The 72,089-nt window shown below is 39.6% G+C and overlaps 1 protein-coding gene across 3 annotated transcripts; it reads left to right on the top strand.

Moving 5' to 3' along the window:
• Positions 1-24,892: 24,892 nt before the first annotated feature.
• On the top strand, positions 24,893-63,133 carry emc2 (ER membrane protein complex subunit 2). Of its 3 annotated transcripts, none has more exons than XR_015066943.1 (16): positions 24,893-25,014; positions 25,644-25,757; positions 26,767-26,831; positions 27,252-27,337; positions 28,701-28,758; positions 31,357-31,442; positions 31,691-31,750; positions 36,171-36,252; positions 36,470-36,580; positions 38,147-38,251; positions 42,323-42,623; positions 44,685-44,775; positions 58,623-58,775; positions 58,867-58,940; positions 59,022-59,107; positions 62,409-63,133. XR_015066943.1 is itself a non-coding variant. In XM_085918793.1 (11 exons), exons 1-11 carry the CDS (start codon positions 24,975-24,977, stop codon positions 42,407-42,409), a joined length of 894 nt encoding a protein of 297 aa, XP_085774919.1. In that variant the 5' UTR covers positions 24,893-24,974; the 3' UTR covers positions 42,410-42,836. The 3 variants fall into 3 exon arrangements, 1 of the variants encoding a protein (XP_085774919.1); XR_015066942.1 differs by having other exon boundaries at positions 58,623-58,787; XM_085918793.1 differs by lacking the exons at positions 44,685-44,775; positions 58,623-58,775; positions 58,867-58,940; positions 59,022-59,107; positions 62,409-63,133 and having other exon boundaries at positions 42,323-42,836.
• The last annotated feature ends 8,956 nt before the right edge of the window (positions 63,134-72,089 follow it).

Here is a 72,089-nt window from a genome sequence, read left to right as displayed (position 1 = left end):
GGTATTTTTGTATTGAATTGCATTACATCAAAAGTAATGGTGCTTCTCTCTCTCTCTCTTTCTTTATGTATATACACACACGCGCACACACACACACACACACACACACATACATACCGTATTTTCCGGACTATAAGTTGCAGTTTTTTTCATAGTTTGGCCGGGGGTGCAACTCATACTCAGGAGCGACTTATGTGTGAAATTATTAACACATTATTATATAATTTCGTGTGTTATTTTCACACTAAACGACAAGAGACCACTCTAGGCCTGTGGAATAATTGGAACTGCAACTGACGATGAGTCTGACTCGAATGACATAGAAGAGGAAGTGCCGCATCTTCTCCCTCCGGAGTTAGTGGAGTTGTTTCAAAGTGACTTCCTGTATTTTGTCCATTTAATTTGATTAGACATAATTGTATTCCTGGAATAAATGTCACAGTGGATAACTGACTGCCAACACAAAAATAAAAGTCCTCAAAGAATCTGTCACTTTCCCCCAATAGAGAGTTCATGCCACTGCATACTTTTGGCCTCTGCCAGTACTTTCAGCAGCGATAGTATGACATGGTCACACTGAGGAGCCTTTCACCAGTTTCTTCTGCTGTGCTGTCACTCCAAGCAGGAGCTGATGTTATACAGACAAGGTGCGGGTTAGTAGGTCAAACAAGGAACTAGTCTTTTGACAGGGTTCGGAGGCAAGGTCAGACTAATGTGATTTATCGATACAGCACAAAAGTAATTCATTGTGCGTCCTATCGACTGTGATAATCCACAAGATAGGCCACAGTCATCATTGCCTAATGACTGAGGTGTCGGGGGGGAGGTGAATAGGGTGCTTGTCAGAAAAGAGTGTACGTCTATTGTCCTGGGCTTAATACACTGATTCGAGCACCAAGAAGATGCACCTGCAAGATGCCCTCATATTTGTCAGCTGCTCCGCAACTGCTTCCTTCTCTTGAACACACGTGTGCACACAAAAACATTTGGATTAATGGAAGGGCCTGGGAAAAAAAAAAAAAAGACAAGCGTCGTGTTTCTGGAGCTTGGGTTCAGGTCAAGACTCGGCTCGCTGTAATCCCTCTCAGGTGATGCTGTTCACATTCAGCTGGTTCCACCTGATCTGCTTAAATATGCCTTCCTCATCCCTTAAAACTCCCCCCACCCTTTTCTCACCAGCAAGGACGATGGGAGTGAGGGAGGGCTGCTGCTTTTCCTCACCCATCAAAACCTTAGATCATTTTTCAGCCTTTCTGCAAAGCCATCAATGTGTCAATTAGCTAGTGCCACACAAGAATAAAGTCAACAAACCTTGACAGTTTTATGGAAAGAGAAAGGTCGGGATGCAGGGCTCACATCACCTGGATTAGACGAGCATCATGTGAGAGAGCAGTGTCAACAGACATGCCATCTGAAGGGCTGACTTCCCTTTTTCCAGAGGCTACAGTGGCAATGTGGGTTATAAAGGAGCCAATTGGAGCAGTCCCTCTCTCATCAACATATTATATTGCACAAAAGTGCTGGGTTCCAACATTAACACTGCCAACCACAAACTGGGATTTTGTGTAAGCTTTCAGAACACACAGGCCTGGCTTTCAGGGCCGGGATGGAGAGGAACCGTCTGACATTTTATATTTCACTTGTGTACAGTATGTCTACAAACTCTTCTTATCAGTGCTCATATTGTCATAACCTGAAAATGAAACATAGTGGGGTAAAATACTCAAGTATATCAAGTTGGAACTGTTTCCAACTCGAATGCTTGTCTAATGTCTGCAGTTTTTATTCTTTGGTGAAATAAGGGCAGAATCAACTTCACGTCATTGCTATTTTCTGTGGATTTTGCTATCAAAACACATCCATGGGTCGACTGTCATCAGTGGTACAACATGATATGCGTTTCTGACTTTGCTCCTTATACCCTGTTAGGCCACAGTTGTTTCACTGAAACACTTTCATCCTTTTGAAACATCTGGAGATGCAGTTCAGTAACACATCCCTGTGAATTGACCATAAAATTATTGCAAATTAGCTGCAGACGTTCGGGTGTTCAAATTCTGGCCTGCAGATTTGAAGGGGTTAACAGTATCACATGGTAACTTTTCACCTCTCTGACTGCTAGTCCATATTCATTACCTGTTTGAACATCTGGGTATCTATGTTGCTTCAGGCAGTGCTGCTCATGTGCGGTTTTATGTAGTCAGCAGGTGGCATCATTAGCCAGCAAATAGAAATAACAAGAACTACTGTTGTCTTGTCAACAACCACTGTTCAAAGGGCCAGAATAAAGGTAGAATGTCATCTACATGACAAAACAACCACAACCACTTCAAAAATAAACAAGATGTAATGTTTCAAGCAGTCCGTGTCAAAACCTTATATATAAATATTTAAATGCATCACCCATAATATGTCAACTGAGATACATTGTGGTTATCTGATGGACATGATCGTAAAAGGCTTTTTTTGCTTTTTTTTTTGTTGCATTGGATCAGAATGGATGTTTATGGTCTACCTCAAGAGATTTCTGGTGATTGTATGTACCATAACCAAACATTTGGTTGCGTCATACAGTCTGCTAGTGCCAAAACAATTTTAATCAAAAAGATCAAATTTACCATCTTGACTGTTTAATTTAAAACATACAGCTAGTCTCCTTGAAATTCTCACAAAATTGCTCAGTAGAATACACTCCTTACACCTTACTTGGTTATGCTGATACATGCATGCATGCATCACATCAGTGGCGAAATATTTTCAATATGTGTTCCAAAAGGCACGAGTTATGTTATTGTTACACATAAAACAGTTGTGCTCGGCATGAACAGTGTGGCCAAATTGAGTTTCAAGCGTGTCTGGGACTCAACACTGCTGAACGATTTGGATAGCTCCTGGTACATGCCAGACAGACTGTGTATAAACCTGTCAGGAGAACACGGAGGACTGCAAAAATATTCTGGAATTTTTGGACTGCACAATGATCGCTTACACACCTTTTAGTTTTGCTGTGGTAAATAAAGACAGCAGACAAATACCAAATGATTGGGTTGACGTTTTCAAATGGTGCTCCTGCCCCAATGTTCTACTAAATCACTCTCGAGAGATTACTTTAATGTCACGATAGATTTTGAAACTGGAGTCAGTTCATGTACATAAAATCCATTTTAAAGTTAAAAACTATTGACCTCATCTGCAGCGCACCTCTTTTACCGGGAATCGCGTGATACCAGGGCTCGGGGAAGGGGGGTGGATTACAGTCTTATCAGAAATCCGTTTTATCTGAAGTCAAGCCTCTCTAGCATTTTATTTGATATACTAAAATATATTTATGAATTATTTTCTCAGCCTCCCTCTGTATTGGTCAAGGTCCCCAGAATTCTGGAGCCGTCCCTGCCCTCCACACACCTTCTCTTCTCTGCGTGCCCCGTAAGCGGGAGGAAAGTGATGATGATTCCAAGGGCCCATGGTTGACAGGGGCCCTAGATACATAGTATTTTCAGGCAGAGAGTTCCCAAAGTTTTATTCATAGGGCTCAAATTCTGCCGAGACGCCTGCACATACAAGTGGCGAGTGAAGCAATGTGTTGCCATCTAACAGATTTAGGCTCTTTGAACAGGACAAAAATACAAACATAATTCCTAGACACTACCTAAAAGAGTCATTCAAGACAGAAGAACAGAGGAACACAAACAGAAGGGTGAAGAAACGTGTGTGTGTCAGTACCCCGCAGTGCTTCACTGATTATTTGCAGATGGACAGTGGAGAGCTTTCAGAGTGTGGAGGTTCCCCTTGGCATGCAGTGCATATGATTAAATCTGTGATTGCCATACAATTTACAAGAGCCAACCCCCTCCCCTGACTTTGAATGAGTTGTCTCGAACATTAACACACAGCGGGGGCCAGTTGTACAAAAAGTCAATGTTTAAGAAAAAAAAAAAAAAAACAGCCAACACCCATTGGGCGCCCAATGGATCCGATGAGTTATGTCACAAATCTAAAGAGGACTTGGCTGGGGCCAACTCTCCTAATCCCACTGTCTGCTCGTTCATTGAGAGTATAGAGCAGTGTTTACAAAGAGGCTGAGCCCCTTCTCAACTGCGCCTCCGCTGAGCAATTGTTATGCGGGTTTCCTACCAACTGTTCAAAGTGGTTATGAGATCAATTAAAACCAGCTTAAGGGGCTTGAGTGGAGATGTGCAATTCATATGTCGGGGTAAAGGGATTCCGCATCCATTCATTAAATCAATCTCACCATAAGAACCCCCCCCCCCCCTCTCCGGCAACCCCCCCTCCTATGAATTGTAACTTTATGGAGTGATGCGCATCTGCATCTTTTTGGACAGATTAATTTATAGGGACATGCACCTTTAGTTTTCCGTTTACTGGTGCGGTTTACTTTAAATTGTATAGTTTCACTTCACATTTAAATGTACTTGCCCGGCGCATTTGCGCATATTTTACGCATGCCGGCCGGCAGCAAAAACATTGCACAGCCTTTTTTTTTTATGCTGGAATACTACATTTTTATTTTACTTGCCGTTTGTTCTGAGATCCTGAAATGTTCCTAGATTATCATCTGCGCCAAAACGCACCTGAGCGTTGTCAGAACCAGAAACTAAATACATAGCAGTTGCACAAACTTGGTAGGTAATTTTAAAAGGCATATGTAAAATTTATTAGGCCAGTATGTAGTCTGTAACTTTTACCTCTTTTGTTTCTCCTCCAGCGTTGTGACGGCGCCTGACAGTTGCTGTACTCCATACAGTTCAATACTATCAGGGCAAATGAGATGAGTCGAAACTGCATCTGGACGGCGATTAAGTTGTCCGGACCCCGATTTAAAAAAGGGGATGTGCCAAGTGGTGTGACGATGAAGTTTTTGAAAGTGTTCTCTTGGAGTTTCTTGTAGGACAGCTAATTTGTCAAACATCAGACGAGATACGACACAGTATCAGGTCATCAATTGGGATCATTTTATGGAGCGAGGTGATCCTCCGCTGAGTATGAGTGTCCTCGTCGGTGCACTGTAGAGATAACCACAAAAGAGATGAGTGAGATGGAAGCGTAAAGCAATCAACACCAAGCCCGAACAATAACGTGTGCAGTGATAGAATTGGTATTATAAATCTTCAAAATAATGAGTTGTTTGTGTGATAATTTGTAAAAACCGATAGACTACCAGAAAAAAACGCCCCTTCCAGGACCTTCGCGCAATCGTGCGTAAATGTGAAGAAAACGCTCAGCGAAATTAACGTGAACTCCAAATTACCTTGCATCAGAGAAAATGCAACTCCGCTCCGGTTCCGTTTTTGTTTTAGGGTCCCCTGGACTGCAAGTGCAGTTTAGGAACACGCAGCATCACTCCTTGTGTGACAAAACTTGTGTTTCCAAAGAGAGAGCAAAGGTCCGAGAGGGACGCGTACTTTCAGCGTGCAAGTAAGAGGCAAAATGTTCCCCTTTCTGAAAAATGATTAGATTCCAATCACCTGGGTTTCTTCAAAGTTGGTCACGTAGTAGAGTGGACTCAAAACCACGCGTGGTTGTACTTGGACGGAGCGGGAGCCGCAAATGCGTGGCGTGTGCGTTTCCGCGCGCTGCTGAGGTTGAGCGGTGACTCCAGATTGGTCCTGATGCTTTCTGCCTCCTTCCTCATATAGAGCCGTGCTGATGTCACGCGTGGAGACTTCTAGTTTTTTTTTTTTTTTGTTTCTTCTTATTTATGATGCTGCAGATGACATGCCGTTTTTTCGCTCCCCTCCAGTCACTCCCACCCCCTTGTCTTGCACGCTCATTTGTGGGTGCGAGGTTGCTTCTGGGTGCTAGTGGGCGTAAACGAGCTTTTTGAGCCTGATGATGTAAAACAGCTTAAGGTAAAAAAAAAAAAAAAAAAAAGTCGTTTTGGGGCTGTCTGGATTTGGCATAGTGACTGCGGGAGTAATTTACATTTTTCCTGTAAAATCACCCATATCCCAAAGAAGATCCCACTTCCTCAATGCTAACTTCTAGCCAATGCTTTCCACTGAACCCCCAAGTTTATCCGGATCAAGAATGAAATAATGACATACGTTTCATACTAAAATTTGGTCCACTGACGATAGTCCAGTTGAATAATTAGAAGTTGGAGGCTGGAAAAAAAAAAAAACGACGGATGTGCCTAATGTGCGTAATAAGATGAGTCTGCCAGTCTCGCCACGTCGTTTTATTGCACGCCAAGGACTAAATCCACCACCCGTCTCCGAAATTAATGTAAATCATTAGAGAGGATCAAGTAGTTGTGGCGCGTGTATAAATCATTCAGTAATTTAAGGGTTTTCTTGAGTTCAAGCATTTAAAGTTGACCCGCGTGACCTCATAAATGGATACAATCTCGGCCGTCCCGCTTCTCCTTCATTCAGACCTACCTTGCTGAGGGAAAGACACGATGCTGGCTGGCACCCATCCGCTTTCCAATGACATTCAAACTGGCAATTTGACAACTTTGCAGCTCTTTCAAGGAAAACATGTGACTCACGCGTGTGTTGCACTCATGTAATGGAATGTAATAACAGAACCTTTCCGTTTACATGGCTTAAAAAACCCTCACTTGATGATGCGTAAAATAGGTAATCAACCACGTCATCAATCTCATTTTAGCAAATCCAGCAATTACAGTAGTCTGGAAAGCTGAAGGGGACCCAGGTAGAGAATGCTTTACCAAATCCAGCCACTAGGTGTGGCACTTAATCTTTCATGTATTTCAAGGAATGAAAAGCGTTTTCAGTATAACCTTGCGTCACGTCAACGCTCCATCCATTACATGGACTTTTATGACAAATAAACATAATTCATAGACATAATGACAGGTGAATTGAAATGAAATGAAATTTGACTATCTTTGCACTTAAAACAACAAGAAAACCGGTGAATTGACAACCCCCCCCCCCCCCGCCCCCGTCCCCAACGCCTAGGCAATAGTACATGAGTAAGTTCCTATTTCATTGCCGGGTCTCATGAAAATAACTTGAAACTCTCTAACGGTATATTAAACATAAGGCCCATCGACATTTTCTTGCCAAAAGCTATATTGACCTTTGTTCTATCTTTATTTATTTATTTATTCAGAGCAGTGACGGGCATTGTGGTCAGGAGGCCTGCTAGCTGCAGGCAGTACTATTAATTTGGGTTCCTCACTAAAATAACATCTGAGAGTGCTTTGTTAAGGTGAATGTGATAATTTATGCCTTGGGCACTTTTTATTTTCATGATGTGTCACTGAGACGGGGGACGGCAAACCAATCACTTTATTCTCCTCTTCCCTTTGCTCTGCAACCTCCCTCCCTCTCATTGCAGTCTACAGATAAATGGAGATGACGTCAGCATTGGGAAGCTCTGGCTCCAAGCCCTCAGTGCTATAACGGCAATGAGGTAAGCTGCTGTATACTTTCATCAGAAAAATCAGACTGAATTTTTTGGGTTTTTTTTTTTGCTTAAGTTGTCATTAAATGCACAGGCCAACAATGGTAACGATTGATGTACATAGGGAGTTTTGTCTAATATTGAAAACTCTGTTTAACCCACAATGTTTTGATATATGGTACCCAGCTCAGCAACTCAGGCACATACAGTGGATACTAAAAAACCTAAAACAAATCTTCAAATGTCAGGTGGGAAATAAAAAAAAAACGACCAAGATAAATAATTTAAAAACTTTTGTCACCATTAATGACACATGTAATCTGTACAATTCAATTTAAGGGAAAACTAATAAAATGTGACTGTGTTCAGAATAAACCAATCACAGTCAAACCGACTATTTAGACAATTTGTTTTACTGTTTACTTCAGATGGTTTAAGGGAAAATAAATTGAAAAATTTTATCCCAAAACATAAATAATTATTCTTGTTCTTTTTCAGGTTAAACAAACAATTTAAATTTCCCGGTTCGATGTTGAGTAACCCGGTGCAATTTACATCGAATTCTCATTTAGTGCTTTAACGTAATCAATGTGGAGGTACATTAAAAGTAAGAATGTGAAAAAAATTGCCTGTTTTAGGGAACTTGCGATAAAGATAGAAGGAATGAGTAGCAAAAGACTGAGTTATGAGAAGGTCAGACGTAGGAAAACGGGGGTGGTGGGGGCGACATTAAAAAGATTGTGACCGTCTGGCTAATGGTTCTTTATGGCTCCCTCATGTCCTCAGATGGGCAGAATGACTGGCAGAGATTGTGACCGCTGGTAACTGTACATACTTCTGTGTGCCCCTTCAGCTGATGTCCAACTCAAGGGGACTGCCACCGACGTTAAGTGTACCACTTAAACATCATAAAACCAATAGACTAAACAGCCATTCATCATTGCAGCTCACACACACACACAAAGTGTATCAGACGTAGGACTTTGAACTGTCTCACTCAATGACTTAAAATGTGCATTAAAACCTCACCAGGTATTACTGTTGGAAAAAAGTCTCACTCCAGAATGAAATGTCCAGGAATACGACAATCATCGGCAAACTGGCTTTTGTTGATTTAATCAAATCTGCGATTTGAAACAAGTGCAGAAGCAAAAGACGGGCGGTGGTGGTTAGAGGAATGGAGCACAATGATTAGGAAACATTTATCTTTGAGCAACTAAAGGTTTCCTGACCTGCTCAACTCGGTGTCTGGAAGAAAACAAATCATTAAATTAGACCATTTGGAGATCAAACCCATGTTTTTGTTGTTGATCGTGGGAAATGTGAATAAGTAACAAATGTGCAAGCAGTTAAGTGTTGACATTTTCCTTGTGCGTGTGTAATGTGTTCTGTTGGTAAGCTCTGGGTGGCTGTGGGCTGACAGGGACCTTGAGCAGCTGGCCCAGATGGTTGGCAGTAAATGTTTTCTATACAGTGTGTAAGTGATTTGTTGCCTTAAGGACGTAGAGATATAATTGTGCTGTGCGTTGCCTATATTATCTACTTAGAAAATCTCTGTAATGAGGCTACACTTATTTGCTTGTTTTCTTTTTGTACACATGCAGGCCAAGGTTATGAGTGCTGTGATTGTGACTCAAACAATGCGGATGAAGTTAATTGAGCACACCAAAAGTCTGACACTTAAAAAGCTGAAAAGTTAAAAGTTGAACATTTAAGATATCTGTTGAGAACACGACCTTGATGCTCTCTGCTCAAGCAATAATCCATCATTCTAATTTCACATATGCGGCTGTTTAAGTTGTAAAGCTGTGTGAAGTTTCAAGTCACATCTCAAGCTCAGAGTGTGTCCATGATTACGATATTGTGGATAGTTGTAGCACTTGGAAGAGTCTACCTACCACTAGAAAGCACAAGGTCAATATCAAAAACACACCTAAGTGGGATGAGTGGTCCTCGAGCCACATATTTGCAACAAGTCCTAAGTGCAGGGGACTCTGGACATTGAGTAATGCTCACCAAAAGCCAATGTGAGGGTCCACCTTATTTACGTTTCCGAGCTGAGTCACCACGGTCCTCGGGTCTCATTTTATGGTTGCCTGTATTCTACCTTGTCATTAGGCCTTTGAAGAGCAACAGGATGAAAGCGTGAGCATTGTTAAACTTGGTCTTACTAGCTTATTTTGTGTAAAGAGAGCATTTGTTGACATTCTACATCGTTGTTCTTCTGTGTCCCTATTCCTCTGAGTGGCAAACAATTGCAAGTATTTCCGAAGGCAATGAAGGTTGGCATTCTCGTCAGATTTTGGCAGAATTTGTCAGCCTTCGTACAAATTTGCCAGACGTTTGCCAACTGTAGTGATTTTTCTTGTCCCATAGAAATTTCGACTATGTTGAAAATTCCCTTGTGAAAATAAAAGGACCGATGAACATCTGCTGACCGTTTGGCGGGCATTTGCGACCTTGAACCAACTCTACAGAGAACGCAAAAATCACACCCGCAATTGCTCGCCCCTTAGTGGGATGGAGGCTTAAGAGTCTTTGAACTGTTGATCTACTGTAGATATTTGAATGATCAGGGGTGTCCACGCATTCTGCAAAGAGGCTAGCCGGTGAGGTAAAAATGCATTGAGACGATTATTTAGCTTTTAGTTACTTTCATTTTTGACACTGTCCGTTCCTAGTCACATTGTCGGAGTTTTCGTGTTTCGTCTAGTAGTGTCTACAGAAATTGAATTCATTGAAAACAGCCAGTGTCTTGGCAAATAAGGTAGACAGTTGTTTCGTATTTCAGTGTAAAATTATGCCAATTTCCACTTGTCCTGGAAGCAACGGCCCTCTGTCAACGTTCCTTCTCTTTACTACAGTCTCCATTTTAGAAACAGGCTGGAAGGGGTCACACAAGGGTTATGCAGCGAGGCCTGCGTTGAGAAATTCACTCTGACGCCTAAAGGGACTCTGAGAGCGGTGTGTTCGGTGAGGCAGAGCATGCTCTTAGCGTTATTTTCTAATGTAACTGAGCACGGCTACGGGTATTGTGCCATCTTCTGGTGATATATGAAATAGCTGTACACGTGTATTTTCTACTGTGTACGGTACAGGGCTGGCGGCCATAATCATTAATTTCATGCCAGAGGCTGCGGGCCAGTGGAAATTTGAACGGGCTGCAATCGGCACCCGGGACGAACTTTGTACATGCCTGTGTTAGGGTATGGATAGAAGGCTTTAGCGACAGACCAGGAGCAAATCATCTAGTGTGGTTCATATTATATGTGCACTGTATGTTGCAGTTGACATCATTTCCTCAATGTTGTTGACAGCCAATATTTAGCTATAAGATTCTACATATTAGTCTTCCACCTCACTTTGATCACAAATACATTCTTCTGTAAACGTAAGACAGTGGTGACTTGACAAGTCCAAGTTACATCAACTGCAAGCATAGCTAGAAAATTGTATGTCATTGTGAAGACTGAGCTATGGTTTACTGATTAGAGAACTTGAACAACAACAGCAGGAAGAAAAGGACCAAACATTGGAAGTTAGTCACACATAGGGAAGTCTGAAGTCAAGCCCGAATCTCACTGGGAGGGGCAGCTTTGCGAGTGTGTGAGTGCATGTAGTGAATATTGACTTTTCATCAGATTACATTCAAAGTCACAGACATTTGCAAAGATCTTTCCAGCAGTTTCAACGGTTGCAAAGGTTTTCTTGTTGCAACAGAATTTTTAACATGTTCAAAGTTTTCTGGCATCAAGAAAAGCTTTTTGTGACTCTTCAAAACTGTTGCCGCATATCTGGTGAACTTCACGACCGTTTGCAACGTTGAACAAACCCTGACAAAAAAAATCAACATTCGGGCATGTGTAAATTGCCACCCGCACCACTCAATAAGATATGGTCTTAAGTTTCAAGGCATAACCCTCAAGTCTCACGCAGGTCAATCCCAGGTCATGTTTGTCTTGAGGAAGTTGTGTTTAATTGCTTTCGTCTTCTACTTGTATAGTGTGTAAATGAGTGCAATGTAGCGACAATAAATTGACTCTAGTAATCTAGTCTGATCCGATGTCACTCTCTTGTGTCCCCATTTTTGGGTAGAAGAGGAATGTCCAGCTCTGTCATGATTAAGTTTCTTCAGAGCTTTCTGATGAGCTGATGAACTGAATCAGGTGTTACAGCAGGGAGCCACATTTCTTACATCATGATCAAGGTATGATGTGTTTTTTCACGTGTCAAAAAAAAGTTTGTGTTGGGCAGTTTTGGAGAGTGATTATGGCCTCAGAAGACTACTTTGATACTTCGATTAACATCCCCTGCCGGGTTCGGCAGTATACCAGACTGTGCATGCCAGATCATAGTAAAACCAAGTTTTATAATGCCTACTATGTGCTGTTACGTTTTGTAGTGATTGACCACAGCCAACTAGGTTTCCCATCTACTCTGTGACTGCCATGTTTTTTGTTTGTTTTTTAGAGTTAAAAACCTCTGACCAGGCTTGTCATATTTGCGAATCCCATTCTGCCACATTGTCCCTTGACCTTTTCGTCAACAGTGGCTTAAATTATTATTGCCATAGCTGCTGGGAACATAGTGTAATTGTAGCATTAGCAGATCAAAGGCCAAACAGAGGAAGAGGTTACAGCCAAACTGATCAATATGATTAACATTTGCTGCCCCAAAGCTGGCCAAGTCAGGGCATCAAAACATGTGGAAACTGATATATGACAACAAAATAGCTACAATGGATCATTATCGGGGACTTAACAAGAATGGAATATGTGGCAGCTGTCAAATGACTCAGATTTAAGTTGTGATGGGTAACACATGTTTGACCAGTACAAAATGATGCTATTAACACCAAAGAGACTGGAGATGTTTTGTTCCATGTTAAGGTCAGTCTTTTCTACATTCTCAGACGCTACCATTGTAATCTCAACATCTTTGATGCTCATCACAGAGGTGTCGAAGCCCAATAAGCAGATGCCACATTTTAACAGAAATATTGTATTGTAATTTGTTCTCATCTGCATATGAGCTGCCCTGAGAACTGAAGCCTCTGTACTTTCACCTCTCCCACATCTGCCACTCATCGGACAACATAAACACTGGCAGCACACACAACGGGTATGTTTTCATTCAAAAAATATATGTATGTTTAATACTTTTTGTAGTTCATCACTGGGCTATATTATGTCTGAAAGTTTGTTATCCTAGACTTCTTTTCCATCTACAATGAGCGATCACTGAAATGACCCATCATAATCGATAACAATGAAGCACAAGTCAGATATTAACTATTATATTGTATTTAATTTAGCTATCAACTAATTTGAATTATTCCATTTGAATACTATTTGTTCCTGACTCTGATTCAAGCCACATGATTAAATGATTGCTGAGCAGTGGTACTGGGTGTTTTGTTTGGCAATTTAGTAAAGTGGGGGCACATGTCAGTCAAGTCCAGGTCAAATACGATGATCAAAACAAACACGATCTGGTTTCCTCACTGGGGAGTCCAAGCTCACCCCTAACCCCTCTAAATGTGAGCTCTGAAGCCCTAGACTTGAACACAGAATGCCCAAAAGTGCCCTAGGCCTCGCCCTGTACAAAAACATATTCCTGTAATCTAATTTATAAGAAGTCTGGCAATGTTTTACTCCCAGGAAGAACTTTGTGTTTTAGTGCTGAGTTGCTTTGTGTCCATGTTTCAAACCGAACTGTAGCAATGACCCCTGTAGACGCATAGAAAAAACTAAAGCAAGGGGGGAAAACTATACTGAAAAGGGGGGAATGGTTGAGAAAGTACACTATTGACATATATGTGCCCTTAAGCCGTGTAGACAACCTCCATTACTGGTTTTATTTTACAAAACCATGATCCTCTTCCTTAGGGAAAAGGAGATAATTTTCATTTCGACCCCTTATATACTCCCAAGCTTATGACTTCAGGCAAGGGGACTCCAGTGAGTCTCAATGCCAACCTCACACATAGAAAAAAGGGTCAGGCATTGGAATCTAATTCTGTCAAGAAGAAGTACTTGGAGCATCCATATCTGAAAATAATCCCCCCTCAGCATGCCTGGCCTGAAATTAATGCATTGATAAACACTAACATATGATATTGTACGGAGTACTTCAAGCCATTTGGAGCAACTCCACTTTTAGCTTGGGTTACAATTGATTTTTCAGGGAAACTGAAATGATCATGCGGTCTTTTCTTTAACGACTCAGATGTGAGGTGGAAAGATTTTCGGAGTTACTTCCAAATACTCAAGACAATCTCTTAAACTGCTTGTGACGGGTTATTATGGGACAAATAATAGATAGGACTGAAGAATTTACTTAAAGAGTAAAATTTTCAAAGAACAAGCTCTTGCGGAAGACATAATTGCTGTAAATAAATGTTAGATTTCAAACATGGATGAAAATGCCAAATTTGCCCATTTTGAAATCTTTTGCATCTTTGTAAATAAATCTACATGCGAATATTTTACTGGGCCATGAACCAGCAGTAGCCCTAGAGATATCAGGGTTTAAGATGCTTGCTTAGGACTCTCTGTGCTTGCTCCAATCCTCTTCTCCAGTAAACCACCTCTCACATCAGAGACATTCACCTTCAAAAGTTTGAAGATAACCAGTTCCGTGTTTGCCTAAGTATGCAAATTACCCGGTGTTCTGCTTGAAAAAAATCCTTTCTACGTGGCATTATCTGGCACCGCACATTTCAGCAATGATAATGAGGATCGGAGTGAAACCGATAAACAGTTGACGACCCTGATTACTGTCATCTGGATCTTAGACCACCAGATACAAACTTTGAAAACCCCTTTCATGCAGAAACAAGCATTTCTATTATAAGTAGATATAACCTTTAAAATGCATGCAGCTCTCTAACATCTGACAATAATTCCAGATTTGAAAGAAAAATGTACATATATAGCAAATGTGGCTGCAACCCTTTTGAAGGGTCCAGTGAACTCTAGACAGCCGGCTTGAAAACAATACCCATATCTTGCTATTACAGTAATCAGTAAATAGATGGGTGCCATTTTTCTCAAGGGTTCATCAAGACAAAAGCAGCCCCCTGGAGTATCATTTTACGTCTTCTAAGGTCTGTAAAACTTCTCTTTACCTCTGTTACCACAAGGTTTTTACAAGCCTTTGTAAGGAACTTAAAAAGACACTAAGTGTCCCGGCTTGAAACAGGACAATTTGAGGAAAATGATTGCAGACCATTACAGGTAATGTATTGAAGGTCCTGGTAAATATTTTTGGAACCATCTACCTTGCGAGGCCTCCTTGTTGGATGAATAAGGTCAATGAAAGTGCATTTATACTACCAATTAAGATGTCCTTTTTTTTTTAAGTTACCTGGTAGAAAAGATTGGCGGGGTATACAACTCGTAGGATTTAGAGTATGTGCCATAATTTTAAGGGCATTGATACCTTCTTGTAAGTTCTCTCCTTGCATAACCAAAATATAGTCACTGCTATTTATATATATATATATATATATATATATATATATATATACACACAGTATATTCCACTATGACTCTCTCTGTTCTTCAAGTATTAAGATTGAACAGTTTTTGAAGGATGATGGTTTGTGCAAAGTTATCATTTGAGTGATAATTTTCTTCATTTTCATTCATTAATTTAAACAACTACACATAGTTCATTTGTAATGCAATTGCAATTAGCCTGAAATTTGAACGACTGTTGACAAGTTGAAAGCCAGTGAGGATAATTATTTTAGATGGCTACTGTTTCTTATCTTTGCAACATACAAAACAAACAAAACTCATTACTCAGGTAATGAAACACAGGTTGGGAAGCCTCTGAAGTTCAACAGGGCAATCGCTATAGAGAACATTGGATTACACTCAAAGATCCCATGGGTAACTTACCATGATAACACTAAATTCCAGGCGCAGTGACATGAGTCAAGCTGGAAGTAAGAGTTGGTGTCTGTTGAGTGACCAAAGACCCATAGATGTTAACCACACACCCCCATAGCCCATGAGACAGCAACTTAAGTTGACTGTGAAACAGCCTATGTGTAAGGAACCACATATACAAAAGAACAGCTTTCCATTATAAACACATAATTAGCAAAATTACTCATTCTTTATTTCAAACATACAGTCCACTACCAACAACGACACATTCAACTGCTTTCTTTTAGCCATATTTCAAGTCTCCGCTTCCAGCAGTGAGGGGACCTGCAGGTCTTTACAACAACTTTCTACAGATACACAATGTGGCTTTCAGTGATGGCCACGCTAGAAAAGTTTCAATACCTAGGCTTTAACAGCAGTTACCTTAAGTTTCCATTAGTTTGTGAAATGGGCACATTTTCGCTGACTGATCAGCAACAATAAATTGACTGTGCTCGGGATCCGTTGGGATACTCAATCTTTATTCTTAACATCCAATCCCTGCATTAGGTAACGATATAAATAAGTAGCTCCTTTCGTCCTTGGCCATACTGTAACAAGACCTGTGGCATGGATTTTCATTCCTTCGTTTAATTGACTGGGTTTCCCACGTTGACTGAAGCAGCACCTCTCCCATGCAGGAGGGTGACACAGACAAGGGGCCTGTAAGGATGGGACCACCAAAGTAAAGTGTACAGATTCTCACGAATGAAATCTTTTTTGCCCATTTCATGTTACTTTATAAAAGGCCTTTACATTGTAAAGCGTAAGGAACAAATATGTATCTGGTTACAGAGGCTGATTTGGCTCCAGCTTCAAACAATCACAATTTTTTCAGGGACAAATTAAAACAAATCTGAGACGAACAACATGATGATTACAGCAACTCTGATTTATTCAGATTGTGTTTCAAAGTCATGAATATTATCTGATAGAACAGTCGGCTCTCCTTGTTTCATGAATTTGAAGAGTGTGGAGTCTGCATTCCATTGCCAAGTTTAACTGCCTCTTAGTCCAAGTTTTGACCCAAAACACAAGCAGGGAAATAATAATGGTTTACAAACAATTAACAGATGTTACAACAATATTCAAATATGTTCACTACAAAATCCCATCCATCCAACATTTGTGTTTTGTAAACCTTCACTGGGTCGTAAAATTTGATTCAGATGCCTCTCAAAATGTAATGGACGGAGAACAAAGGGGGGGGGGATTAATTAGCCAAAGAAATGCATACATTACGAAATACTCCTACGTCATTGTTTGCAACAGTCGCCAAGAGTTTTAACATTAAAAAGAAAATCTCATTTTACGGTACACTAAAGAATTAAAATATGCAAAAGTTTAATAAATGTCATTTAGCGGTTTGGTACATGTTATTCATTTAATTATTTTCAGACAACATGGCATGTCATCAGAATCGGACTTTTTTTAATATTCCAAATGCAACATACTCTTTTAGTAAAGTGTGTCTCATAAATCCATCCCTTTATTTATTTATGAATGTTTTTATTTATGAATTCATTTATTTCTACCTACATTGCAAGAATGAAAATATGTGGACGGGTTAGGGTCATTTAAGCAAATCACTGGGTTCCTATTCTAATGCATTGAGTGGATGGTTTTGCACTTTATCGAGTCTGAGTCATCATTCATCATCAGTTATGGTCTAACATGGAAGAACTTTAGTTTTGGAGTTTTAAGGTATTTCGCTTATTAGTATGGCATTATAAAACCTATAAAACCGGAACGATGAAAGTGTGTCACACTCTGTTCATTGTTCTTTGGGGGAAAGGGGCGTGGAGCTCGCACGAAGCGTGGCCGGAGGGCGAGGTGAAGACATAGGTTCAGGGTGTTGCATACTAAATAGAGCAATGCATAAATGCTCGTATTTGTGTGGTTCACCACTTCTATTGGTGGTATTTTGTTTAAGCTTTTTTGTTTGTTTTGTGGGTGTTTGTCATGGAATTGCCACTAAATGGTCTTGGGACCAAGATTGGCATGCATGAGGATTTTATTTTGAGCCATTACATTTCATAAAGCTGCAGTCTACACACCGCTGTAGGTTTTTGTGGCATATAAAGAAGACAATGTAAATCCTCAGAAAAATATTTTACAGAATTAATACCTGGAGGTGACAATTCAAAATCTTTTGAGAGGACAAATAAAAATAAACAATTTGAATAATGTGACTGTAAGCACACCCTATTTGCCAAGAGGATGCGTTGAGAATGAACCAATCAGATTCTTTGACTCATTGATCTTTTTTTACTTCATTATTTTTCACACGATAACACTGCGCAGACTGGGATTGTAGACTGACTCAAAAATATATACAGGATATTGGAGTAAAAGCAGACCATTGGAGAGAAGGTCAGAAGTCAAACATCAAGATAAATATAGAAAATTGAGCATTCTTGCGGCTCTGTCTATGGGCCCCCAAATGCGTGTTTATTCTTAACAATTCACCACAGAATGTAAATGTCCACAGAATTTGTGCAAAACACACAAATCCTGAAAATGAGTTGAGGGTTTTGGGAAGTAATTCCGACATTTCTGTGTGTGGCTATAAAACAACCGCGGGGTCAAACAAGAGCCATGGGAAATGCAGTAAAGAAGTCAAGCAAGTCAGCAACCCAGGCCAACTTATATTGTGAATTTTTTTGGCCAATAATCAAACAGTCTCTGTCCAATTATGGAAAAGGCATGACAGTTGAAGAGTTGTAGAGGCAAGTGAATCCATCAATTGATGTCATGAAGGATGATGCATATACCTTTTCACATTTGTGCTGAGCTAATGTACTTTGTTGCATATATAAGGGTGCCAGACGTGCACCCTGAACTGGAGGCCAGCCAATTGCAGGGCACATACACTGGGCACCTACAAAAAAATGTCCCCCGCCTACTGCCCCAAATCAGCTGTGGCTGCCTTTTATGTTAAATAGGTAACAAACATCTCAGTAAAGGTGAATGGTGTCTTGCAATTCACTCATGTACTTGGGCATTGCAATTGTAATCCTATGAAATATTGTCACTTTTTAAATATAAATTGTATTTGTGATTTGATAGTTTATTTCCTGCAACTGTAGGAAAACAGTTACCTTTTACATTTTTATATAGATATATTATATGAATAATATATCAATACTATGTAAATGAACTCATAAAACTGTTACAGGTACTCCAATACTTACCAAGTATAAAAATGACAGTGTAGATCTGTTTGACTTGCAATTTCAATAATTTCACGACAGTTCACCACAATACAGTATGTCTTTTAAATTGCTCCAAAAATAAATAGGAAAGACAAGATCATTTGTTTGATTAAGATTCAATTACAAGTCTCATTTTGTTTGTTTGTTTGTTTGTTTGTTTGTTTGTTTGTTTGTTTGTTTGTTTGTTTGTTTGTTTGTTTGTTTTTACATTATTATTGCAGGGTCTCTGAATTCAAGGCAACCCAGACGTTCAATAACTAAAAATAAATTAAACAAGATCTTATTCAATACCAGTTTGAATTCCATGCTGACTCTTTCAAAGACCGTGACATTAAGCCGAATATAATGTCTGTCATTAGTGGGTATGACAGTCATTAATGGCCCACAGATTTCTTGATTTCCATATTATGTATTTTATGTGCCCTCTTTGCATCCATTGCAGCCTGGTGATCCTGAAAGGGGGATCCTTCCATCTGTGGTCCCTTCTCAAGGTTTCTCATTTTTCCCCTGGTAGGGGTTTTTGAGTTTTTCCTTGCCCTTTTGGGAGCCCAAGATCAGGGGATGCTTTGAGAATAATTGTCTATTGATTGTCTATGTGAAGCCCTTTGAGACTGCTTGTGATTTAGGGCTATACAAATAAACTTGACTTGATTTCCACAGCTGAAAAGACTGACATATTGAGCTTGACAGGCACAGTTTGAATTTGGCCAACACCACACCAACTCATAGTAGTGGGAGCTTCATTGGAATTGTTTGTGTGTCTGTTTTTTTTTCCCCGGGAGTGGTGGTGTTTTCCCTTTACAGAACATTAATGACACTTTTCAAACTCCATCTTAAATAGATTGAATACAGATACTTGTTGGTTTCAAAATGGTTGCATGCCTGACAGCCCTATTCATGAGTGATTCATCCACCATGAAATCCCCATGAGCATAACATGGAGAACTGTAACATGGGAAAGGGTGCAGCCCAAACCCTGTGAACAGACTGAGACATCTTGACCTCCTTTCATAAATACCGCTAATGTGGCTATTTTGAACCCATTCACCCTTTGTAAAGAAAGTCAACAAAATTTCTAATTATTCGTTGACTCCAAAAATTATCCTGGCTGATTATATTGCAGTGTAGGATGTGTTAAGAGTGATACTTTTGACCCCTCCTGAATCTACTTGAGGTAGAGACTGATTGTTGCGAGATGGATGAGTGGATGGGAGAGGATGGACGAGTGGATGGATGGATGGATGGACGGATGGACGGATGAACGGATGGATGAACGCATAGATGGCTGCCTGGCTGGCTGGACAGATGCATGGATGTGTTGGTGGTTGGGTTGATGAGCAGCAATTAGCCTGTGTTGTTGTAGTTATGAGACATTTATCCCGTGCCTGGTACATTTTGTGCGTGGTGTGAAGTAATTGCCATCTCGAGTACACCACACATTGCTCAGTATTGCTTAATACATAATAATTTTATTTTTGAAAAATATGGCATGACATTACTAGTACTGGTATGTACAGAATGCAGCTTTACCAATAATACATAACGACTCCTCAAGAGTAGATCTTGAACTTTCTCACAGTAATCATCATATTGTGGTGTGTTTTAACATAATCAATTAGTGAGGTTTCCAAACAAAATAATGGATTTCGACCACTTATTTGTTCCCACCCTGATTGCCACCCCTTTACAATGCTGTTTGAATTCTTCACATTTTTCCTCACAGACTGTGGGTCGTCATTGTGATGTGATAACTCAGTGTCTGTGCCTCAACTATGTTATTGAGGGATGGAATCATCATAATGAGGATGGATGTGTTAGGAGCTTAAGCATGGTGGTTAGCACTATTGTCTCACAGCAAGTAAGTTCTAAAAGACTTGGCCAAATCTGGCCTATCTATGGTGTTTGCATATTCTCCCTGTGAGCAGGTTCTCCCCAGTGGTTACTAAATATGCAGTACATAACGTGTTGGACTGAATGAATTTTACATTAGTGTGTACACAACATGTATAGCTTTCTGGTTATGTGCATCAGCCTTTTTGACAGGGGCTAAGACCAGATCAGCCACTTTCATTGCCCAAGGACAAGGGCAGTGCAAGGTGATACCATTTGAGCTTTCCATTCCCCCAGCCACCTTCAATTAGTGAAGGGTTTCCACGAGGGCACTACCTGGATGACTTCCTATTCCATGCTACCAGCATCTATACTACCAACACTTTGTGAAGGACTTTGCCAGTGACTGACTGAAAAAGGCCAGTTCTTCAAATGAACAGAAGAATGTGAGCATGCTTTCTGCTTGCTCCAGTTGGCACAGATACAGGCTCCAGTGCTGGCCTACCGCAACATCTAGCGGCTTTTTATCGTGGATACAGGCGTTAGTAATGTAGACCCTTGGAGCTGTTCTGTCCAAGAGGGATAACATGGGGTCAGGTTTTTGCATACTACAACTGCACACTCAGCCAACAAGGACAGAATTGCTGTGTTACCTTTACCTCTGCAACTGCATCCTTCACCTGGCTTCTTTATTTGCTTTGTCATAAGTGTGTATGAGATGTCTCTGATATGGAATGGCAAAGGAACAGAGAATCAAGGGATTAAAGGAACATTGCAGATGATGATGATGATGAACTTTAGTCATGTTTAACAATGTGAAATGAAATTATAATGGATGTTGATCATGTAGTTGCTGAAATAAACAAACCAAATTAAGATTAATTTTAAAGTAGAGTGGATGGGAAATAATCCACTGGTACAAGCGGAGCCTGCAAGTTTTCTCAGACAAAGACAGCAAAAGAAATCTAGAATGTAAAGAATATTTGAGTCACTTTGGGAGGTGCTCCTCTTCTCCTTATATTTGCAACCGATAGGTTCTATCCTGTGAAAGAATGGCTTTTTCTTTCACTGTTATGATGATGACAGATTTATATCCCTTTAAAAAGAATAATGGTTTGTCAGCTCAACCCCTTCTATCATGTCCTCAAAGAGGACTTGTTTGACCTTTAACTTTTAACAAAAAAATAAATAATGAATAAATAACTGTACAAGTTTGTCCCCTTAAAAACAATTTAGTGCTCGAGATGATTCCATCTCGTGTTATCAATTTTATTAGCCATTATGAAATTTAGTCTCAATTTTAGTCCAGTTTCAATTACCTTTGGTAGTATTTAGCGCGTTGATTGATACGCAGTTCAGAAGATGATTGAATGAATGAATATTAATCTCATCTTGTTTTTATTTTGTCAAGCTTTAGTCGTTTATAAGTCAAGTGTTTTAGTCTTTATTTTAGTCAGAGAAACCATAATAACAAAACTTTTAAGAATGAAAATTTAGGTATTCCAAATATTTTTATTGACTATGGAGGAGGTAAGTGAAGCTCATACAAAAACAAATTTCATGTGGTAGTACTCCACCAAAGCAATCTTTTACTAATGACCAATGTGGTGCTACCCTGACATGGATCTGAATATTTTTCTTGGCACCAAAGCAAGAGAGTACAGAGCAAGACAGTAAGGAAGGCCAACAGCGATGTTCCATCAGTTTTTGCTCAGGGCCTCTCGCTTGGAATTTTGGAGAGGTCAAAGGTGCACGAGACGGAGTCTGTAAGCGTGCTGAAGTCATCTGTACAAAGTTATTCGCAGTGAAGTGAAAGCAACTTGGTTAGACAGGGGACCAATCAGATTCCAACGTAAACATCGTGGCGCTGGCTCCAGAGGGCTTAGTCCAAACATGGTTGCTAATTGCATTCGTCTTCATTTTCCGCCACTCACTGTAAAACACCAATGAAAATGAAATCTAGATGGAACAGGAACTGTTTCAAAACCACAGAAAGCACCTCAGCCTTACCTCAATTTTTACTCTATAACTGTTCATTTTAGAGATGGCCAACTCTGATTGCTTCTGTCAGAAATCAAAATAAAATGACTGTGAAGTGATTCCACTGGAATATTTTTTATACACACGTACTGCAAAGGAAAATATACTATACTCTACACTTGTCCTGTGTGTCATAGGTGTGGAAACCTACATAAGTACTATTCAAGCGGGAAGATTTGTGTTTTCAGAGGGCTGCAACAACAGAACTATGAAAAAGTATTTGCACTCCTCAAATTTTCACTTTTTTTGGCCAGTCTCTTCCTTACTGTTGAGTCATCAACACTGACCTTAACTGAGGTGAGAGAGCACTGCCGTTCATTAGCTGTTTTCCTTGGCGAGTCGTTGCTGTGCTCTTGTGGTAATTGTAATTACCCGTAGGTGTGAGTGTGAATGGTTGTTTGTTTATATGTGCCCTGCAATTGCCTGGTAACCGGTTCAGGGTGTCCTCCACCAACTGCCCGAAGATATGGAATAAGCCCCAGTGCATCCGCGATCCTCGTGAAGATAAGTGGTTCACACAATGGATCGCTGGATGGATGTAACCTTCTATTTTGTGACATTTCTTTAGCTCCAATAAACACAGGCCCCTGATGTCATGAGTCTTTTATTCTTACTTCACCACACCAAGTTTAATCTTAAAAGTAATAGAAAACCTGTTCACAGAGCACTTTAACATAATCTTGCAACCCAGAATGTGAGATTTGCTGTGTAGTGTTTGTTAATCGGGGCCTTCATTTTCATACTCTCCTTGGCATCTTCCAGTTTTAAGTTCAGTGTATGATAATTTTAACATGAACACTTAGCATTTGGTGTTACCAGATGAATTCAAAGCCATATAAATTCACTTGCACTACTCCATGTACTGTTAAATTACAATGGCACAAATTCCTGAAACTATGACTCATTCAAATAAAGATCATATTCAGTCTTAGTGTTTTGCACTTGCACTTGGCCATTACTGTTTATGCTCAGATACTTAACACCATCAGTAATGCCAAGAGAAAGATCTCCATCTCGCTCTCCCTTCATAAAGCATTGTGCCTATGCATAAGATATGACACAAGAGCCCTGAAATGTATCTGTAAGCAAGTTTGTGCTGGAATCCACATCAATATGTAATGTGGTCAGCAATAGATGAGAACCTCAGAAGGTTTCAGAGGACAATCACAATCCAATGACTTGAATAACAATTTTATGCATCTCGATCGTGGTGATAGAGTGGTAAAACTGACAAAACTGCCTCACAGTTCTGAGGTCATGGGTGAAAAGCCGGCCGAGCCTCTGAGGCTTTGGTAGCGATTGGAGTCTTGAATAAAAAAAGAAAGACGAACAACACTTGATTTGAGAGCATTAGTATTTGTTGTATAGTTCCAAATACACTCTTTTTGCGACCAAGAACACCTCATTCATAGACGATACATATTTATGTTAGACAAGGTCAACCAGATTCAAAGTTCAACCCGAAAAGCCAGTTATATTTAGACTTGGACTTTGTCATTCAGGTATGAATAAGTGTTTAAATAATAAAATTGTGTTGCTTTTGGCTTCGCACAGTGTCCATATGTCCATCCGGCCGTACAGGGTTAGGATCAGTGGCTTCTCACCCTATTTCTAAGAGAGACAGCCCTAAGAGAGTACATTGATTGGTATATTGAGAGCTTCACCTTTCCACCCAGCTCCTTCTTCACCACAACAGACCAATACAGAGTCTACATCACTGCAGACAGGATGAGCTGCCAATACCTCACTCCATTCTTTCCACACTCATGAACAAGATGATGGCTGGAGTCAGTTGTCACATACTCTACCCACAATCCATCAGACTTGGATGTTTATTTATTCATTTGAATTATATTTATATAGGAACAATTTAACTTGATGCAGATCACAGACAGAGTACTCTCACTGTATCCCCTCAAGTGTCGGGACTCGGCAGTAGCATTTAACTGTGAAGTTTTGCCTGCGAATGGCTGGTGATTTGTTCAGGGTGTACATCGACTACTGTGACCTGATATAGGTTTCAGAATGTTTGTGATCATAGTAAAGATTAACAGTTCAGGAAATTAATGAATGAATGTTTATTTTTAGAGATTCGTACCACAAGTGGGTGACTTGGACAAGCATCCTGGTGGGTGTTTGCAACTCCCTATGGCAGGGGTGCCAAACTAATTTTTGATGAATGTAAAAAATGTACGCAATAAATCTATTTTTTAAAAGTGAAGACAATTTTCAATTTTATTACTGACATGAATTTGATTTGTCTCAGTGGACCACATAAAAGGATGTGGCGGGCCGAATCTGCCCCCCGGGCCTTGAGTTTGACACATAAGCTAGATCTTGACACTGAGTGTGGACAAAGATAACTTGCACTGACAAAGCTAGGTTAAATTACCTATTAAAATATTTATATACAATAATTTGAACCATTCCCCCCCTCAAAACAAATAGAATGTTGGCTTTTCTAGATCAAATATTTTATTCTTCATGAATGGTATAATGATGACACGCCCACTAGCAGTCACATGACTTACACACGGGGGAAGTTGTAAAGGAAAAGATGGCGTCGGTTTCAGAAATGTACGATGTAGGATGGGAAGGTAAGTCAAGGCGTAATACTCACTGAATAATCATTTGATCGTACAGTATATAGGTATCAGGGTGCTCTTTGTGTGAGGTCGTATTTTTCTTATGCTCTAAAGTGACAGCATGTCAATGTGGGAAGTAGATCGCCGCTAGTAATAACAATGCTAGGCTGTTAGCTTTAGCTTTGTAATCGCTAAGACTCATTCAAGCTGAACGACTGACAGTTTCCCTTGGATGTTATTGATGATTGATCATAACAGGATAGTTGCATATTGTAAAAGACAAAAGGACTTTTGTTCTGTTCGCGTATGGTTTGTTGCACATCTAATCTTTAAGCGATGGTTGTTTATGTTGATGCATAGCTGCAAGCTTTTGACTGATACCCATTATTGCAAATATACAATGCAAATCAGATATTTTAGGAATATACTGACAATGATGTGGCTGTAATTGCGGTGTTTAACGTTCTGCAAAGTTCCCCTGCTAAAATACAGAGCATCACTCTGTTATGGTTTGATCGCATGTCTGTGTTTCACTACTGCATATCTTACCAAATTTCTGCACAATGCACAAACGAAGTTTGTTTACCAATATACGCCGCTATTTGGAGTGGTACGATTTATTTTATGTACACTATCTACAGAGATGCGAGACAAGTTGCGCAAATGGAGAGAGGACAACTGCAGAAACAGTGAACAAATAGTGGATGTTGGTGAAGAGCTCATCGGTGAACATTCATCAAAACTGGGGGATGACAGTAAGTGCACTATTTAAAACTAATTGTTCATTGAAAGTGGACTACAGGTCAAGGGTGAAAATACTCAATTTGAGTAAGTGTATGAGAATTAGTGTGTACATATTGCATAAAAATGCATGTCCGCTGGGGTAGTAGAATGGAACAAAGCATGTGTAGACATCGGCAAGAACTACCATACAGTATTACTCAAAATTGTGGCGTCTGATTTAATAGGTTAAAGTGCCCTCTATGTTTAATAAGTTGACATCATCCTCTTGTTTCTCTGCAAGTGGACACACCATGTTTTCCTCAGGATAAATAACAAGTGGTAAATATGTTTCAAATTTCATTTGCTGTCACCACATTTCTAAATGGTACAGTTCTGCTTCAGTCACACTGATCTGGCAATTTCCCCTCTAAAAATGTGACAGTCAACAGCAAAAGTCTACCTTTATTATACTTTTGAGTAAAAATATTTGAATTTAATGAATATAAAATCATGCAGGTTTTTTTTTGTTTAACTTTCCACGTTGAATTTTATTTTATATTAATTTGCCGTTTTCAGTACTAAAACTGGCTCTTTGAAAGCAACGTAAAGTCGATTTTTGTAACCCCAATCCCTGTCGGCAAATGGTTGCCAGTCTGTGAAAAACATCTACTTGTCCAATAAACCTGTTTATGATGCGTTGATTTTTTTTAAGGTGACCCTCGTGTTACGTTGCATAATAGACTATGAACAACTGTTATTGTGGCTGCCTTGACTATGCTGGCATTCTACTAACTGGTACATTCTCTTTGAGACAGTCCACAGGAGGTCCGCTGACCAAACGGTTATTTTCGTGTCGGAGTTTGACAATTCGACAATGTGCCTTTAAATGACAGCGGTCCGTGGTGGGGAGAAAAAAAAAACATACATAAGAATGCCGTCCTAGAGAACTGTGCCAAGATAGGTTGATTATAATGTTGCACCAAGAAAGTAACTGCAAAGTGTTTTGACACGGCCTCTTTTGTTTGTCTGTCTTCTGCCCAGTATGGATTATTTATGAACAGGTGATGATTGCAGCATTGGACTGCAGTCGGGATGACTTGGCTCTGGTAAGATTTTATAATACTTACTTAACCAACCAAGAGCTTCAAAATCAGTCATTCTTGCTCTCATAGCCATTACCACTTGGGGCATCATCTTTGCCAAACGTGTAAACACAATTTTTCTTTTGGCCAAATTGTGTTACTTTGTTGTTCTGAAAAAAAAATAATTAGCTGCGGGTCAGAATGACAGTGACCCTAATTTACAGTCAACTTTATTTTTTATTGAGTATTTTCATTGAAATGTAGAACAAAATATATCAGATAAAAAAAAAAATCAAATGACTCTGACTGTTATGAATTTGTGTTGGAAGCAAAATAGGTCAAAATTGCACTTTTTTTCATTTGCGCGCGCGAATGGACCATAAAATAGTTTAGTAGATGCAGCCAACTATAATTGGTGTCTCTTGTCTGCCCACATCCTTGCAGACCTGTCTACAGGAACTGAGGAAGCAGTTTCCAGATAGCCACAGAGTGAAGCGATTATCGGGCATGAGGCTGGAAGCTTTGGAAAGGTAAGCATGGTGCAACAAAATCTGGAGCAGAAAAGGGGGCAAAGGCATCACTTTTGTGAATTGTATTCAAGAAGGCTTGAAATCAAAAACTCTATACTGATTTTCAAACAATAGTTTGAGACTGTATATATTCAGAAAAGTTTGAGGGTTCGGTGTGTTTATGTTGGAACACTCAGCATTCATTTACTGAATTGGGTAACATGGAGAATAGCTTTGACTTTGGATAGCCCTCGAGTCGGACTTCGGGATTCCCGGGAAGGAAGTGGTCAGATTCCACTGTTATTCTCGGGGTCCCTCAATCTCTGTTTTTGTCTTTCCCGTCTGGTTTTGGTGCCGGTACAAATGAGTGTGTCTTGGCTCAGTAAGTGTTTACGTCACCTCGCGTGTTTCCCCTTACTTTAGTTGTTTTTGTTGTATTTACCAAACTTAAATAAAAAATAATAATCTGTCTTTCGTTCAATTAGGTAACCTGCACATATCAATTAATTGGTAGAGGAAAAAAACGGTGTACTTCTCACAATAATTCCAAAGCACACCCCACCTCCCCACCAAATCACCTGCTTGCACCCTTGTGCCATCCAAAGTGTGGCTGAGTAATAAAGTGATTGTGACAGAGGCAGTCATTCTTGACGTGGGGCTGTTCAGTGCTAATGGAAACCAGAGTTGCTTCAGTCTGCTGTAGAGTATGAGCTGGGGCACTGCCTGATCACTGACTAGACACTGCTTTTTGACAGCTATAATATCAGTCTTTTAGATTTGAAAACATCATTAATGGTCATTATGTGCCTGATGGAATACGACAGGTTTTTATGCACACATTTTATATTCGCTTTTTTACTGTGTTTCTCTACAGTATAATTTGATATCTAAAACTCTTCAACTTTGCTCTCAAGCAATCATGCTTGCGTCCGCAACTAGTTTTGGGTGACCAAGTTCACATGTACTTTGGTGTTGTTGGTCAAAACACAGACAGCCAAATCAACAAATTGGCTGCAGATCTAAGAACATTTTAATGTCGGAATATGATCTTGTTTAAAGGTGAATCAAACTGGGCACAATCAAACGAATAGAATATTCAAAACAGAGTGCTTTGTTTGCATCAATTTCATGACTCATTGTGAAATGTTACAGGCTTACAAAGTTGGCTGTGTAACAGCAACCTACTCTTAGCTGAGTGTTTATTTCATTCTTAAAATCACCACTGATTACTGTGTAGCATTTTTGTAATCATACACACATGCATGTTGTATGCAGAAACTTGATTCTCCCTAACGGTTTTATTGCCGCACCTCCTAATTTTACAAGAATATAGCGTGAAAACTAAGATTTTATTTTCTTTCTCTCTCTCTCTCTCTCTCTGAAGGTATGATGAGGCCAATAAGCACTATGATGCCATTCTTCAAGATGACCCCACAAATACGGTATGACACTGATTGCCAACCGTGGTGCCGTGATAACTTAAACATCAGTGTGCTTCAGGAAATTATACGATTTCACTTAATTTGTCAGAAAATTATTGTTTATATGGATGTCTTCATCTATGTATGCCAGTGACGGATAGTACATAACAGAGAATAATTAAATGTGCCATCATTAGATGACAGAAATTTAAATATTTTTATTTTATTTTATTGTCCAAAGTACCCTAACCTAACCGCCCAGTGTAAAATTATTGCGGGTGTTACAGCCCAAAAAACGGCTGCAATATCTAAAGTCACGTTTTTAAATTGGTTTTTATTCTTTGGTCTGTTACGCCCCCCAACCCCACACACACCGCCACTAAATTGTTTCCTTCTAAATTAGAATTAAAGCTATTTTTTTCTTTACGTATTTTTTTTGACTAACACAATATCGATACAAGGGCCTAATGATTTGACACGAAGCGAACAATACGGTAAAGGCTTTTTTGACGCCATATTTTGTTAGTTGCTTAGCCAAGTCTTTGTAACATTTAGAGATTTTGAGGATGACCTATTGAGGTGCACGTGAACAAAGGTGAATGTGAAACACAAAGCATTTGGGTTTAAATGAATATTAGACAAGTTAACATTTTCATTTGTACAAAAGTATTGGAACTTTTGGTGGATTACTTTCAGATATGAGCTTTGCCTCTGAAAGCTATATTTTTATACTACTCATAAGTGTAACCAACATGAAAACCATAGAGCTGTATATTGTATGGGACAACACAATTGTGAAGCTGGGCGATGGAAAAACTTGGTCACTTGTTGTACAAACATTTGCCATAGCCAGCACAAAAGAAAAAAGGAACAGACATCAAACAGAACAAGGAAAGTAAAACAAACAAATTATGACAGAAACCTCAGCAGCAGGTGTTAAGGTCAAGGACAAAAGTACAGATGCAACACTACAAGAAGCAAACCACACATCAACAGAATAGGAAATAGGAAGGTCATGCTGGACATTGCCAAAAGTACTCCGACAAGCCTCAACAACAGTTATATTCACGTGATGTTTTGGTTGTACTGGAAAGGCAAGTGACGAGGTATTTGTGGGGTTTCCATAAACATTTTCAAAAGGGAATGATAAACTGTTTTGACACAAGTGAGCACTCAGTATTGGTCTTGGGATGGAACAAATCAGACCATCTGCCCCCTTTTTGGGTGTGTTAACCATAGACCATTTCCCACCATCCTTTCTTTTTGTAATTAGGTGTAGTGATAAAGGGTGGTGCAGAGATGAGCTTCATCATCTTGTCAACTACTGTATCTTTGGGAAAGGACTATCGAGAGCAATTTCTCCTGCAGGTTCAGGAGTCAGCTGGGGATAGGCCCGAGAAATGACGGAAAATTGGTAACCACAAGGAAGACTTGCAAAGCATGCCAACATGCAAAGTAGAGATCGGAAAGTGAGCTGTTGTAATTACAGGCTGTGGAGTTGATGTGGTACCCATTAACCCAAACTGTGGAATCAACAAAAAAAAAAGTCAGTTTTTTTTCTTTTTACAAGACTGCCCGATGACTGCTGGGATAGTCTCCAGCACGCGTCCTACGTGGGGACAAGCGGTATAGATGATGGATGGATGGATGGATGGATGGATGGATGGATGGATGGATGGATGGATGGATGGATGGATGGATGGATGGATCCAAAAAAATTTAAACTCGTATCCATTTCATTGCTTTTTATCTTTCATCCACCACATTAATATCCTGGCAAAAGTATGCACAGAACATCCAGTGCATCCCAACATCATTGAAATTGAGTTTTATATAATGCCTGGAGACCATAGCTGGTCAGTAGTGCGGTGCCAGTGCAAATCCATGTTCACGCTTAATAAATGGATTCCCTCTGACATGACTCGTACATTGGTTCCAAACTCTTTGGCAGTAAGTCAAGCAGAGGAAGCCCCACTCAATCAAGTGCCATTCCATAAGTAACGTAAGCTGCGGCAAGGCATTGCACTTCAAATGGAATAGCATCCTCTTAAGTTTTTCACCCATTATCATCAGTAAGAAAGTAAAATGGGTAAAACGCTGGAAAAGTCAGAGCAGTGGAAGTAATAATTTATAATTCAAATTGATGAGAATTTAATCCACCTTTAGGTCACTTCAACATCAAAACGAAGCGGAAAGCATTTTTCAACCGATGTAAATTAGACAAGTGGACTAGATGCATGCTGTGCCAGCAGGAAGACAGGCATTTGGGTTCAGGGCAGTGTGCCATTTTCCCCAAATGGTTTCGTCATGACTCACTACTTTATCTTGTGTGCTCTGTGCCTGTGAGCTCATTTATCGGACACTGCCAATATTTCCTCTAATGTCTTGCTTGGCTTCTTCATTTTGAGACTCCATTATTGGAGTAAATACACTTTACAATGTTAATCTATTGTTTCTGGCTTTTCCCATTATTCTTCATGACTGTAACACACCAAATTGATTCCTTTGAGATAAATACTGTAAGTTGCTGTGCAAACAAACTCTGAACTCGTACAGTCTATCACAGTCATAATCTGTCAAACACGCTGGGCCAAATCCTGTTTACGTTCTATTTTTCAGTCTGCAAGAAAACGCAAGATTTCTATTTTGAAAGCCCAGGGAAAGTGCTCTGAAGCCATCCGGGAGCTCAATGAATATTTAGAGCAGTAAGTACCCTTGACCCATTTTAGTATGTACTGTATCTCTAGTGTGTGTGTGTGAGTGTGTGTGTGCATGTGTTTGTATGTGTTTGTATGTTTGTGTGTGTCCCTTTCACTCGTGCTCTCTCACACTCGCTCTCTCGCTTTTCCTGAAACTCTGAGTAGTATCTTGGTTCATGTGAGCAGCTCATGTTAGCTGGATTAACTTTCATGTTTTATGCATTATTTATTCTGCGGTCATTTTGTGTTCACAGGTTTGTTGGGGATCAGGAAGCATGGCATGAGTTGTCAGAACTCTACATAAATGAGCATGAGTAAGTACATTTGCATGATACCGCAAAGGGTTAATTGGTATGCTTATTTGGTGTGTGTCTGTGTGTATTTGTGGCTGTGTGCGTGTGTGTAATTGTTGTTGTATGGCTACCGCTACGGGGACGTAATATGTAGGCCCGATGAACCAATCAGGTCATTCCGTATTCCGTATTGTACGTACACCATGGCAGTAAACCATTCAGAGAACTGTACGTAATATGTAGATAATAATACCTATAATAAATAATACTATCAGTGTGTGCAACAAACCACCACACCCAATGAAAACCAACCAAAAACAGTAGAGGTGACTGCCAAGGTGTCAATTTCGACACAAAAGGCATAGTAGATGGGATGTCAATCATTTTCTGTACATTCATGGATGCACTCTGTAACCTTGCGCACCTTGGGCACCACCGGCTTTGCTGAAACTATTGGTAAATGAAGAATATCGGTTTGTGCAAAGTAAACAGCTTTAAGACCCTCTAAAATGGCATCAACAAAGAGACATGCTTACATCGCACAATTAAGCTTTCTGGAAAGCCGGGATCGTTGCCAAACAACAACGTGACAATGACTTTGACTCCGACAATGAAGTGACGCTGCTTGGCATGTTTAAAGGCGAACTTGCTCAACTCTTTAATTCAGATACAGAAGACGAGGATTGATTTGCATATGAATATCAATAATGTGAGTACAGTACATGGTTAAACAGTAGAGTCAAGTATTGTTTCTAAAAAATCACATCTGACAACAGCGAAAATCATTCAGAATTGTTTAGCATTGGCCATTGCCAATACATCCATTTGGATTGTCCTGAAAAAGAAAACAATATTGTGCTGAACAAGTAATATCAGAACAGTTTGGCCAAGGATATTAATAGCAGTTGATGACAGAAACATTGTGGAAGCGATGAAACACCCAAAGACAACAGTCAAAAGTCATCACTGCGAACCTCCACATGGCAGGGGAGTGAAGGTATCATAATCCAATATTTGAAGAAGACCAAGTGACAAAGTATATTGGCCATTCCGCAAGATGCAAACCACTCATCACCAAAAGGAATTGGAAAAGCAGGTAGGATTTTGCAGAGAAGTATCGAGATGAGCCAAAAACTTGTGGAAGTTTCATGGACTGATTCAGACCAAGATGAAGTGATGATAGATCACAACTTGGAGAGCCTTTTCACCAAGTGGACTGACATGAATCATGGCTCCAACCTGAGAGATGTCAGCTGAAACAAAGTAGAGCATCATAAAACTTCTTAAAGGTACACAAATCATCGGGCAGTGTTGCAAAAGATGTTGGCCGTTCACAGTTGTGTCTAAAATCTGGACCAAGTGCAAGAAACATGCATGGGAAGGTTGTTGAAGGCAAGCATAGTGGTAAACCAAGGAAGACATCAAAGCATCGAGAAAGAAAACTTAAGGCAACGTCTCCAAAACAAAGAAGGAACAAACGGAAGGAAACTGGAGTCAACGTCTGTGACTAAGCTTTAAGAAACCGCCTGAAGGAAATGGGCTTTACATTCAAAAAAGCTAAACCAAAGCCAACATCTTATTACATACGAAAACGACTACTTGTCGAAAACATGCACATTTTCACACACCATTATGACATCTTGCTGCATATTAGATGGCACTAGGGCTATCTGTCATTCATTACGTCTTCAATAAACGTTGACATTTTGTTCACCTCATCACTTGAAAGGAACCTTGGGTATGATGTAATAATTTTCAAGTTGATAATCCAGCTAGCCTTAGAGCACAAACTGTGAAAACATTCCTTGAAGAATGACACATACGGTCAATGTCCAGGCCTGCAAATGATCTCAATCCAATTGAAAGTCTTTGGTGGAAGCAGAAAATAATCTGGCAAAGAGAACGTTGAAGCCAGATTAATGAGGAGTACTGTTTATCACTCATAAATCCTTGCCTCTGACACTGAGGTGGTGCACAAAGTCCTTGTGGTGTGTTGAAGTGATCTTTGTTGTCATTGTTTAATTTCCCCTCAGAATTCAGTGAGTCCATATTTTTCCCCTCTGCTTGGTCAAAACAAGTAACTTTTTTTTTTTTTTTTTTCTTTTTTTATTTGACTGTTAAGGCTAAAACGTTGCCATTTGAATTAACTTTATTATTCCTGTGTGTGCTTGCACGTGTTGGCTCAATGGAGTCTTGGTTGCTCTGGTATGAAGGCAATGACGGAAGGAATGTTCAGCATGGTAAGATGCCTACTTATTGAAGAATTCAGGCTTTTGTATGGGAGGCTTTATGGCTGTAGTAGCCAGAGGAAATCCAGGGGTGAGCAGATTATCTCCCAGTTTATTCAAACACTTCTAATTTCACTCCCACCTCTTATCTTCAGGCGTGTCAATTTTTTTTTTTTTCATTCATTGTTTTCTTTATTGAGCGTTTGAAAACTTCCCATTTCCCATCCTCCTCTTCCGGACAGCATGGCATTATCATCACTTTTCTTTCCCTGGATAAAAAGGGCTGGATAAAAAAAACATACCGGTAAAAATCACTGACACGCGGTGGTAACAAAGCAACAATGCGGTAGCACAGTTTAAAGAAATACCAGTAAAAGTCACTGTGAGCCGTCGTCATCTTCCTCCTATGCACTGAAACCAGTGAAGTCTTCCTCCTCAGTGTCCGATTGAAATACTTGATACTTCGCCACACACTTTTTCAGTCTCTCTTTCGTTGTCGCTTTTATGCATTTCTTTGTGCATTTTCCATAATGAGAGTCTGCTCATGCTAATTTTATTCATGCACAAACCACCAAGTTACGTTAAATTAGTAAGCAAACGTATAGCTCCAAAGCAGACGTGACCAGGAAATAAAAGGGTGACGCAATAAGATGTCATAAACAATAGCCCAGTTCAGCCGAGTGACCAGAAGAAACCTCTACAGTGCATATTAAGAGCCAAATTGACTGCCTTTAACTTAAAAGAGGCATCATATGCATTTCTTTTGTCCCCCAAAATGAGGGTTTGTGTATAAAAGCTTACTTTCTTCAGTAATGTCGGTCTTGATCTCGTTCTGTCTCTTCTTTGTGTCAATTATACGGCACTATTTGCCTGGCGGATGGACATACGATCAACACACCTCATCTCCCCAATGACTGTGTCACATATCCCTCCACCCAGCAAAGCGGTGCCGCACAACAGCGGCCTACAGCCTTTTCACGAGTATATAAGCGATCAAGTCATCACAAAAATCACAAAAAATCCATAGATACGCTGCACCGGATGACAAGCCGCAGGGTTCAAAACTTGAGCAAAAAGTAGCGGCTTATAGTCCGGAAATTACGGTATATTGTGGACACTGACTTGCTCAAGAACTGTGGTATTGAGGGAGGTTCAGCACAGCCTTGGAGGAGTAGCATGGTGATGGTGGGGTGAGATGGCTTAGAGAGAAATGGAGAGGTAAGAGGCTGGCCCTGTTACAAGATTCTTGTTGGGGCTAATGGAACAGACTCTGTTGCAAGCCAGGGCCACTGCACGAGCACATCTGAAAGTCTTTATGGAGAGGAAGTGGTAATTGTAAGCAGCCCCCAACTTTCTGAGCCCTCTGATCTCCCTTTTTGTGAAACCCCCTCCCCCTGTTTATTTCTTTCATTCTCTGTTCCCACCTTCCTTTCCCCTCCTATGCTGTTAATCTTTCAGCCAGTTACTATGGCGGTCTTTAAATAGCTGCTGTGGCAGTTCAATCTGGACGGTATAACCTATAACTATTTTTACTCCATAATGTGCACATAATAGTATGTCCAATATTTTAATGGTTTATTTTCTCATTTGTATTTATTATGCTCATTGATGATCATATCACTTATCATATCGAGCCTTCTGAATGGTGGATAAGTGGCAAATTCATCCGGTTCCTCTAGTATTCAAGGGAATAGTCACGAGGATAATCGACTCAAACTTTTGTCAGTGACACCCTTCATCATTTGAAAATAGCTTAGTTTCACTCTAATCAGAAATGTCGGGACAAAATAAAGAGAAAATGAGTTTTTTTGTACAAGACGTATTTTCTGCACCACTGTGACTTTGACACTAGTCATTTTTTTCGGTTAAGTGACCTCTCAAACATCAACAGCCATACCTTCCTATAAATCATGAACAAAAATAATGAAAATGTGTTTTTAATGGCAAAAACGTTTATTTACATATTAGATGAGGTGCACAAACAACATTTTTACATTTGACCTCTTATGTACAAATTTTGGACTATTTACAAAGATGTGTGTGTGTGTGTATGTGTGTGTGTGTGTGTGTGTGTGTGTGTGTGTGTGTGTGTGTGTGTGTGTGTGTGTGTGTGTGTGTGTGTGCGCTCACATGCGTGTACGTCTTTTGCTATGTACATGGTATGAATTTCTGCACAGCTAAATCACTTTTACTGTCTTCTTTGTTTTTCACAGTTATGGAAAAGCTGCATTTTGTCTTGAGGAGCTGATGATGACCAATCCTCACAATCACTTGTATTGTGAGCAGTATGCTGAGGTAGGTAACCATCTGGACATCTGTCATGAAGCATAAAGATGAAATTTGGAATAAACGTGAAGCTTCTATGAATATAGCCTCCACTCAAACACCAAGTAGACACACACACTCTTTGTGTCATTTCAGAGAATAGTGGCTCATGAGTGTTTACTCTATGACATATCGCTCTTACCGATACTACAACGATGTACAGCTTATTCGCTGTCGTCCCTCACAGGTGAAGTACACCCAGGGAGGCTTGGAAAACCTGGAGCTGTCTCGAAAGTATTTTGCCCAGGCTCTGAGGCTGAACAACAGAAACATGAGAGCATTGTTTGGTCTGTATATGGTGAGTACTGCTTTGCATGTGGAGACATTGGGATAGAAAACAGGACAGAACGAACAAAAATAGACATTTTTTTTTGTAGCCCTGTGGTTTGTCAGTGTTGAGGCTGGCCACTAGGTGTGCCAAGTGCCACGCAAGTGAATGTGTCCACTGGTGTATGTGTGAATGTCTTTTTCAAGGGGAAGAAGGGGCTCTCAGACAGGTCACCTCATTGCTGACTCAGATGGTGAACGCAAGCATTGGAAAGTCTTCCCCACTGGAACTCTTTAAGTAATAATACTCCCTTGTCAGGAACTTTTTTTATGATGATGACTTAAATAAATAAAGTAGTCATGGCTTGAAAGAGAGAGCAGGAATCTCTGGAAAAGTGTTGAAACAAGGTGCCACTTTGATTGCAGTTTTGGCCCAACAGCCCACTTGTAATTTCATTTGTTTAAACCGGATGTTGTTTGCCATAGCCAATGTATTATCTGAAAGTGAGACCTGACATAAGAACACAAACGAAGGGGTGCTTGGAATTAAAGGTGAATAGGGGAAGCTGGTCTAACACAGAAAGCCCCTCTGTTTTTCTTGTGCGGCACTGGCATTCTTCATATAATCCAAACAATTTAAAACAGCATACTTTTGAAACTCTCAGAAGGATCAGCAACAAGAATGAGGAACAGAGTTGGGCTAAATGGAGACATTTGCTTCCTCTAACATTTATATTTGCCTGGAGACTGAGCAGACCTCATGATTTCCTGACAAGTCATCCGGTAACACTTAGTTCTTAACTGAGTACTTTTAGTGAGATTTTGTGCTTTATCATCTGTAGATTGATGAGTGGGGTTTTTTTCTACAGCAAGTCTTGCTGTTCCCAGATCTTTACAGGTGCAAGAAGGTCACCGAAAGTGCAGGGAACTTTCACCAGCTTGCACCAACTTTGGCAAATCCACCGACAAACTGGTAGCAGTGACCACAGTTGGGTTGCGGCTAAGTTATTTACAACACGTGTGGGGATTCCCCACCAAAATAGTACACTTTCTCATGCAGGGGATAGCCTGTTTGATTTGACATCATCTAAATCAAGGCTTCTGTTGTCTTAAAACACGCACACAGCGGAATAAGGAAATACAGAAGGCAAAACCATTTTATGAAACGAGGACCACGTAGATTGGTATTTAGTTCCGATTTTAACATCCTGGTTGCCAGGGCTTTAAACTGCAGACATGGTAAGCCCTTTTGGTGTACTGTGTGGAGATGATGGCAGGAACCTGAGAAATACATGACATTTGTGGTTTGAAGGGGGGTCATCAAGTCACGAGTACCACATTTTTAATTGCTCTGAAGAGCTGGTGCTGGAGAAGTTTGACTCCCATAGATCGAGATTGTACAAAGGTAGCATGTAAACACTCACATCATTTCCTTGCCAAGAACAACTTTACCCATCTCAGGCAAAGCTATTCTGATTAGTGAGGTTGAAACAAAAATTGAGAAACCGTTGTACAAAGAATGGTGCTTCTATTTATTAACCAAGTTTTGATAAAGACCGCATCTCTTGAACTCTCTTGTGCTTTTTCCCCTATATAGTCTGCAAGTCACATTGCTGCCAGTCCAAAGGTTAGTGCCAAGGTGAAAAAGGACAACATCAAGTATTCTGCTTGGGCTGCCAATCAAATAAATAGAGCCTATAAGGTGAGTGACATTATTATTCACTGCTTTTATCCTTTCAAGATATTTTCATTTCTGCTGTCTGGTCCTGAAAGCATTGTTTCATTTGTTGCAGGATCTGCACTAATCATGTGTACAGTATTAAGTTTCTTGTTGCTATTACATGTTACCCGCAGATTCTTTTAAAATCACGAAATCATTGATTTTTTTTTTTCAAAATCAATTCCCTGATTGGCATTAAAATGTAAAACTTGTTTTCCCCCTAAGTCACAATATTAGTAGGAAATTATGATCGTCAATAGTCTTAAATCTTAAAGTTGATTAATATTCTTTAAAACTCTACAAAAATAACTTGACCAAATGTTTCTAGTAGTATCATGCATTCACTACAGTTCAACCAACAAAACAATGTGTTAGTTGGAACTCTAATCAGATTAGAACTCTAATCAAATTAGAGGTGGGTGGGATGGGGGATTGGAAAACTGAAGCTTGTGATTTCCGATCATGAATCTTTGTCAGCAACCAATCCCATTGACGAATATTTTCCGAGCTGCAATAATTTCCCCTGCACTGCCCCCCATTGACCAGTGTTTTGCAGTCGTGAAAAAGTCATTCAGCACCACCCTCACCCGGTTGATGATTGGTTTCCAATTTAGGAAACTTTGTCCGCACCCCCTTCATCCACAACCCCCCCATGGGTGACATGATCAATGAGTTCTGCAATGGACCACGGCAAACACAAAATTATTCTCTCTTTTTGCAAGGCTCATGCTCATGTTTTTCTTTCCAAAGCTATTAAGAGACAGCTGTCATATTATTAGGACCTATGACGGAATGTGCAACCAGTGGATAAATTACGACCGGATCCGGTGCATCAGAAAGTCAGTTGGTTCACTGAATTACAAAGAGATGCTAATCATTGTAGTAACAATTATTACGTTTTAAATGAATAGTTCGGTATATTAAACTTGCTAAATGATATCCAGTAGCTACAAGTACGATATGTAGAAAGAGGGATAGGAAGGCCAGTCAGTCTAAAGTTGAAAAATCAACACTGTCTTCATCCACTAACAGTCAGTGACGGACGGCATCTCTGTGTTATATTCTGCAAATATAAATATACTTTTGATTTCACCCCCTACCTCATTTTTGCTGAAAGACTGCAATGCAATTTTCAATTGAATAATTGTAGTTGAGGGAGATTTCCTTCTGGGTAATTGATTGCAGATGAACACAATTAGAATAGTTTATTTGGATCGCCAAATATGCTTGGATGCCTGTAGTTTCACAACCATCCAAAAACAGAATAGAGCTTGCCTGTTGTAATAAATATCATAAAATGATGGGCTGTAATTGTCTTTTTCCCCCCTTCGTTGGATTCCCTCATCCCCCCTCATACTTGAGTTCCTCTGGTTAAAGTCTGAAATATTTTAACCTCTCTTAAAAGCCAGTGGTCCCATTGTTAAAACATGCGTTTTGTGTTGAAAAAAAAAGTTCTATCTCCCTGCTTCTGTCTTTCCTTACAAGCATTTTTTTATGACTTTTCCTGTGTATTAGTACTTGAACTCGTACGATGTCAGTAAACCTGTGTATATACCAATATGGGCACAAGCAGTGTGTAGTTAAGGCTGCCTTTTTTTTCCTTTGGTGTTTTAACCAAATTAAATGACAAAGTGTAAGGGTTGGCTTTATTTTGCTCCTCACCTCCGATATAAGGAGCGCTTTTAAAGGAGTCACTGTGTGGGCCCTCTCTGTTCAACAGCTGCAGGCTGCTGTGGGTTTGTGCATGCTGATTGATGACTCCTTTAAAAGAGTTTTTTGTCAGTTGTCTATATATTTATGAGCCTTGGTACCTGGTGATTGTCATACCTCAGTGAGAAAAAGGTGGGCAGGTGAGTGCACTTGGGAGCAGACGTCAGCAAGGGGTCAACTTGGCAGGGCCCCATTTATTAAAAGAAAAACAGAAGTCATTAGCAATGGGGTCAATTGACATGTTAAAGACCGGGGAGATGTGAGCTGTAGGTGTGTGGAAGCATTAAAAGCCCAACATGGCCTTTTCCTCTTACTCATCCAAAACTTTTTCTTATTAGGTCCTGTGTCACAGACCATGAACTTCTGCTGTGTCATAATTCTTTAAATAGATGCTCTATATAAATGCAGAGCTGTCTTTTCTATTCTGACTGTTTGAAAATAGTGGTCACACCTCAGGCTGAGGAGCTAATTGACTCACATCCGGGGTAATGCCGCATACGCATCAAGGCGATGAAATGCAATGATTACAGCACACCCTAAATCCAGCTGAATGAGTCACTCTTGGAAATTTATGGAGCCAATTGTACACCTTAGCCAACTGCTCTGTTTATGATGAAGTTTTGCAAAAGAGGAAAAAAACCTCAGGCCATGGAAATTGTTAGTTTAGTGACAGTTCCTGTTTTCTAATGCTTGAGCACAACTGAAGGATTAAATACAAACCCAATTTCAATGATGTTGGAACGTTGCGTTGAACAAATTAAAACATAATGTGATGTTATGTAATTCAATACACTACAAAGACAATATAGTTAATATTGAAACTGGTAAGCTTTGTTGTTTATAGAAAACAAAAATTAACTCGGATTTTTGTGGCTGCAACACATTCCAGAATAACTCGGACAGGGTCATGATTACCACGCTGGTACATCACCTTTTCTTTTAACAACATTCAACAAACATTTGGGAACTGTGGACATTAATTGATGAACAGCTTCAGCTATTCAACAGTCCGGAGTCTCCGTTGTCATATATTACATTCATAATGCGCCACACATTTTTAATGAGAGACAGGGTCGGGCTTTAGGCAGGGCATTCTGGTACTCGCACCCTTTTACTCCGAACCCTCCCATTGTCTTGCTGAAGTAAGTTGAGGCGTCCATGAAATTACTTTTGTTGTACTATTTGACCTCTTAGCTTAATAGTCAGTTGTTGGTGTAATTCTCGCCAGCCTAACTGGTGATTCTGCCTCACCTACTCTTCCTATATGTCAATACAGTCTACTCAAACAAACCTGTATTATAAGAAATACACGGGACAGGTGGGGCGTGCGTCCGTCAATGACGGACGGTCGATATTTGAGGCGGTAGGCACTAATTACACTGATGGACACAAGTCCACTTCCATCAGTGCTTGATCTGTCATTTTATTTAAATGTCACCGTCAATCGACAGTCGTTTGCAAAATGGGCATCCGTCAGTCAGTCGCTGATGGACTTTCCATCAGTCTGGAGAAATGACCACCTCTTCCTATACTGATGACCAAATGAAATGAATTACCAAAAACTGCTTTTCCCGTCCTGAAGTATTATAAATTATTATTATCAATACAGTATGCATACTATTGACTGCCATTATAGTCATATACGTATATAAATGTCAATATAGCATGTGATGTGACAATAGGATTATTTGCTTTTTTGGGATCACAAAAGATAATATGTTTGCCAAAAAAACACAACAAATGAAAAATTCATCACATTGCAGCCTTTGGACAATCCCCAAATTTCATTTAATTGGCCTGACCCTCTCATTCTGTCCACGGGTTAAGGATGGCCTAAGGTTGAGGATGTTGATTTAATCTTTTGCTATTCTTTGAGGACATGCCCTAATCAGCAGGACATGTTTAATTGGATTGAAAAAGTGTGCTCATATATGTAGTACATTTATGGATGAGTGAATATGTATGCACTTTGGATTTTATTCTGTGAGCACTTCCTGTGAAGCCCTTCAGCAACAGTGCAGAAATTTGTTTCGCCTGCTAATACCGGAGGCCTCGGAAACAGACAGATCTGCCTGTAAGCTCACACACAGACTAAAAATAAAATGACGTTATACAACAGTTTCCGATCAGCTTCACATGATTGCTCATCAAGTTGATGGTGACATACTGCATAGTTCAGTTAAAACGGTAATGTTTCTTGTGTGGTATTAAAGTGTGTGTTTATAATCTTTGTTTTAGTTAGGCTTGTCATTAATTTACCTGGTAGCGAGATTTGAACTTAAATCTTCTTCCCCTACTTTCTTACAATTGAGGTTCTTTTGCACCTTCTTCTGACATTTGCAGCTGGCTGGCCGTGGGTCGAAAGAGAACAAGTGCTCTGTCAAGGCAGTGGAGGAGATGCTGGAAACCATGCAGATAACCATGTCCTAGATGTCCTTCCCTCTTCCTTCTTTTGATGACCACACGCTCTTGGAGCCATATGGCAGCTCAAATAGCCCTATGACTTGAAGTGAAACTTAATCTAACATTGGTTTGTTTTTGTTTTGTGCCCTTTCAAGTTTTGGTCTGGTAATTGGCTGAAATTGATATGGACAATGGCAGCGTGTTGGATCCTCTCAAATGAAAACATTTGTCCTTTCATCTGGTATGTTGCAACACAATTCCCAAGTAGTCTAACTTGCTTTAATGTTTTACATTCAGTTATCTTGACCTAACAGGCTACAACAATGTGGACAAGACAGAGAAAAGGATTTTTAGTAAATGCTATTTATCGAGACGGTGCATTGATAAAGAAAACTTGCCTTTCAGTCAAATCTAGCAAAATGTCTTAATAAAAGTTGAGCTGATTGACATTGTCTTTGGCTACTTTAGTTATTGTGTTTTCTGGTACATTTCAATTTATTGCAATGCTTTACAAGGGTGCGGCTCATTGATACTGAACCTATCCTCTTATCCTGGAGCAGAATTAGGAACATTGTGTGAATCGACGGTTCCAATTTTTTTTCCTTTCAGATATCCGAGGCAGCAGCTGCATCAACTTGAGCACACTGTATAATATCTTTCTCATTTTATTTGGAATACCGCAGAGAACAGTCTGCATTGAATTGGAAAGCAGAACTAAAACATTCTCAGAACATTTGCGGTGTTTTTAGCTGCAGCCTTTTATACCCGGTCGTCTCTCGAAATGGAATCAAATGATCTAAAGTCTTTGATTGGCACTCATCCGTACAAGTTCTGATGTAATGTGAAGCTTCAGTACTATCTGGTCTTTGAGATGTTTAATGATATTCTATCGACCACCCATCCAATTTCTATACCGCTTATCCTCTGTAGGTTTGCAGCTGATCTCGAGTCTATTCCAGATGAGATTTGGCAAGAGGCAGGGTATGCCCTGGATTCAACCATTCACACTCGCATTTACGCCAAAAGACAATATCGATTATTCAACAAACTCTACATACTGCTTATAGAATCTGGGCTGAAGCTGGAGTACCCAGAATAACATTGAGCAGATAGAAAGTTCAACCTCCCCATAGGAAGACCAGAACCCAAATTCAAACCCAAAACCTCAGTACTCTGAGGTGGCTGTCCAAAACTACTTGCACACCTGTCCATCCTGTATACGTTTTCACATTGAACATGCAGTTTATGGTCATCGAACTTAAAATGATGACTACATGTTGATGCTTTACCTTGAAGCTATTCATCAAATTTTGGTAATGACCCACCTGAGTAAGAGTACCACTACAAACATACTGAGGCAATAGTGCCATCTGTAGTCTGATATGAAGAAAAATGATTACAGGTGAAACGTTCCAAAATTGACCGAAAGCATTCACCTGGAAGTAGGTTATTGCTATTTCTGTTCAAAATTGTGGCTGTACAGAATCCAGTTGGTCTTCAACTCTGACTCAGTGAACAAAATTAGTGGGTTCCGCATCATTTATCAATACACTCCAAGCCATCATTCCTTGGCTTTCCTATGTGCTCTCTGAACATAGTTTTCTCTTAGAGGAAAGGGAAACATCGATGGTTCTGCAGTTGGGAGATTATCGAGTCTGACAGAGGCATTGTATAGTACTCTGTATTGTAGTCTGCACTGGGATGACTGTGGACAACCAAAGGTCAGAGTTGAAGTCTGCTTCAGCAGATTCTTACTTCAACTTGCATGGGTGGTGGATTCATGCTACTATGAGGCTGATTATTGCATGTGACATAGCGACATGTGACACTTATAAACTCCAAATTGTCACGTGTAGTTTAACAACTTAAAAATGTGCAATTCGCTGCTGTAAACCTGCTGTGTTTGACTCCATTATGGTATAGAAATTCATATTTTCCAGAAGATTCAGCTCACAGACTTGGTGGTAACGTCTACAAAAGCAAGAATATTATGTTTAAAACACGGGCAACTACTGGATAATTTACTTAGGATTTTGATACTCTCATTCATCATCCTGTAAGGATAGCTTGTGAAAGCTTGAGTGGTTCGACTTTTCATCTGTTGCCATCATTAATTCATGAGAGTACCATTTCCAAATTTTAGGGTCAGTATTAAGATTTTTTTTGTATCACCCACTAAAATGTTGTGAGCTCCTTAAATGAGCGTAAGGCAGATGAATTTCTGTGATACAAGTTCTTTTATCAAGTTCATTGTCCTCATAAGGCATTGTATTCATATTTTGTATATCTGTCTCCCGGGCAGTTATAATTTGTTACTTAAGGAGAAGAAGTTTGGAAAATCATTCACTATTTAAGTGGAAGAAGTTTGGAAAATCCTTTATTAGTTCAACCATGTAAGTACATTACATTCTGGTGAGTATAAACATTTTACTTACAGTATGATGATCACAACGGCATCTATTGAACCAACGTGAATATTTTTGAAAGGTGGGAGGACAGTAATACAAGGAGAAAACCCACATTCACAAGAGAATATACTTTACAATAGAAGTGCATTGAGCATCATCCAATACAAGCATAATATAAACACAAAAATAATAATGGTTGCTTTTGAATAATTCTGCCAGAGATTTAACAATGTGATCATTACTGTGGTTTGCCTTTAGAATGACTTGAAATTGTGCCACAGTATCAATTTATTATGAGGTGTCCGATATATAGTATGAACACTGATCTCAATACTTGAAATGAATATGAATGCAAATCATTTGATATTTGGAATCAAATTTTCTCCTAAATCAATCATTTTAAAATATGATTATCAAAAGGCAAAATATAAGAATGACTTTGTCAGCTTGAACTTGGTGGGGGTGAATGCAAAAAGATGCAAGACTATTTCAACAACGTAAACATAATATGGAATTTAAGCAACTGAGGATCTACGCCCGAGAACGTTTTGTCCAAAAGCACCCCAGAAGGTTGGAATGTGTTTTAAGAAACCAGCCAGCCAGCAGAGATGCAAAATCTTTGTAGTCGTTGCTTCCTGACAAAAACCTTCTCCATGCACATGTCTGTGTTCAGAGTTCTCATCTTGTCTGCGAACTTTGTCACTGTGTTAGGACATGATTCACATCTGAGAAAGGCAAGTTGCTGGCTCCAAAACACAGCTGTTCCTTCCAGCCAAGACTTTCCAAACCACAAAAACCCATCTCCGAGGGTCTTCTCAGCCAAAATGCTCGGCCTTATCCCACACCGCCTGGAGCCTAATTATAAAAGGAGGGAAAAACCAGAATTGGCTACTGATTGAGCTTCCTGGGTGAATGTTAATGGCAACCACATAGGGATATTTTATACCCTGTGAGGGTTTCGATTAAAGATGGGACAATGAGGACGTAGAGGAGGTTTGGGGTTGTCTTGGCGACATCTCATATATTTACGCCTTTATCCTTCCATGTAATCATCTGATTGGAACTGGAAACAATGCAATAAGATTCTTTTACAGTGCATATTCACTGGTGTGTGAACACTTCCTTCTTAGGATTTTGATTAGCCACACACCACATTATCAGATGTGGATTACAACCAAGACCATTCATCCAAGTAGTGTGTAAGTGCAATTTGAAGTACTTATCTTACTCCTCAGTTCATTGTTGCACAATCTCCTTGCTAGTCACTCGACACAATGATTACTTTCTCTTCATTTGTCATTAGCTCACCCGTGAAAAAGTACCCACAATGTACCCAGCCGCCTGGCTACAATAGTAATGTCAGCAATGACAATTCAACATGGTAATTTACTAACAATATAACAGAGCAGGAGTGTCAAACACATTTTTGTCACAGTCCACGTTGTAGTTATGTTGTACCTAAGAGGGCCGTTATGTCGGTACACCCCAATAAATGTACTATAATTATGTCATAGTTGATGTATTGATGATATTCTGCAAGGTGCAGTAAAGTTTACCTTCTCTGTGGGAATCAAGATCTTTGTGGGGCTCGGCTCAATATTTTTAATTGTCACTGTCTGTGCCTATTAAACTCTAACATTATGCATGGCAATGCGACACAGAGCTACAAAAGATTTGTGACAGTAATACGATACACGGTATATCATACACTGTGAGGTTACATTTATAATTCTAGTCAGAAGTGACTTATTAACTTTGTGATGACTGAACATCCCATCAAAAGAAAGAAAAACTAACAATTACTTTGACTGCCTGTTGTGTTTCAAAATTATATTTCTCACCTTCAAAGACATGCAACATTTTGAATTATTCAAGTATCCAAGTAATACAATTATTAATATTATTTATTTAAGTTTACCATGCAACTGGATAGAGTTGACAAGAGGTAGAATAGTTATATTATGCACACATTATGCAAATTGTATTTCAACAATAACACCACCTTATACATTATTATAGACAAATTCATTTCAACACATAACCTGCATGTTTAAATTGCTGCACTGTAACAAATACAGTATAAAGTCCACATTTTAAAGCCACACTATGTAGAAATGTTGTTTTTTTTTCTTCCGAATGTCATCTCACTGTGAACTAAGAATGCAACGACCTAAATTCGAAGCACGTGCATTTTGAAGCACATGCTCTACGGTCCCTCAGAGAGACCACACTTTGCAAAGTCACCACCAATTCCTTCAGCGAAGATGCAAGCAAAATATCATCACAAACGAATTCTAGTGTTCCCTCAAGCGGTGAAGTAAGTGTATTGGAATTGTTACGCATGTAGTCATTGATCTGGCAAAATAATAGTAGTAGCAGAAAGATGGTGATGAAGCATGTCAGCCTCCTGTGATGTGAGGCACAACCCATGTCATATGATTAGATGTCATATGATTAGCTATGCCTAGACCTATGATTATATTAAAAAAAATAATAATGTTCATAAAATAAAATGTTTTTTTCACATATCAAATTTATATAGGTTTTTAAAAATAAACATTAAATAAATTTAAAAAAAATCTAAACGCTGTCCCTTTAAAGAAAATAAAAAAAAAAGTGCTGTTTGGTGGTGCATTGCTCTTAAATTGGCTTTGACAGACAGACATAAAAACTGCTGAGTTTGATACATTTCATTGCCAGAACCCCTGAAGGAGAGAGGGGCAATGGTCCAGACTGACTGGTTGGTACAGAGTCAAATAAGATGACTGATATTTTCTTGCCTTTTTCTTCTCATGAGTGAGATGAGATTAATGAGCCCAGCTCCGTCCAGCAGATGCAATCCCACAGACACTGTCATCATTCAAACTGTCAGTTCTATCAATGGCACTTTAGTATTGTGTCGTTCAAATAAATAACACCCCTTGATGACACGCTCAATCTCATTACATGAACAGTTTTACTTTACCACCGGTGATATCATAGTAGAAAAAGATCCTCTGGACACTCAAAGGCATTAGTTCAGTCCTATTTGTTGCACACTGCATGACCCATACTGAGGGCAATAGGCGGTGTGAAGGTTCACAAAGATAACTTAAATATGCACAGATTGCATAGCTAGTGATTGATTTTCAAATTGCCCTTAGACTTATAACCAGTCCAAGGTAGAGTCTTTCGGCTCCATGTTGTCAGCACTTTCCAAATGGTGGAAGCACATCACACAATATATATTTATGTACCATCATTGAATTTAAAAAAATAAATAGATAAAATGCACAATCAGCTCCCATTAGGAGCAGCATTACTTCTGCTGGATTTGTATTTAGCATTCCAACAGTAATAACAAAATGCGAGGAACAAAAGCATTTTGCCTTGATAGATGGAAACAAATGCAGGCAAAACTGTTAGGTCATATTAAGATTTTTTTTTTTTACAGGTAAAGCAAATGCAAAATTAATCCACCTCGTTTATAAGTAGAGCAGACTTTGGGGAATTCAGATTTGCCTCAAGACAGGAATTGTATTTTATGCTGGTTTGTTGACATCTACGACCCCAAGCCTTCCCGGGGACGATATACTGTATTGTTACTTACGCAGAAGGGAATTTAATATTTAATACATTGCATTATGGGTTCCCACCGTGAGACCAGTATGTTTTATCTCCCAAGTTCTTGATTGACTGACAAAACCAAAAGTCTACTGTTAACCTCAAATGCTCTTGACTGGAATTACTTTCAATACTGAGACTTGACAGACAATTTGCAAATGTTTACAACACTGTGATCATGCTGGAGCTATGAGCAGATTGTTATTTCACCAATCATGTTTGAGATCCAAAGTTGAATGATGAGACGTGTTGCTGTTGTGGTTGGGTCAGTGAAGATAACCTTAAATCTACGTCCAACTGCAGTCCAACAAAAATTTAATTATTATGCTGCTTTGAAGTTCAAATACCCCAAAGGTTGTGCATTTTGGAATCGGCTGTTTGTTTCTATGTGCCCTGCGATTGATTGGTGATTCGTCCAGGGTGTTCCCTGCCTTTTAGCTCAGTCAGTTGTGATATACTCCAACTCACCCTGATGCTGAGAACAAGCAGTATAGAAAATGGATGGATGATGATGGATGTACAGGCAGTTTATAAGACTGGGAAACATCATTTGATTAGGAGAAACCCTTTCAAGGTCCTTGTCGTCTTCTCTCAAGTTGACAGGAAAACATTTCAAAGACACCTTGGTTGTGATCTTATACACCGCAGTACTTGAAAGCTGGCCAGAATTTATAACTATGGCACGTTGAGACAACATTGAATCTGGAACGAACTCTATGACATTATATGCTTGGTGTTGATAAAGACTTGAGATGTTTGATTTTTTTTTTTTATTAACTGGCTCATCTGGACACACTCGGACTCACAAAACAGAACAGCGCTGAAGTGGTCTGGTTTGAGGGGCCTATTGAGCAGCAGGAGACCTATAGTAGGAAGTTGCGGTCTACAGAGGGTGGTCAGAGGTTTTGGGATGAGTGGGGAATGAACATGCTCTTTTGGTTAAAATGAAATAAGAAAATGATAATATATACAAAACTTGGATTTTTGAGATGAAACCCCCCTCTCTGTCTTCCACCAGCAACCTCACATAACAAACAATAATTACATCTCCTTGGTGTCATATGTAATTGTTATTGTATTGTTGGAGCAAAGTTTTCTTTCATGCAAATTCTGTATATTTTGCTCAATTACATTTATCATCAGCTCATTATGTCACTTAACAATTGGATTCTGTATATTTTGCTCAATTACATTTGTCATCAGCTCATTATGTCACTTAACAATTGGATTGACTCAGTGATTGCTCAATAGTGAAGACAATGGTGAGTCACCGTCGGTTTTATGTTGATTTTTACTCTTCTAAGAATGCCTTAGCTGCTATTGAATATCAGGACAAAAAACATTTCATCTTTGTTTGTAGTTATGTGAACTCATGACCATTGATCTTGGCTGAACACTGAGATGAGATTTATTTCAAAATAAAATTTCAATGTATTATGATTTTCAGGTTCCCATTCAAGCCATCTCCCGCAGTTATTATCTAAGTCAGCAGTCAACTTGAGTGATTTGTTAAAACAATTTTTATTTCAAGCATTTAAATGATTAATCATTTGTGAGCACATGCATGGTGCTTAACTTTACTGGACTTGAGACAGTATCAAAAAAATCACATCCTCAATGAATTACTGTGTGAAAATAAATAAAAGACAATGGAAGAAATCAAACAGTTGCCATTTTTTTATGATTGTACAACCTCATTAGTCATCTGTGCTTAAATCAAAAAATATTTTGCAACATTATAAGATTGGACAACTAGATACTGCAGAATTTCACATAAATCCTCTCACTCTGCTTTGTATATTTAGCCTGTTCTATGTATTAGACATGCCCTTCAACCTAAAATGGAAGCGGTTTGACTAATTTAAAAAACACAAAGTGCAAATCGGACTGTAATTAGTTGCGGTTCATCAGAACTCAGTAAACTGAATCATCATAATGCAAAGCAATTATATTTCATTATATATCATTTAACTGTAACTAAGAGAAAAAATCTGAGAAACTCACTTTGGCTCCATAGGATTCCTTTTTTATCTTGTCAGCTTACCTCGCCGATGGTGTTTACTAACAGGTTCGGTGGTTGCAACCACAACAGCTAGGCACCAGACCACCTTGCAGCCACAGTTCCACTTGGTCTCCTCAAAAACGGAGTCCCAGAACATGGTCTAGTTTGACTTAATGTCCCCTACGTGCCCAGGCATATGGGTTAGGTTTTACCCGTAAATGAAAGTTTTAACTCTTTGTGATCCTAAAAAAAGAGTATTTGCCAACTAGTAGGATAGATATGAACGGGGTCGACCGGGTTGCCCATAGGTGTAAGTGCGAGTGCGGATGGTTGTTTGTCTCTGTGTGCCATGCGATTGGCTTGCAACCAGTTCAGGGTGTCCCCCACCTACTGCCCGATGACGGCTCCAGCACACCCGTGACCCCCGTGGGGACAAGCAGTACAGAGAATGGTTGGATGGAAAAATAATGCTCTTTTACATTCAGAGTAACCATAATGCATCTTTCATTTCAGTATCCACAGTGTGTGTGCATGTGTGTGTATTTGTCTTTGTTTTCTGTATGTGTTGATGCCAAAATCTCAATTTATTTATTTATGGGCTTGAACTGCTCTAGGAGAACCTCACATAATTCAATTGCTTTACCCCTGCTTTTTATTATTTGTCCAAGTCCAAGGGTTAAGCCTCCTCTTGCGTTCCACAATAGAGCTAAAATGCCCTGGAGCAAACCACAATAGCTGCATATGCACTTACTGTGGTGTTCCCTCTTATAGGTTAAAAAGAAATTTTGTGTGATTCATGAAAGAAAAAAGAACAATAATCTGTGAATAACTCAGTTTTCCTGCATGGCCTTACAATCCCAGGAGATAGTATAATAAAATATAGCCTTGTTTCTTTCAGGGCTCCACCCTTGCTCATCTTTCTAACTATCCTAAAGGGAAATGAACATCTGACGACAATCGATGTGAATGTGGGGGGGCGCTTTCTCAAATGATGTCTTGTTGAGGTCCAACTAATGGACCTATAAAGTACAATGGAGAGGGTCATACTAATGTGCTGGGTCTTGGCAGATGATTCTGGGTTATTGGACACAGCAGGGCTTTCATTCTGAAGCTAACCACATTTGTTGAGGATCATCTTCCCAACTGCCATGAGGCTGAATTCCACATGTGCATGTTTGTTTGTGTAACTTTGAAAGCAAGGGGTCAAGTGAAGTCTAAAAAGCGAGGATGATATTCCTTCACTCCAGGAGACTGATCTATGGTGAGGGTAAGGCAATGGGGCAGGGGGGCGACCCTGACTTTTAGCTCAGCGGTTAGGCCTCTGTGCTTCCAAGTACGACCTCCCGCAGGTACGACCTCCATGTAGATGATACTTTTATGTCAGGCACGGCATGCTCAGATTTTGCCCTCCCTGATTCTGTTGCAAATAAGGGACATGAAGCGGATTGGCTGGCAGAAGTCTACTTTCATTCCACAAAGGTGTATAAAGGCACAAACATGATTTTTATGTCTAATTCTACCAGCGCAAGGTCTAGCAAAATGCCAAAAGAAAGAAAACTCCACCCATGCGCACAGTTGGGCTGCGCCTAGAACAAAAATAAGGCCCCGAAAGGTCTGATTTTTTTAAAATTCCAAATAATAGGCACTAAATTAGGTGTTCATCCAGTAACGTACATACTGCATGTATTGTTGGCAACAACTGGAAAAGTGATGGAGACCCCTATAGTTAGTAAGTGAGGGTTTTGCACTTTCGTTAACTCTAAAAATGTGACAATGGAACATTTGGGAGAGGGCTTCAAATCAAAAATGAAGTTTGAGTTATGGAGTGGGAAGTGTTAGATTAAGACAAAGATAGTGAGTTACAGAGAAAAAAATATCTTGTACAATTATGTTGGGAAAGCCAGTCACCTCGTACAGGCTGTGTTTGGTTTAATTTTTCTAGACTTTTCATAAATATATACACACACACACGGAACAGCAAGAGTTTAATCAACATGTTTTATTGTATGCTTTAGTGTTATGACGCATTACTCATACAAAGCATCTTGACATCTTGCTTTGTCATATGTACAGTATTTATTGTGGATCCTTGGTTTACGATGGAATTCCATTCCACTGCAGCGATGAAACTGGAATGTTAAGTAGTCTATCATCAAGCTACACTAAAACAGTACAACTGACACAATTACGGCAACTATTCGAGTGAAAAACATCTTTAAGCCATAAACACAACAAATGAAAATCAGTGAGTACAACGCGAACTCAGTGTGCCTTCTTGTTTAGCGTGCTGTTCCTCAAAGTCCATAATGTGATATGTTCAAGCCGCCACAGAACGCCCTGTACACACACGCACACACATAATTGCTTATCATCTGAGCTGTCTAATGTGTGATCTTCCGTACAATTTAAGAAGCGATTTCTTCATCTCATCCTATCTTTGCATAACAATTTGAATTTTCGATAAGATTCGTTATGAGTAATAAATGTTATACCAATGTACATGTATTGTTTACAAGCTATGTCTCATCTAAGTGATCATTTACGACTCATCAATTATTACTGGCTTGTAATATTGTCTTTAAAATACCAGAGCTATTATGTAGTTTAATTCTCAGTGCTGGAGACTCATCTAAAGCTCAGTAACAATTTGTTATTCCTGTAGCTTCGCCTTTAATATCCTGCTTTCAACACATTCAGATTAATGGAGGAGCCATTCGAGGATCCATGAGAGGTTTATGAACCCCAGTAAAATGTTATTCTGCTCAGTCTTCCAAATGGTCAGACCACAAACTCCCCAATTGTGGCACTAACCGTCAGTATTGACCTGTTTTTCTGCTGTGGCCTGCTCCCATGGCTTCCAGTCAAAACTCGGAAGACAAGCCTCCAGCACAAACCTTTGCTCATATGGGAGCGTAACCTCAGCCAAGCACTTTTTATTCCACAACAATATGGATATGGCCCATTGTCTTTTATTGGTTCAGGCCCTTTGAACTCTTGCCTTGAACACAGCATCTCACGTTCTTACCAAGAACTTTATTCGGTCAGATATTTTTTAGGCATTCCAATGTGGTTTTTGCTTATAAGTTTGTCAAATGAACACAAATCTTGACAGACATCTTCACTATCCCTCTGACTTTTAATATTTGAACACTAAAAATGAGTCAAATTCAAAGAGAAATTTAGATAGATTATAATTTGGTTTGAATAACTTTGTATGCCCACCATTACTCGGGGGCGGACACCTAACCTTAACTCTTCCCAGCTACTTTGCCCAGTTCTTCCGAGAAGATCCTGTGGCAGGCCAGTCTGGAGACAAGTGGCACTTGCACAGGCGGTTTCCACTTTCCCACGTCATATGTGCATCCGACTAGGTCATCAGTGTAGATCTTGGAGTTTACCTTTTCAAACACACTCTGCACTCTGGACTTTCAAGATGTCAAAGCTGGCAAGACAGTGGTGTCATTTGAACCCCCCACAGTACCATAGCCTAATTGTGTTTCCTCGAGGGAAGCCAAGTCATCAGTCCATGAAACCTTGCAGGGCTGACCTGATTAAACTTATATGAGACCAAAAGGAAACGTTTTATTGTGGTGCTGGAGGCTCCCACCATATTATTACATATTGTGCAATATTAGTGTTAAGTTTTTTTTTGTCTTTCTTTTTTTTTTTAATCTATAGTACTTATGGGTTTTTAACTTTTTATTCATTCATATTTTACTGCCCTGTTGTTCAAATTGGGTTCACTATTTTCGTTTATACATTTTTCAAAGAGCCTGGTACTATCACACACATGATGTGATCAACCTCGATGCATCAAAAAAAAAAAAAGGGGTGGCTCTCTGAACTATAAGTATGTAGCCCATTGATTGCAAAAATGCACAAAAACTCACACGGTCCTTTCTCACCAGTAAAATGTAACTTTTTTTTTAGTCCTGAAATAACAGCAATAATCGTGGAGGCGCCAGACTGCATCCCACATTGATCTGGCCACACCAATTTCTTTTTGGGGGAAGCTTAATAAACTGATGACGCTTGCTCAATACATTGTAAGGCCATTCCGACCGAAGGTGGGATTTAATGATCTGGAGACCACTCCTCTGTGGGTGGCCCACTGTAAGCCAACATTACCTGTCATTTTGTACCCGTGCACATCTATGAATTCTATCAAATAATATTTTGGTTTCTTTATAACTCCTCAATGTCCAGTCTAGTGTGGTGGTGTGGCCTCCAAAGAATGTAAGACTATCAAATTATTCACATATCAAATTCAAAGTGAAGGCATAAAAATACCTCAAGGCTGAACACATTTTTCTCAATTTACCCCACATTTCTTTCAATATACCAAACGTCTTTTCAGTTTATAATCTATTTGGAAGTAATTTTCATGTTAGTTGAATGAAACAAACAATAATCACACATTGAAAAATAACAATTGATCAATTGATAACTGTCCAAAGGAAATCTAAAATGCAAAAGACAAGCTTTTTAAATGTGGGGATGTTGAAGGCTTAAAACACATTTGACTGAGATTGGGTGAGGCTCTTTTGAATTGTCCCACTTTACCTTTATAGTTTCCAAAAAGCTACAAAATACATGCTATGGTGACTTAAGCATAGAACCAGCTTTTCATGTTTTTAATATGTAAGTGATGATACAGATGAAAACAAATGACACTGCATGTCATCAAACATATGAGCATATTGACTGTGCAATGTAATATACTATTTGGTATTTATTATGGAGCGTATTTCAGGCTTCAAACGAAACATTATTAGTCTGCATACACCTTGGGTGGTTGTCAAGGCGATGCAAGGTTAAAGTTTTGTGTTGAATTGGACAGTGGTCATGTTTGTGCCTGGTTAAAAAGAAGCCCACCTGGAGGTGCTGGAAGTGAGCTATGTATATTACTGTAAGTTTACATACATAGTGAACATTTTCTTGAGCCGGCTAACCACAGACTAACCACAGTCAATCTCTGTTTGAGTCCTCCATAAAAACAAATATTGAGTCTCTTCTTCCCCTCTATTTTTTTTATGTTAGGCGCTGATGATTGTGGCTGTGTGCTCGCTGGGGATAGTCATGTCATTTCATAACGTCTTCCTATTGGTTGGTTTTCTGTCTGCCAACAAAGCAGCAGGGGTAGGGAGACAGACCGTGAGATAGTTTCTCTCCAAATTTGCCTGCTGCCTTCTGACAGCCCGTCTCTAGTCGCAACTCTTTCATCTTTGCGCCTGACTCACTGTGAGATATGAGCTTTGATTAAGAGCACCGTTCTTAAGATGTAATGGCTTGTGGCTTTTGTGCAACACGTATGCCAAAAGAGGGACCAGCATCAACAAAAGATGTTTAGAGAAGAATAATGCAGGGAAAAGAAGAAACACAAACACATACTGCTTATCTGACAACAGAAACAAGAAAAAGAAAGTTCTAACCAAAAGATACTGTCCCATATACTGGTTTAGCATCTAATTGTATCTGGCCATGTGAAAGGGGAACATATCAACAGTTCCTGCAGAACAGTAAACCTCCAGACCTGAATTGCCCCCAGAAGCAACAGAGGTCTTATCGCAGACTGAAGCTAAGTAAGAACAAACATTGTCAAGGTCGCAATGCCAGAGTCCACCCAAGAACATCACTATGGGAAGTGAAAGATGTTGAAACAGATGTTTTTCATATTGACTTTGAGGCGTGAAGTTGATGGCTGCTCTGTTGCATTAACGCAGCACACTGTGCTGTTGGAGGAATTCAATTTCATCTGTCCCAAATTACTATTTACAATTTGCGCCTCAACATCATTTCACATGACTCAAGAGCTGAGCTGCCAGGGGAGTCATCATCCCTCTCTTTGCCCTTTAATGGATAATATTAGCAGGTTTCTGTGTCCTCTGAAGGTCTATTAAAATTAGACTTCAACACCATCCCAATGTTAATTTACTTATGATACTACAAAAGCAAAATAAAAGGGATACACATCCCATGAGCACGAGTATTGGAAACGTTGACAGATTTACCGTATTTTCTGGACTATAAGTCGCAGTTTTTTTCATTGTTTGGTGGGACTTGGAGCGACATTCAGGAGCGACACATTTCCCCCAACAATGCGACTTATACTCCAGTGTGCTGTATATGTATTTTTCTTCTTCATTATTCATTTTATGGATGGTGCAATTTGCACTCTGGAGTGACCTATAGTCTGGAAAATACGGTAATGCTTTCTGAAGAGTTTCTGTGAGGTTTTCTGGGACACAATGTATGGGGTTAATAATTTGAAACTTGATATCGCTATGGAAATGGTCTTTGGAAACAAAGGAAATAACCAGCTGATTAGATATACAATCGAGAATGTGTCCAGTCTGTCAAAAAGAGTCCAAAGTTGACTGCCTTTGTCCTGCTTTCCCTCCCCTGTTTTCAATGATAAAATGGCATATTTCCAAACTACAGTAGATCGCTGTATTCTTTGTTGTGCTCCTGAAAACGTGCAACTTAATAAAAAAAAATATATATATTTTATCATGATAAAAATATACAACAAACTGCATCTATAGTTTGCATCTAAGTAATGAATTATTCTCACAATCATTTTATATTAGCAACCTTGGTCAACTTCTATCAAATTCTAGCTCGTTTTCTTTTTCACATGTGGTAAGGAATCAATTCAACGTCATGCAACTGTCAAGTGTCAAATGATGTTTCGATATAACGAACTATAAGGACATTTTGTTTTGTTCTTTCATGACACCTGGACAGCATTGTTGTTTTTGTGCACAAATTTTCAGATTACTTAGTCATGGTGGATGTGTCATGAATCTGGATGGGAGGATTGCCGTGTGTTTAAACGGCACAAGCCAAGCGCATAATGAAATGACTTAAGCGTGAATGGGAGAGTATGGTCCAAAATGACTCACAAGGTTAAAATACGGAATCACAAACATCAGACAATTAATAGAAAAGAGTATGGTTAGTAAACAGAAACTAATGACTTTGCAAACAAACAGTGTCTTTGGTTTTCCATGTGCTGCGGTCAGTATGTTGTCATGTGGCACTTGTGGTTTGTTGTGACACATTCTGACTCGCTAAGACAATTTTTTTGTTTTTTTTACCAAGTTAAAGGAAAGCCGACCAGAAAACCAAAATTATTCACAGTAGAAGAGTGTGTCCTCGTATGGGGCCATATTCTCCCATTTGCACGTACTGCAAGTTCTGAGTGAAGCACCCAGACCTATGCCCTTTTCATTCATGTCGTTCTCCCCTCCAGACATCTGTCATAAGTTCTCACAACTACTATGCGTAAACTTTGAATGAATGTGACCACACCAAACAAGTGTGATTCATTGACAACAGAAGCTGTCTGAACATCATGGAACATGGTGTTTTTCTACCGTGAATATCATTGAACTCCATTAAAAAAAGTGAGGCCCACTTTAAAATTGAAAAGCTCTCAACAATAGCAGTCAACAAAAATTTTTATAGACCAGTTACATTTAGACATCTTTTTATGGACCAGTAGGCTACAAAACAAATAAAAACAAACGAGTAAAAAAATATACATTTCTTTATTAGGTTGTATCAGGTTGCTGTAATTTTTGGAAGAGCACATTTTAGGACAATAGAACGTTAGTCAGGATAAGGTTAAAGATTCTCTGAAAGTTGTAAATCAAAATGAAATTTCATTTCTTTCATTTTAAAAAAAGTGAATATATGTAGACTAGTGATGTATGACGCGTTTCTTTGGCTTCGATAATGTAATACTTGTTTGCACTAAGCACATGCTTGTTTGTTGTTGAACTTGCTTTGCAAACATAATGAAAAGAAAGATACCAAAATCCATAAGACTTTTTTCCCAGAATGCATTTTTCCCATCATGCTCATTTGTGTTGCACACTACACAGGTGAAGGCAATCTTCCTTAGTGTCACACTTAATTTTCTCATGATCTCCATCACATCTGCAGACCAACACCAGTTTGTCCTTTCAGAATTTGTACCATGGGGCACCTCTTGTGCTGGGCTGGGGCATCTTCATGCCAGCTCGGAAGCAGGCCAACCATCTAACATTTTTTTTTTTTTTTTTACATTTTTCCACAGAGGGACTTACTCTGTTGCTCTCCAGCTTCAGCGTACACCCTTACAAATAATTAATTTGTGCATTCTTAATCAGGCTAGCCAGTTATGTATTGAAATTCTTTGTATGATGTTTGTATGTTTGTTTGTTTGTCTGTTTGTTTCAAGTTTGATGGCTCCAGCATTTTGATGCAATGCTCTGCAGTGCGTTCATCAAGAATAACTGCAGTATGTTGGACTGACTCACCATTTTGACAAATCATCCTGAGCATACGTCGGAGCTCCCCTCCCTTTAACACCAGTCTGTCACCCTCACAGAAGGTTGTATTTCACGTGAGTGTAATACGTCAGTAGGCCTCAAGCCACACAAATGCTTCTTTTAACTACAGCTTCTCTATGTCTCTTTGATGAGGTGTCTGCCAGAGCAGGTTGGCCCATTGCATTTAGGAATGAAAAGACCACTGATGCTGCCAAAAATAACCATGAGTTAAGAGACAATGGCAACTGTGTGACTATCCCAAATGCACAATCCTAACTTCTTGTAATCCACTATTCCTTCTGTTTTAGACATCAACTTGGCTCTTCTTCAATTGGTTGTCAGCTTTGGAACATTGAGACAACCTAACAAATATGGTTTTGCTTCTGGCCTAAGGGTGAGCGAACAAAACTGAAGAAATACTTACATTTTGTTTTTTTCAAGTCTACAGACAGTCACTGTGGGTCCGTTTTGAGATTCTGCGTATATTAAGACAGATGGCGTGAACTTGCAAGGGGATCTAGCAGAGTTTGATTTGCCCCCCCATCCATTTATGGTATCCGGTCCTGACCCTGGTTATGTAAATGCTGAGCCTTGAATAATTGGCATTGACAGATGTAAGAGAATTCTACACATCCAAGTTGCAAAGGGAAACAATTGAAGATGACGGATCCAGCTAATACGAAGTCATTCAACAATGATGTGTGGAAAAAGGCCTGGATTATTTTTCTAGTTTTAACTATTAAAACCTGATCAAATTTTTGAAGAAAAATACAATATGATAAAACAATGATGAAATAAAGCCAGGACAAACTCACAATTTTCGAAGAAAAGCAACGAAATTCCTACGGGGATAAAGTTACAACTGCAAAAGATATATGCCAAACATGATAGGCTACAGATCTTGGGAAGTGTCAAGAGATATTGCTACTGCCTTGAAAGTCCGATTAAGCACAGTGGCCTCCATTGTTCGGACTGGAAGAAGTTCAGAATCACTTGGACACGTCCAAGAGTTGGCTGCTCATTTAAACTGAACAATCTGAGCGGAAGGTCCGCCGCATATAGGCGTTTCTAGCGACCTTACCTTTTTGCTTCAGAAACCCTAAAATGAATCCCATTTTATTATTCCAGTCGTCTTTCGCTCTGACTCAACATTTAAACAATCTTTTATCAGATTTGACACTTTGATCATAGATTTTCCCATAAGTGTTATGCTTTTCTTTCAGAAACGTGGGAAAGATTTTTATCTAATCTTTCTAAATTTATCTTGGCTGGGCCAGCACAGTGGCTGACTGGTTAGCACATCCACCTCACAGTGCAGACAGAGGTTGAGTTCAGATCTGGGCTCTGGCCTTCCTGTGTGGAGTTTGCATGTTCCCTCCTGGCCTGCATGGGTTTTTTGTCTGTACTTTGGTTTCCTCCCAAACAGGCATGTTGGGTAAATTAAAGACTCAAATTGTGCCCTGCAACTGACCAGTTGATGGTGTACCCCATCTCCCATCCCAAGGCAGCGGGGCTAGACACACCGAGAATAAATGACATAGAGAAGAATAGATTATTTGATCCAGCTTTGCACCCCTAATGATAGAATTTTACCTGGCCTTGGTGAGGAAGGTAATCACTAAGAACCCAATAATCACTCTGTTAGACCTTCAGTATTTCTTTGTAGAAAGAGCAGAATATTCCAGGACAACCCATTCTGCTGCAAAATAAACTCTATACACTTTTAGATTCTATTTAAAGTTGCCTGTTAGCTTCTGTATGACATGTAAACACATAACGATACATAGAAAAACATGTTCAAAACTCAAGACCAAGTGGATGCTGAACATGGCGGCACAACATACTGGAGGAGCTATAGTCTCATCTTTATAAAACAAAACAAAACATTAACTTCAATCATGCTGTTTTAACCTCACAAACCAGATATATCTGATGCTATCACATTTTTATCAGCAGAAATTATTTTTCAACCAGAAAGCGTCTATATAGCTTGTAATACATTGGAAGTGGAAAATGTTCTGCATGTGTGTATATATATTCCTCTGAGTGCGGCCTTCATGCTCTCATGAAAAAATATCTGCTATGTTAGTGAGCTGATCCGGGCAGATTTATTCAAATGGTTTAGTAATTTCTAACAATTGTCAAAGAAAGCTGTTTGAGTCCATAGCTTTAGGCTACCATTGAAAGCTGTTAAAGGGATTACAGCTGCGGTTTTTGTCCACATTTCAACTGTTGGCAGGACTTTCATTCACTTTTCCATTTTGACAGAAACTATTTAAATAAAGCACAAAACTGTAACATCACATGCCGACACGATCATACACTTCTACAAAGCAAAGGGAGTACCATTTCTTTGAGTCTGTTTATTGGAAGGGACAGGTGGGGAAAGCAAGATTAATGGCTTCAGCTTTATTCTACCAAATCAGTTTCCAATAAAACTCAAAGAGATATTAGAATCCGAATAGTATGAGCATTAATGTGAGTGATTTGACTGATGAGTGGTTCCAAAAGCCTGCAGGTGATTCTTTTACAGTACTGATATCCAATTCAAACTGTTTTATTAGCGTACAATTGTTGCTTTAAGTGCCAAAACCTCTCAAGTACTACTCTTGTGGAAAACTCTCTGGTTTAGCATTCAAGCTTCTGCTGGATTATATCCACCTCCTTTTTTAACAGCACAGTATAATTCTATTTTACATGATGGTCATGGTCAATGTGAAGTTGTTAACTTGACGGTGACTTGGCCCTGTGTTATAGTTTGTTCGTTCAGCTTCTCTGTAGGCCACAGTATCGTTCGGCAAGATGCTTTTTACCAGGTAATTTTGAGAGAAAATGTTTAGTCATCAATTTGTGACCTCAAGCTGCAGATAATAGGGGCTTCTGCATATGATGGGAATCACATCAGCAACTCAACTTCTGAATAGCTTTAAAAAAAAAGTCCAGTCCAGACTTGATTGTAATTAATATATTGTGGCCTAACCTTTAAAAGGTTTTTCTTCATGCCCGAATACCCACCAGTGTTGTAGAATTAAAGCCATGCTGCAAGGAAGAGTAGGCCAATGTATATTTTTAACACCATTATATTTGAAATTTCCATGCACGTGAACTTGTGTCAGTTACCTTAAGCAACCTTTTGTGAGAGCTAAATCTATCTTTTACGGTAAGCCCAAAAGTATCTCTCCACAGAAAGTGTGATCCCAACACCATGACTTTACAATTAATCCACTGTTTGAATGGGCTGATAATGTAAGCATACTTTAAGTACCTCAACCCACAAAAAGTTTAAGCAAATAAAGATTGTATCCAATATTCCACATTATGTGCCTTCAGCAGTGAAGTGACCAAAAGAGAACTGAAACTAGTCATTTTTTATTTGACCAAATCATCATAGATAGACATTCCACACACAAAGAAAAAAAAAAACCACAGAAGTGATATTTTGATTCTTGGATGATTTGACCTCAACAAAAAAAATATATCATCTCACTACATTGTTTGTTTTACAACTTGGGATTTTTAGAACAGTTTGCTTAGGAGAGTAGTTTTGTCAGTTTCATTAAAAGGGGGGGGGGGGGGGGAACCTCCTTTCCATTGCTAGGTTTTATTGCTGTCAGTGTCTCATCTCATTATGTTTATCAGTTTAATTGCTATTGCTTCCTTCATCAAGGCTGTCTGACATGCTTTGCTCTCTACAGGGTCAGGTCCAGGTTAGCGGTCAACCTCCCTCACATCAGGATACCAAGATGTATTTGGGGTTCAGAAGAAGGGTAGCCAGTGACGCCAACCATCTTAAAAATACTGACAGGACATGTCAGCGGGAGCCATGATGGATGGAAACTATGAGGGATGTTGGGCCACTTCAGGACTGGGTCAAAGCTGAACAACAGAGACATTTGCCAGATAAATATGGAAGACGAGCGACCAAGTATGAGAGCAGTTCTTAACCTAACTGACGCCTTGGACCATTTTGTAAACTTTGCACAATACAATCACCCAATATGTCTCCAGTATGGACTATTTTTACATTTAAAAGCTTGGTCTGCACTCCAGGGCTCCTCATTATCACCATTTGAGGAGCATGATGCAGGGCATGATGTGTCTTTTTGATACGATGTGAAGGCCCTTGCGGTGGCCTGTGGTTGGGTGCCAGTCAGCTCATCATAGGAGTGAAGGCCTTCCCTGTGAGAGAAGGTATCACCATAGCCCGTTGGCTGACAGCTTCGGGGGCCCTTATTGAAAAATCAATGTCCATTTGTGCGTCCAGCTCACCTGGCCGCCTGCCAGCTCGGCTGAAGTCACCTAATGAAGCCTGATCCCGTTACCTAATTCCTCATTCACTGAGTCAAAGTGACTTTGTGGATGAAGTCATTCGCCCATCAGGAACCTCAGGGGCGAGTTCTAAACAAACCCTGCAACTTGTTGTTGTTTTAGATTTAGTTTGCATGCTTCTGTGGAACGTATAATCCGGCATAGCATGCGGGCATGGTGAAAATCACTCTATGGCTGAGGCAATTTTGTTAAGACACGTTGGCCGCAAAATATATGACTTACTGGTGATGCGCAGGCCTAAAAATGTTACAAAGTTTATTCAGAATTACAAAAAGCCCCTTTAACATCTTCCAGTCATGTTTGAGCTTCTCAGCTTTCGTGTTAACATTCATCTTGCAATTACAGTATTAAAAGAATCCACTATTGAGCGTGGAAACGAGACAACGTGACAACCCAAATAACACGGATTTGTCATGTCAGCCAAAGTCTATGTGATTGAAACTCGAACGTAATGCGTCGGGCTACATCAATCTTTCCAGATCACAGCTTTTTAACATCTCATGAGTCACTATGCAAACATATAACCATCTAATGCCAGTCTCGGTCAGCGCTCTCTCATTACACTAACACTGACCAAAACCATGGCCAGTGATTCACCCGATGACAGTAAAATTATAAGTGTGACTTTCCTTTTAAAAGTACAAGACTCAGGTGAACATTGTTTGAGGAACTTAAATGTAACGTAAGAACAAATGGATTTGGTCGATACTGATGCAGTGAAAATGAAATGATGCTGCTGTCAAGGCACTGCCGTTTAAGCGGTGGAAAACCTGCTCAACCCTTCTGTCTAATAGCATACCACAAATGAGTCATCCCAGGATGGATACCTAAAACCAAAATGCTGTCTGGATCCTTGGCGAACTGCGGTCATCTTTTCAAGCCTCGTGGATAAACCTCCATGATATCACAGCTGGGACTGAGGCTTTTCTTCCAGTCAATGTGCTTGGTTTACCATTAAATGGATCGAAACGTCACAATGCCATTGTGTATTGTGATTTCTTTTTAGTCCATGGAAGGAGTGCGGTCTAATTGTGTCTGAGAAAACTTTGCTGTGTGTAAACACTCGGCCACTCTGACTGATCATTATGTTAAATGTCAGCTGGCTTTAAAGTTGTGGCCGAGGCAGCTGAGCAGTAAAGCCACCCTTCGTCAGTGGATTACAGCTCTCTGTGAACTTTCATCCGTCTATGGATGAACGGGCGGCAGCAACAGGAGGCTGTAATCCTTTGGGCCACAACAGCAGTTCCTGATCCAAGGTGGAATGAAACATCCAACTGTAAAACCCCAATCAGAACTGGACTGGAGCAGCAAGCTGCTCATCATGTGGATGATGATTACTGCAGTACACGAGGATGTTATTCAATCGCTCTACCTCAGGCTGGATGCTGTGCTTTTGACCAACCTTGGGGGAGAAAATGACGTTTTGATGATGAGGGGTTAGGAGAGCATTCTTGATCTATCTTTGTGAAAGTGTGAGTCATTTTGGGTATTGGACGAGGAACGGACAGGAGTGAGGAGGATGGAACGATGAGGTGGAAGTCTCTTGAGGGAGGGAAGGAGGAATGGAAATTGAGAGTGCTTATCACAGACAACGCTGTCCGAGCACGATGACGTAGTCTGTCTGAACACCTTGTTCGTCCCTTGTCCGACCTAATTTTTACACTCGGCCTTCTTCCTGTTACTTACGTGTACCATACCAAGGTTTGAGTAACCTCGAACATGCATGTGATATTTCTCTCTCAAATTTCTCTTGTTATCGGGAATGCCCACATTGGTGCTGCTGTCTTCCCGAGCGCATACCATCCCTGTCACTCCCTCTGCTCTGTAGTATGGTCGCTTCACAGAGAAGGCTATGTGTAATGCAATTTGGTTGATTAAAAGAAAACATTAAAGCTGTACCTTATTGAATTTGACGGCACGTACGGATTTGGATCTCACTGGCCACTCTGTTTTATTGGCTGGGATGAAGGCAATCACGTCATTCCCCATCGTCCGCTGCCCCCACCGCTTCCTACAACTCAGTACACCAACCTCCCCACCTTTGAGCTCCGCCTCTCCATCTCATCCTGCCCCAGAGAAACCTTGGCAGTAGATCGTCCTGGCAGGACAAGCATTTGTTTAGACCTCCTGTCTGTCTATTTTCTGAATCCCCTCACTAACCTTGACTGGGACGACAGAGAACAAGGCAAATTACAGAGGGATGGAAAGAGAGTGACGTTGGGATAACAAGAATGGACTCATTTTGTGTGTGTCAATTAAAAGACTGATAGATCATTAATCTCCAAAACAAATGGCTGCGAGTTAGTCACCTACGTCCATGGCTGTTAAGATGACTCATACCTTGTCTTTTAGACTGCCGCATGACTTTCAGAAGGTTAGAGGACAGAACGGTTGGTGTGTATGTGGTTCCCCTTCAGAGAGTCTCAAACACCTGCCAGTCCCCTAAATCTAGGCCCAATACCTTATCCATTTGCAATTCTCCAGTCCATTTATTAGAGATTAGTCGTGTACAGAAGCAACAAAACAACTTCTGAGCACAGGTCTTGTATTTGGATGACATCATCATGAATGCTTCAGTTACGTATGCTGTCTGAAATGTAAATAGATCACCCGAGGGGTGATGTAATGCATCAGTATTTTCAGCCACTGAATTGCAGTTTTCAACCCACATTGGCAAAGTGCATTGTTGAGTCATTTGATGAAACCTATTGCAAAGTGAAAAAGGCAAGACGATTAGCTGAATTTGTTGCTGGCTTAGCTTTTTAAACATTGATCGATACATTAGTGAATAACGTCATTAGTATGCTGTCTGTAGGCAACATTTTTTTCATTACGGTGAGGGAAGGGAAATTCAATCAATCCACTTGAGATTTTTTGTTCACTTTTTTAGCCTGAATTTATTTTGCATTGTCACTAGGAGTCAGATGGCGAGGATTTGTCTTAATGGCATAATCTCTTTGTGTTACTACTTTACATATCAAGAGCATGCAAAAGAGAAAATCATAAAGGTGAATTGCAGAACAGAAACGTAAGCTTGGCGATATGATTGACGAGTATATGAATGTGGCTACTTAATTGTAGGTTCAATAAGAACACCGCATCTTCATGTGCTAACTGTATTGCATCCATGCTTTGTTAGATCCATGGTAAACTGAGACAACCCAAAACTCTTGAATTAACTTGACATATTTATTTGACAGATTTATTGGCCATGTGGATGTTTTTACAAATACTGTTCATGTCTTTACATGCATGGTTTGAGTTTCATCCATGTCACAGTTGCAATCTAAGTTTCCTTTACATCCCTGCAAGGTGGATCACAAGATGAAAATTGGAAAGAGGAAACGTGAGCACAATGGAGATAAGAATTCCTGAAAGAGTGGGAAGAGGTGATGATGGGGCAGTGAAGTAAGTGAAAGCATATTTGAAGGTTACGATGATCCGAATGCACCACTTTCTATCGGTACACATTACAGCTCTGAAATATGAGATGTGCACAGATAGAACTGTGTGCTTGAATTTCCCGCAAAGAACCCCATTGGTGACAGAGTATCGAAGGAGGCTAGGGGCAAGGAGGTTAGCAGAATATTTCCCTGCCAGGAAATCAAATGCGGTTTACAATCGGTGTGTCAGTGACCATTGTTGAAAGAGACAAAACAATTGTGAGAAATAATTATTTCATATACAAAGAAACAAGTCTGCTGTGGTAATTGGAGAAGAAAAACAGATTTGAAATAAAGACCTTTGGAGGTATACGTGCTTTAAAAGCCCTCATCCTTGCAGACTCGTGAAGCTCTGAGAAGGCAAAGCACTAAATGAATTATTCAGGTCCTGGTTGGATGATCTCCTCTGGGACACTCACTCTCCTTGTGCAATAGAGCACCACTTGACGGTAAATGCTCACTGGGACAAACGGGAGGTCCTTTAAAAAAAAAAAATGTGCACTTAACTTACACTACAACCCCCTTCACTAACCCCTTGTCCTGACCTCAGCCAAGATCAATACACAGCAGGAGCTATATGTTGCCCAATACAACACAAGCATGGGGGAGGGAGGGGGGGGGGGGGTCTAAAAATATGCTATGTGTTTGCATTAAAATTCTCTGGCCAACCAATCAATTCAGGTAAGCGTGCAAATGAAGAAGCCTGAGAGAGTGGCTTGCACTAACTTTTAGAAAAAAAAAATGTAAAATATATTTATTAAGAGGCACCAGTAAGCATGTCATCACAGTCTTGGCAGAGAAACAGTCATGCTGACAGAGCATGAACTGTTATACATTAGTTTAGGCTGTTCTATTATGTAATGCTGCCATCTTCAGGTTGTCTTTAGTTAGCGAAATAAAATTAAAAAAACAATTGATTTAAAATGGCATCCATCATGGGCTGCACAGAATGACGTGTTTAGTGCAGTCGAGTTCGCAGATGAAAGGTTCTGGGTTTGAATTTCTAACCAAACCTTTAGGTCTCTTCTTGCATGTAAAAAAAAAAAAACATAGATGCTTTGTTAACTCAGAATGCTATTGTGTTCTTAACAGAGCATAATAATGATAACTGGTTGTGCAGGGTATAAATACTTGTGAGTGAAATTGTTTTAAACAAATGCAACTGTTCACACACTTTTTCAAAAGTGCACCTCTGTCTGAAATAAAAGTGAGCATAAGCAAGTAGGCAACACAGAAGTTACACTTGGCATTCAAATGTGTTCTGACACTGCTCCAAACATATCAAGTTTTAAAATGTATACATATTCCATTTGTTTCTTCTTTTTTTTATTTCTTAGTTTATTGTTAAAACATGCAAACTCCCAACAGAAAGGCCAGAGCGGAATCGACTCTCGTACCTCTGGACTTTGAGGGGGCGTGCTAACCATTGCCACACACAGGTGGGATATACTATTGTTTAAAAATAAATTAACTCAAAATATAATTGAGGAAAACGTGCTTCTTTTCCCACCAGATTTGAAAGGCTCTGCTTTCAGCATCAACCTTTGTTGGCCGTTGTTGGCTAGGTACTACAATTGAATGAAGTACCTGCAAATAATGTATGAAGATTAGGGTGGAATAATTACTGTGGGCTTGTTTCTAGTTGTGTAATAAGAAAACAATGCGAGTGTTTGTTGATCTTCAATGCAATGTAATGCACGTTTGTTAATGTAAATCAGATTTGTTTATTTATTCCTATTTGATAGAGTTGGTTCTGGCCGCTTACAATGACAGCACTTTGTGATAATGACATTCGTGACTTTGCAAATTTCAGCGTAGAAATGGGCTGCTTGGTGGTGATTTAGTCTGTGGCTGGATGGAATCGCTTGCATCTTTGCATGCATTCAAGACTTGGCAAAAGGCTGGTGGTTTGTCAAGGAATTTGAGAATGTTTGCAACTATTCCCATGAAATTTGGTGATGGATGGTCAGAGTCCTATAAGGCTGAGCTTTATAGCGTTGTCAGCTCCCTGATGTTTCTACAGTTTTATACTACTCAGCTACATAGCAGAACACCAGCTAAAGTCTTTTTTTTTTTTTGCGAAGACAGATATCTCAGATTCATCAATTATCATTTAATGTATCGTCTCGATGAATTTTCCTATCGCATTACATTATGTGGTTTCCAATTCTGTGGAATACATAAAAATTGTCAGAGGACATGGGGTTAGTTTGTGACTAACTATGCTGAATGTCAATCACCTTGACCTCTGTAGCCCCGGTGTAGCACCATCCCTGGACGTCCGCATTGTCGATGTTTTCATTTTTTCAATGTGTGATGTTAAAGATCCAGAATACAGATAGTTAAATCCTACTTGTTTATAGCAACAAAGAGGCAGACAATCATTATTTACTATAATTAGAAGTGAATGCATCGGCATAATGAAGGGAAACAAGGCCTTGTATGATGAATAACTGCATTAGCAGTTTGATACAAATTAAATTAAAGGAGCCCTGTGATAGCGACGCAGTGAGGTGATCAAGAGGTGAAGTGAGCTTCTCATTTGTTTCTACATCTCAATTAAGCTAAGGCGACGTTCTCCTAATTGAACACACCTCTCTGTTACCGCGACTTGGGCAAAACCACTGCCCCGGCCATCACAAACAGCCCATTAAACATCCTCTGTGTGGATGATCAGAAAGGCTGTGGGAGATATAATCTACATGGCTTCCCTGCAATGGTTGAGTGGTTTTACTGTAAGATTGATCTAACCGATCACCTCATTTCCTTTTTCATCTACCATTGCTGCCAAAACACTGAGTCTGTCTGAGAAAGCAATGTAAAGATGCCAAGTACAACACAGGAAAAAGATCTGCAGACGTTGTTCTTTGGTCTGGTTTGGACAGGCTGTGTTTGCCTGCTGAGAAATGGTGCAGGTAACTGGAATAACAGTAGAAAATTGGAAATGCCAATGTACAATAGAAAAAATTCGGACTCTCAAGTCGCACAACATTTCACGTTTGATCGCTGTCGTGGGTGACGTCACACAAGGCGACAGTCTATCTTCATAGGCGATGTTCAAGCATCATAAAATTCACAAGTCAGTCTGCATGTTTTTTGCTTAGGCTTCTTCCTCCATTTTAGACTAACTTATTGTTAATAACCTGACTGAACTGATCAAAGAGGCAGCATGCAATATGAAGTTTAGTATTATGCAAACAAAGAAAATGTTTGAGCAGAGATGACTAAACTAAGATTTCCTCATAGGCTAAATGACACACAACTTGGCAAAATACTTCATGCCCAATAAGATTTACAATACAAGGAGCTTTCCAACGATGCAGGATGCTCTCTGACTGAAAATATCCTGTTTGGATTAAGCAGTGGAGGGAGCAACCGAAAAATGAAGTCATGTCTCGGACTAGTTTGGCTTCAGTTCTTCCCCCTCAAAGTAATCAATTGAAGTGGAAAAGTTTTTTGGCTGTGCCATCCGCTGATAAATGGAGCCGTAGTTCATTACAAATGGATGTTTGGTAAGCTGTCTTGAAAGGTTGGACCCTTCAGACTTGTTACTCATTCCTAATTTCCTGCATTGTCTCATGTTTCACAAACACTCATGTAAGTCAAACGTTATTGGAATTGAAATGAAGGTAGGATAAAAGGGGAAAGAGGAATGAATTATTGCTAAAACACACCCCTGCCTTTAAATTGAATCGTTCAAGAGACATTATACATAGTAGACGCTACAAGGCTCCTTCTATACAAAACCTTGCTCTTTTCAAAAATGACAGTTGTCCTAGGTCTTGACTGTTTCTATGTGTGGTTCTTCACATGATAGGTATTTGAAAAGTATTATGTTTTGGTCCCACGCAAAAACATTGGAGATGAATTAACCTGTCATGCAGGTTGTGGTTATGTGGTCAAATTAGTTAACTGTTTCTTGGCGGGATGCACTGGCCTCCTGGAGTTTTGTCGCCAGTTGTCAGAGGACAAGAAGTCTTTGTACTCGGCCAATAAACGCTTAGTCGCTGAATAACAATATACTGTCCTATTTAGGTTTAGGTCTGCTGAAGTGATATCATGTTACTTAGAGGCAGCATGTCAACCACAGGCACTGTCAGGGGAACTCGGTTCTTTTCAACTTCACTGAAAACACATTTTAGTTCAAGAGCTAATATTTTGCTCATGCACCCAAATAAGGTAGCCAAAACATTACAGTTTGATGTAGCGAGATTGTCCACCACTGAAAATTACAACCACAATGTTAAACATATTTTTCAACCATTACTGGCTCTCCGTCACTATCAATTCAAATTGAGAATCATTTTAACAGGGTTGATCCTCCATTTTTCTCAGTTAATTGAGCAGACGTACATTATAATCTGTATGCCTAGTTTATTTGATGTTTTATGTTACAACGGAGATAAAAATCCATTTTAATTCCTATGTCAAACTAAATTTGGAACACAAACCTTTTTTTCTCCCCAAGTCAGCAGCTCTTAAAGGTGACACCAAAACCAATGCAGACCTAAATATAAAAGAAACACACACCCTTGCACATACATACACAAACACCCAGCTCCGTATTAGCATTGTATAGGTGTATTATTTCACCTTTGAGAAATTTGCTGATGGCAGCTGCTGGGTGAAGGTTTTGCTTACCTGAAAGGATTGGCTTACAGAGGAAGCAAGCAAATATCAATAGGGCAACTATGGTTGTGCTCTGCTCAAGGATAAAGAGATTATACATTGAAACTACTGGAAATTCGATAGAGCTTGACATTTAAATGCTGTCGCTTTATGCAAATCGCTGCATAAGTACCCTTAATATATTCAATAGGTTGAAGCAGAAAGGCTGCTTGTAATGGCTCAAAATGTCCATCGGTGCCAAATACAAGAGATTTTAGGATGCATTTAGACAACTATGAACATCTGACTGAAAGAGTGTAGGTGTTTAAACGGAATACTTAAAAAGTCAAGGCAATTTCCCATTTTATTTCTGCCAGTTAGTTCATACTTAGTATAAGTGGCTTGTATGTGGCACAGTTGCCTTTCAGAGTTTAACCTTTTTTTTTTTTCAGGGAAAATTTGGCTGAAAAATACCATTGAAGAAATGGCTATTCAGAACACCTAATTTCTTAATGAATTTCCAGGAAATTAATATGTCCACTACAATAACTGTAAAACTGGTTGTGACACATAGCATCACGTGGATCATATGTGGATCTTTGACTTCTATCACCTTAACTCTTTTTTCAATAGTAATTCCCATTTCATGTTTAATTGTTACTTTGCAATGGCCGGACACACCCAGAAAGTTTACAATTTTTCAAAATCTACTGTTACAAGAAAGAAAAACGCTTTACATTGTCAATATAGGGTGGAGTGTGTAGAATTTTGAGGAACATTTGATTTCATCAATTTGGGACTAAGGCTCAAATATGAAAATTGGAAATAAGATTTGCTTTAAATTTGTTTCACTTTATATAGAGCGTTTATTGTTTTTGTAGCCTGCTGTGGTACGAAACTGCTTTGTGGTATGAAACCTTTTTCCAATTTCAGTCATCATAGATACAATTAAATAATATGTAATAAAGTATAATGAAGCACTAAATGCAAAATATA

Source organism: Syngnathus leptorhynchus, chromosome 8 (genome assembly GCF_054491065.1).
Source record: "Syngnathus leptorhynchus isolate UIUO chromosome 8, UIUO_Slep, whole genome shotgun sequence".
In the NCBI taxonomy this organism is placed as follows: Eukaryota; Metazoa; Chordata; class Actinopteri; order Syngnathiformes; family Syngnathidae; genus Syngnathus; species Syngnathus leptorhynchus.
This window is presented reverse-complemented; position numbering and strand designations above follow the sequence as displayed.

Coding starts and splice junctions, on each gene's coding strand:
- emc2 (XM_085918793.1), top strand. CDS start 24,975: ATGGCGTCGGTTTCAGAAATGTACGATGTAGGATGGGAAG. Junction 31,751..36,170: donor CTCTACATAAATGAGCATGA/GTAAGTACATTT, acceptor TGTTTTTCACAG/TTATGGAAAAGCTGCATTTT. Junction 36,253..36,469: donor ATTGTGAGCAGTATGCTGAG/GTAGGTAACCAT, acceptor CGTCCCTCACAG/GTGAAGTACACCCAGGGAGG.